The following is a 72,089-nucleotide window of genomic DNA, read 5'->3' as shown; positions in this document are numbered from 1 at the left end:
AACACACAGTCTCCCAAAACTATTCCCGGAAGAGATAGAAAACTTGAACAGACCAATAACAACTAAGGAAATTGAAGAGGTAATCAAGACTCTCCCAGCAAACAAAAGCCCAGGCCCAGATGGTTTCACGGGGGAGTTTTACCGAACATTCAAAAAAGAACTAACACCCATTCTCCTCAAACTATTTCAAAAAATTCAAGAAGAAAGAAGACTTCCAAACACGTTCTATCAGGCCAGCATAATTCTAATTCCAAAGCCAGAAAAAGACACTACGAAGAAAGAAAACTACAGGCCAATATCCCTGATGAACATAGACGCCAAAATCCTGAACAAAATATTAGCAAATCGGATCCAGAAATACATCAAAAAAATTATTCACCATGACCAAGTGGGATTCATTCCAGGGATGCAAGGATGGTACAATATTCGCAAATCAATAAACGTGATACACCACATAAACAAAATGAAGAATAAAAACCACATGATCATATCAATAGATGCTGAAAAAGCATTCAACAAAATCCAGCATCCATTTCTGATAAAAACGCTCAACAATGTGGGAATAGAGGGATCATATCTCGACATAATAAAGGCCATATATGAAAGACCTACAGCCAACATCATACTCAATGGACAGAAACTAAAAACATTTCCATTAAGAACAGGAACAAGACAGGGATGTCCACTTTCGCCACTCTTATTTAACATTGTACTGGAAGTCTTAGCCACAGCAATCAGACATGAAGAAAAAATAAAAGGGATCCAAATTGGAAAGGAGGAAGTGAAACTGTCATTATTTGCAGATGACATGATATTGTACATAGAAAACCCTAAAGACTCCATCAAAAATCTATTAGACTTAATAACTGAATTTGGCAAAGTAGCAGGATACAAAATTAACGTCAAGAAATCGACGGCATTCTTGTACATCAATGATGAACTCACAGAAAGAGAAACTGAAAAAACAATCCCATTTACCATCGCTCCAAAAAAATTACGATACCTAGGAATAAACTTAACCAAAGAAGTAAAGGACCTATTTGCAGAAAACTACAGATCATTGAAAAAAGAAATAGAGGAAGATATAAAAAAGTGGAAGCACATACCCTGTTCATGGACTGGAAGAATTAACATAATTAAAATGTCCATACTACCCAAAGCAATCTATAGATTCAATGCAATCCCCATCAAAATACCAACGACATATTTCATAGAACTAGAACAAATACTTCCAAAGTTCATATGGAACCAAAAGAGACCCCGAATAGCCACAGCAATCTTGAAAAAGAAGAACAAAGTAGGTGGGATCACAATACCAGATATCAGGTTATACTACAAAGCGACTGTAACCAAAACAGCCTGGTACTGGCACAAGAACAGGCATATAGACCAGTGGAACAGAACTGAAAACCCAGAAATGGACCCAAGGCAATACGCTCAATTAATATTTGACAAAGGTGGCAAGCGCATACAGTGGAGTAAAGACAGCCTCTTTAATAAATGGTGTTGGGAAAATTGGACAGCTACATGCAAAAAAATGAAACTAGACCATCAACTTACACCATACACAAAAATAAACTCAAAATGGATAAAAGACTTAAATGTGACCCGTGAATCCATAAAAATTCTAGAAGAAAATGTAGGCAACAAAATTTCAGACATCATACGGAGCAGAATTTTCACTGATACATCACCTAAGGCAACAGAAATAAAGGAGAAAATGAACACATGGGACTACATCAAACTAAAAAGCTTCTGCACAGCAAAAGAAACAATCATCAAAATGGAAAGGCAACCCACTGTATGGGAGAACATCATTGCCAATGATGTATCAGATAAGGGGTTAATTTCCAATATATATGGAGTGCTCATACAACTCCACAAAAGGAAGACAAAGAACCCAATTAAAAAATGGGCAGAGGAGCTGAATAGACACCTCTCCAAACCGGACATACAAATGGCCAAGAGACATATGAAGAAATGCTCAACATCACTAATCATCAGAGAGATGCAAATTAAAACAACAATGAGGTATCACCTCACACCTGTCAGAATGGCCGCCATCAACAAATCATCAAACAACAAGTGTTGGCGAGGGTGTGGAGAAAAGGGGACTCTAATACACTGCTGGTGGGAATGCAGACTGGTGCAGCCGCTATGGAAAACAATATGGTGCTACCTCAAAAAATTAAAAATTGAACTTCCATTTGACCCAGTGATCCCACTGCTTGGAGTATACCCTAAGAAGCCTGAAACACCAATCAGGAAGAATATATGTACCCCCATGTTCATAGCAGCACTATTTACAATAGCTAAGATCTGGAAACAGCCCAAGTGTCCACCAGTAGACGAATGGATCAAAAAGCTGTGGTACATATACACAATGGAGTACTATGCAGCGGTAAGAAAGAAAGATCTCTTATCCTTTGAGACGACATGGAGGGACCTGGAAAGTATTATCCTAAGTGAAAGAAGCCAAGCAGAAAAAGACAAATATCACATGATCTCACTTATATACGGAATATAATGAACATAACAGTCTGAGGAATACAGTAGACCCAGACACATGGAAGTAGGGCACAGACTGACATCCCTCAGAAGAGGGGATGGGGGGTGGGGGGGTGGGAAGAGATAAACCACAGAACTTATATGCATGTATGCATGACCAATGGACATGGACAACTAAGCAGGGGAAAGGGTGGAGGGGGGGTGGGGTGGGGGTGCCAATGGGGTAAAAAGGTAAAATATCTGTAACAAAAAAATAAATAAATAAAAAAATTCATAAAAAAAAAAAATGTTTGATACAGGGGGGTTTAAAGATAGCAGTGGGATAGGTAGATCTTTCTTGCTCCTCCTCCAAGATCCACAGTGAAAATGAAACTACATCAGGGTCCATTCACCCAGCCAACTGAAAATTAGCTGAAAAGGAGAGTTTTAACAAGAAACATCAGAAACGACCCTCAAGAATGGCAGGAAGGGCAAGGTAGTTAGAAGGCCTGACCCAGCTCCCACCATGGTTTCTGTAAGCAGCAAAGTTCAAGGAGGCAGCATGAGGCCATGGGCTGGGGTTCCTAGGATAAGTTTCCACGACCTTGGGTGAACCCTTTTGGGTGTACACTCAAGCCTCAGTTCCTGTTGGTCATCTGAGGGGCAGGGACAGGTCCAAGTGTGCATGTGGTGTTGCCTGTGTATACGCATGTGTGTCTATGTGTATACACACACGTGTGTGTGTGTGACAGAGCAGGAGATGCTGCACAGCACACAGAGGTCCGGGTGTCTCCAGACTCAGGCTGTCTGCCTGACCTCACACACCTGCCCCACGTTCACTGCCCTGGCTTCCTGAGCAGGTTGCCTCCTCCGTCAGTGGTTGAGGTCCCCCATCAGCTCCTTTCACCTGGTGCAGTGCTGGGGATCTGATTGCCTGTGGGTCCCCACAGCAGCCGGGGCCCTTCTGTCCTTGACGTGCTGCCTTCAGCAGTCTGGCAGAGACCATGAGGAAAGACCTTCCTGTCTCACGATGCATGAGTCATGTAAGGTGATGCTCCCAAGGTCAGGAGCCAGGCGGTTCTGTCTCCTGAGCAGCAGGCAAGGCTCAGGGTGCAGATCGTCTTGGGCTTGCCTCAGGCCTCCCTAACCAGATCCTTGGCTGAGTGTGTGTGAAAGAGGAGACGGGGACAAAAGCTTCTCTTGGGCCAGGATTTCTGGCCACCTCAAGCTCATCTGATGAGGTGTATGGAGCACGGGCACAGAAGGACGCAGAGTCACAATGCTCATTGGATTGTTTATTTACTACCATGGAGTTTGCTTTCCTTTATTAAAACCAAAAATGGATTGGTGGTTACAAAGTGATGACTATTTTTGTCTCCTATGAGCTTAGGAACCTGCATTGTCCTTCAACTGCTCACAGAGTGCACCCTTGTAATCTAAGGAACCCTCCTCCTCCTCGTCCTCTTCAGGGTAATCTGAAGGTGCCATGGCAGAAAGGTCAGCCATCAGGACGGAGTAACAGATGTCGTACAAAGACATCACCGAACCATGTAGTGGAGAATTTGGGGGGCTGGTGGGAAGATCCCCTGTACCCTCAGTTTCGGCAGTAGCCGTGGGCACAAACATGACATTCTCAGACATACCCTCCCCCCTTGGACTCCCTGGCTCACTTGGACACGGGACCTCCATGACAGTGACCATGGATCGTCCACGCAAGAACTTCAATGAGTGGGTGCCACTGGGTCCCCTAGCATTTGGGGCTTTCCTCTCGGCTTTTTGGTTGGCTTCCCTGGTGCCTTCCTTATGGTGAATCCGTGGGGAGCTTCTTGTAGGGGCCAGAGGTTTCTTTTTCTTGGGAGGTCTTGCGTTGGTCGCTGGACCAGCAGGAGTCATCTGGCTGCCTTTTGTCTTAATGTCCTCGATGAGCCAGGGCTTGTCTCTCTGAAACTTTGAGTTCCGGTAGATCTGAAAGAAAATTAGTAATTTTAGCCATTCTGGGAGAAAATATACCTATGTGACATTAACTGGCCTCTCAGAGTTTTTAGTCATCCCTGCAGGTCATCTCCAAAGGGCTTATAGTGCCCTCTGAATACCTATAGTTTCTCATCTGTTGTTAAATACTGTCTCAGGTGAAAAAGAGTTATGCCCTGAAATGAAAGCCTTTCAGGATATCATTCTTCTTGGTCTACTAGGAAGAGGGTCGGGTAACAGAGAATGTGGGGAAATAGGAGACTTTCTACTTTACCATCATTCTGTTCCTTGGATAGCGAACTGAAGAATGGCCGGGGCGTATTTTTCTGAATCCATAGAGGTTCAGCAGGCGGATGAAACTCTTCAGGCTGTCTGAGTCAAAGATTTTCTCCTCACCCCTCCGGCAAAGAACCTCCCTCTGGAAAAGATCTTCTTCGATGATCACGGTGTCTCCGTTGTCACTCCAGCACACAGACCTGAAGGTGTCGTCCTCCACGATCCTCCAAAGCCTTCTTGGGAAGGACAGCCCAAGAGGAATGCTGTGTCCTTCCACGTTGGCGGCACCTTGGTTTGGCTCCTGTGCTTGTGGGTTGTGTTGGGGGCTTGGGTCTTGGCTCCTGACAGGATCCCCCTGCCTATCTAAAGCCTCCCTGAGTTCCACATGTGGATCCAAGGGAGTATCATGTTGGCCCACTATTGATGGCTGTCCATCGCCTGATGGGGCCAGCTTAGCTTCCTGCATCTCCTCGGTACCCTGACTAGCCATGGAGAGGTTCTACATCAAAGAGCATTGGCTACCTGATATCCTATCACTGAACTCTGGGGTCAGAAATGCCTTTGGTCCCAGCAGGGATGCCCAATATATACTGTCCTCAAAATTCTAGAGTGCCGGTCGTGGGGCAACCAGCTGCTTAAGTCACAGTGTTCTTTGCTGGACATATGATGTCATATAGGTGGCTCATGGCTGGTCTGGAGAGTGGGCCCTGGCCACGTGTGGGGGACTGGACGTGTGTAGTGTCCCCAGCCTGTCTCTTTCAGAAAGTACAGACAAATAGGGTTCAGGTTCCAGAAAATGCTCTCATCTGCTGCCAAGCACATTATTTCTTGTTGCTAGGTATACGATGAGTTAGAAGTCATGGTCCTCTCTCCAGGCCCACCCCTACAAATGGTGGAGGCCTGTTGATGCCTTTTTGGGTTCCTCAAGGGCAAGGCCCTGGTTAGACTGCCTTGGTCAGATGGGCCCCTGAGGGACCGTACCTCCCACAAATGGTGGTTGGCCGAGTCTCAGTTAGTAATCCCCCACTCCACCACCCCCCACCCCGCCCCACACCAGCTTCCTGCTTTGGTCCTTCCAGCAGCTCCTGCTGATTGGCGGGTCCTGCTCAAATGGATCCAAAGTCCGAATCCTGTTTTCTTACCCCTGGGTCAAGTTGTCGCTACTGTAGGGCTGTGCTCCAGCACAAGTGGGAGCACTCCTCTTGTTCCTCAACCTCAGTGCTTCCTTAAGCACCTCAGACACGTTATTACCCCCAGGGTTGTTGTGAGTGGATAGCCACACCCTCTGCTCTGCTGGGGAGCCCCACTTGAGCCCTGCTGGTTCCCAAATATCAGCCCTCTCATATCACAACAGTATTGGCTTTAATTTCAATTTCTTCCCCATAGGAACTCTTCTCATTACCCAAGGTGGGCACACTTTGGAACCCCTGCATTTGCCTTCTCAAAACACCCTATCCAGACCCTCAGAGTGAGCCTTTCTTGAGGCCTCTTCTGCACCCCATTTTCTTTCTTCAGTGAAGTGGGTGTATTTTTGCTTTCTGAGATTTATGACATTCCACTTCCAAATTGCATCTTCTTTCGTACGTTCCCTCTTCATTGCTGACTTGGGGGCTGGAACTTGTTTTCATCTTTGTGGAAGCAAAGCATTCTACTGACTCACTGTCTTGCCAGCCCTATTCTCCTTGCCAGAAGCCCACCTCAACCCCACCTCTGTGTCCCTCTCCTGACATTGCCTTGAAGATAGGTACATTGAATCATTTTGTTTGCTCTTGGATTAGATGCTTTTGAAAGTCCCCACTTTACACAAACACTATCAAGGAAAATTAAGATCTGTTTGGCTCGCTATGACCAAAGGAAATCAACATGAAGATAATCATAAATATGTACTTGAGCACCGATGAGAGTCTGTGCAGGAGATGGGACAGAAGACAAATTAAAGTCATCTTCACCCTAGAGGAGAGGATACCGCAGTGGGTTCGGTGACCCATGCTTTCTAGCTGTTGTGGACTACTTTGGTGTTAATACTCACTCTGTACAGGGAGATAGAGAGGTACCATGAAAAGGCCCCACCTGCACAGTTCCTAGGACCTTGTCTTAGCTCTACCGCTTAGTGGGGTCCTTTGTCCTCTCTGAATATCAATCCTTTGTTTCTGAAAGGAGAGTGCATATGCATTTGGGAATAGAAACCCCCAAGAGGCCCCTCAGCCTAAGGTCTGCATCCTTCATGGGGCTTCAGGGTCTTGACTGGGGCTCAGTCCATGGTCTTTGTGCTTCTAGATATTCTTACAAAGCATTCATTCAAGAAGTCAGTTTATTTTGGGAGGACCTGTCCTAGAGGCTAAGAATTGAAGGGAAGTCCATTCGTGGCTCTTCAGAGGTGGGGTGCTAGTGTCTGTGGTTACGCAGCCAGTTGTCTTCAGTTGCCTACAAAAGTGTGGTTTCTTAAGCAAGTTCTTCTAAAGCTGAAAAGGAGATTTCCTTGTGGCCTTTGCTAGCTCATGTCTCGACTGATTACTTATTCGAAGGGATTTGCCCATTTTATGGGAGGTAATTTGGAGAGAAGTTTCTGGAAACCGCAGTTTGGCATTTTGCGGAGGACAGGTGTTTATTAGTTATGATTTAGGCACTCTTGCATCCCAAGTCGTCTGTAGGACCATTATCTAATGTTCTTTGATGCAAACACCACCGGATTTCCATTGTGGTAAAGAACCTAAGACACGGGGTCATCTTGTCCTCTGAAGAGGAACTATTCACACTGCTGACTTCAGTAGAGTTGAAGAAAGGCATTACGGAAATGGCTTCCTTGGGCTAAGCCCACTGAGTCCCAGTAACGAAACCCTGAGTACCATGGCTGCCAGTCAGACAAACTTTATTAGGCTCCATGCTCAGGACCTTTGGAGAGAAGTGATTGGTTTGCTCTTCACAGCTCTAAAGGCCCCAGAGATGATCCCCGGGTGTTGCCCCCTTACGACCAGAGCCCCCAGAGTTAGGTGACTCCAGGGCAGCACAGCTGACTGGGCAACCAGCACAGCCACCCCCTAGGGAGAGTGATTTACCTCCTGACTTGGCGGTGTCTTTGGCACAGCCTTGCAGCCATAGAGAACGAGCTGAGCTCTGGGCTATGGGGCCCTTGTGTGTAGCATGGCTGCCACGCGTAGAGAAGCGAGAGCCTAGTGGTTCTAAGACCCCCTAGCCACTCCCCCGAGCCGCTGAGCAACCTCTCTTAGATACGTGAGCCTGCTCTCCAATGCCACTCTTCCAGTTGCTCCTCTGCCTTCCTTCATTAGGCTAATCGGTCGGCCATAAAGAGTAGTTTATCAACAAGAGAAATGTACTTCCCACCGTTCTGGAGGCTGGAGCTCAAGAACAAGGTCCCAGCATGCTGCAGTGAGGGTCCTCCTTGTTGTGCCCTCACAAGGTGGAAGAAGTGGGGGGAATCTCTCTGGAGCCTGTTTATAAGGTGCTGCCCCCATCACTGAGGGATCAGCCCTACTGACTCAAGCACCTCCCAAAGGCCCAACCTCCACATTCCTTCATCATTGGGACTTAGGGTTTCAACATCAGCCTTTTAGGGGGGACATAAACATTCACAACATAGCACTTCCTTCTGGACAGTGCCTGCCTGCCCCCAAAACCCATGGAAGTTTTCCTGCTGTGAGGGACTTTCCTCTACCTCAGCCTAGTTCAGGCTCCATCCAGTAAAGCTCCTTGTGCATTGCAGCCTCTCCTGGTCATATCTTCTTCCTGGATCAGCCCCAAATCCCCAAAACCCTACAGTTTGCTAATGAGCTATCTCGCAATCCCATGGCTGTCCCTTAGAGGCTGATGGTTGTTGGACCCGAGGTGCATGTTTTCCAGGGGTCAGTTGGGAGGGTCTCAAAGGCTTCCAAGGCAAAAAAAATCCAGAGTTTTTGAACCCCAAACTCATGGATCGATTTACTGCCTTTAACTAATCTACAACCTGAAGCTGTTCACTACAGCCTGTTTCAGCTTCAGCAGGAGGGGTATTGAATGGAGGCCAGCAAAGCTCAATGAACAGGACCTGGACTCTTGTACTGTAGCAGATTTGGGACACCCCTCTGTGGAGTGTGAATATGTCAAAACATCCTGAGTATTGTCTTGCACCATCAGAGTTTCTTGCAGATGCCAGGGATGAAGGGCTTGATCTCTGATAGGACCCAGTGAGTCAGATTTGCTCATGGATACCGCATTTCTGATGTACAGGATTGTACTGCTCACTGAAGATACCTGTGGAAGCTCCATATGGAGGCAGGGCCCCTCACAGTACCTGGGAGCCCTCCACGCACTCTGACTTGGACCCTTTCTCGGGAGGGTCCTCTGCATTGACTTGTGCTTCAGCATTGGCCTGAGCATTTGCAGTAGCAACAAGGACTGCATCTCTGCTTCTTCACTTCTCTCCTGATGCTCGCACCAGGACTCACTGAGCAGTCTCCAAAAAGGCATGGCCATTTTCCCTACCCCTCACTGGAGAAGCAGGCAAAAGGAAAAGTGTTATCGAAACCCCCTTTGAAACGCATGAAAATTCAGAATTTTGTCCTGACCACTTCCTGAACATGCTGTGTTTTTCTGGTTCACTTGTAGGACCATGTTTGTGAAAATGCTTTTGTCTCTCCCCACACAACACTTCCAGGTGAAACGGACTGTAGGAGAAGAAGGGATGATGGAGGTAATGATGTAAAGTTTGCTTCCTGAATGGGACATGCTGCTTTGCTAAGGATGGGGGAAAAACTAAACCCAACACCTGGGGAGGCGAGGGGACAGGCTTTATGCTCTAGGTTTTCCAGAAGTGCTCCTGGAAGCTTTGACCTCCTCCTGAGGAAAGTTCACCATGCCGCGTTTGCAAGTGCTGGGAATCCAAACTGACTGCAGCACCTGGGAGCACAGCTCACAGTGCTGACTAGGACACAGACAGGTGGGCCCAGCTCTGGCACTTCCCACGCAGAGCACCTGCACAGGCTGTCCACCCTGGTCATGGGCAGCCTAAGCTGTTGGAGAAGGACTGCTTTCCTCATAACCCTTGGCTCCCAGGGGACCACTTCTGGTCCTCTAGCTGGAAGCCGGAGCTCCGGACGCCCCACACTATGGCACACTTCCCTCTAGTGGCTCTGACTCGCTGGTCCAGTGGCAGGGGCACAGATGGAGAAGTAACAGAGTGGATTCCTCTCACACTTTTGGTTACCTCTGCTGCTAAGTTTCCCTTCGCTTTGATTTTCTGCACTTTCCATACCATGTGCTTAATGCAGCTTTTTGTTATTTGTTCTACTTGGGGTTCTGTGAGCCTCCTGAATGTGTGCTTTCATGTCATTAACTGATTTTGGCAGATTCTCAGCCATTATCACTACAAAGAGTTTCCCACTCCTTTCTCTTCCCTCCTTTTCTCTTCTTCCATTTATGGATACCTTTCAGCTGCTGTGCTTTTCCTGCATCACTGGGACATGTTCTTCCACTGCTTTCATTCTTTGTTCTCTTTACACTTCAGTTTTGGAAGTTTCTGTTGACATTTCTTCAAGCTTGTTCATTGTGTCTCTGCCTTTGTGTAGTCTATTGTTGAGCCAATCAAAGGCATTCTTCATTTCTTTTACATTGTGTTTTTTTTTATTAATTAATTTATTTTTGTTACAGATGTTTCTCCTTTTCCTCCCACGGTTTCCCCTCTCCCCCTCACTCCCTGCTCTGACCCTAGCTTTGTTGTCCATGTCCATTACTCATGCATACATGCATATAAGTTCTGTGGTTTACCTCTCCCCCACTACCCCCTCTCCTGGGGATTGTCAGTCTGTACCCCACTTCTACGTCTCTGGGACTATCCTATTCCTCAGACTGTTATGTTCATTTTATTCAACAAATAAGTGAGATCATATGATACTTGTCTTTCTCTGTTTGGCTTGTTTCACTTAGGATGATGCTTCCCAGGTCCCATCATGTCCTCTCAAAGGATAAGAGATCTTTCTTTCTTACAGCTGCGTAGTACTCCATTGTGTATATGTACCACAGCTCTTTTATCCATTCGTCTACTGATGGACACTTGGGCTGTTTTCAGATCTTACCTATTGTAAATAGTGCTGCTACAAACATGGGGGTACATATATTCTTTCTGATTGGTGTTTCAGGCTTCCTAGGGTATATTCCTAGCAGTGGGATCACTAAGTCAAATGGAAGTTCAATTGTTAATTTTTTGAGGTAACACCATTTTTTTTTTCTATAGTGGCTGCACCAGTCTGCAATCCTACCAGCAGTGCACTAGAGTCCCCTTTTCTCCACACCCTCGCCAACACTTGTTGTTTGATGATTTGTTGATGGTGGCCATTCTGACAGGTGTGAGGTGATACCTCATTGTTGTTTTAATTTGCATCCTTCTGCTGATTAGTGATGTGGAGCATTTCTTCATATGTCTCTTAGCCATTTGTATGTCCTGTTTGGAGAGGTGTCTATTTAGTTCCTCTGCCCATTTTTTAATTGGGTTCTTTGTCTTGCTTTTGTGGAGATGTATGAGCACTCTATATATATTGGAAATTAACCCCTTATCTGATATATCATTGGCAATTATGCTCTCCCATACAGTGGGTAGCCTTTCCGTTTTAATGATTGTATCTTTGGCTGTGCAGAAGCTTTTGAGTTTGATGTAGTCCCATGTGTTCATTTTCTCCTTTGTTTCTATTGCCTTAGGTGATGTATCAGTGAAAATTCTGCTGCGTGTGATGTCTGAAATTTTGTTGCCTACAGTTTCTTCTAGGATTTTTAAGGATTCATGAGACACATATAAGTCTTTTATCCATTTTGAGTTTATGCTTGTGTACGGTGTAAATTGATGGTCTAGTTTCATTTTTCTGCATGTAGTTGCCCAGTTTTCCCAACACCATTTAATAAAGAGGCTGTACTTACTCCACTGTATGCTCTTGCCATCTTTGTCAAATATTAATTGAGCATATTGCCTTGGGTCCATTTCTGGGCTCTCTGTTCTCTTCCACTGGTCTATATGCCTGTTCTTTTGCCAGTACCAGGCTGTTTTGATTACAGTGGCTTTGTAGTATAACCTGAAATCTGGTAATTTGATCCCTCCAACTTTGTTCTTCTTTTTCAAGAATGCTGTGGCTATTCAAGGTCTTTTTTGGTTTCATATAAACTTTTGAAGTACTTGTTCTAAATCTGTGAAGTACCTCGTTGGTATTTTGATGGGGATTGCATTGAATCCATAGGTTGCTTTGGGTAGTATGGACATTTTAATGATGTTAATTCTTCCAATCTATGAACAGGGTATGTGCTTCCACTTTTTTATATCTTCCTCTATTTCTTTTTTCAATGACCTGTAGTTTTCTGTGAATAGGTGCTTTATTTCTTTGGTTAAGTTTATTCCTAGGTATCTTGATTTTTACAGCAATGGCAAATGGTATCGTTTAGTTAGTTTCTCTCTGTGAGTTCATCATTGGTGTATAAGAATGCCATTGATTTCTTGACGTTAATTTTGTATCCTGCTACTTTTCCAAATTCATTTATTAAGTCCAGTAAATTTTTGATGGAGTCTTTGGGGTTTTCTACGTATAGTATCATGTCATCTGCGAATAATGACAGTTTCACTCCCTTCTTTCCAATTTGGATCCCTTTTATTTATTCTTCCTGTCTGAGTGCTGTGGCTAAGACTTCCAGTACAATGTTAAATTAGAGTGGCGAAAGTGGGCATCCTTGTCTTGTTTCTTTTTTTAAGGAAAATGCTGTTAGTTTTTGCCCATTGAGTATGATGTTGGCTGTAGGTCTTTCATATATGGCCTTTATTATGTCAAGATATGATTCCTCTATTCCCACACTGGTGAGCATTTTTATAAAAAATGGGTGCTGGATTTTGTCAAAGGCTTCTTCGGCATCTATTGAAATGATCATTTTGTTTATGTGGTGTATTACGTTTATTGATTTGCGAATATTGTACCAACCTTGCATGCCAGGGATGAATCCCACTTGGTCATGGTGAATAATTTATTTGGTGTATTGCTGGATCTGATTTGCTAGTATTTTTTTCAAGATTTTGGCATCTATGTTCATCAGGGATATTGGCCTGTAGTTTTCTTTCTTTGTAGTGTCGTTTTCTGGTTTTGGAATTAGAATTATGCTGGCTTCATAAAACGAGTTTGGAAGTCTTCCTTCTTGAATTTTTTGAAATAGTTTGAGGAGAATGGGTATTAGTTCTCCTTTGAATGTTTGGTAAAACTCCCCCGTGAAGCCATCCGGGCCTGGGTTTTTGTTTGTTGGGAGAGTCTTGATTACATCTTCAATTTCTTCTGTTGTTATTGGTCTGTTCAAGTTTTCTATCTCTTCCTGCTCTAGTTTTGGGAGACTATGTGTTTCTAGATATTGGTCCTTTTCACTTAGATTGTCGAATTTATGGCCACATAATTGTTTTTAGTAGTTGTTAGCGATCTTTTCTATTTCTGTGGTGTCAGTTGTTACTTCTCTTTCATTTCTGATTTTTTTGTATTTGGCTTCTCTGTATTTGTTTCTTGGTGAGTCTATTGAAAGGTTCATCAATCTTGTTTATGTTTTCGAAAAACTAGCTCTTTGTTTCATTGATCCTTTGAATTGTTTTTTTGGACTCTACGTCGTTTATTTCTTCTCTGATCTTTACAATTTCCTTTCTTCTACTTGCTCCGGGGTTTTCTTTTTGTTTGCTCTCTAATTCTTTAAGTTGTGAGGTTAGATAGTCTATTAGAGATTTTTCTTGTTTTTGGAGGTAGGCCTGTAGTGCTATGAACTTCCCTCTCAGAACTGCTTTTGCTGCATCCCATAGATTTTGTGTTGTTGTGTCTTCATTTTCATTGGTATCCAGGTACTTTTTATTTTTATTTTTTTTATTTATTTATTTTTAATCCTCACCCGAGGACATTTTTCCATTTTTTTGCACAGATAGAGTGGGAGGGAGATAGCGGAAGAGAGTGAGAGAGGGAAACATCGATGTGAAAGGGACACAGCGAGTGGCTGCCACCCGCACGACCAACCAGGGCCGGGGACAAACTGCAACCGAGGTACATGCCCTTAGCGGGAACCAAACCCGGGTCTCTCCGGACCGCAGGCGGATGCTCTAACTGCTGAGCCAAACCGGCCAGGGCTCCAGGTAGTTTTTAATTTCTTCCTTGATCTCCTCTGTAACACATTCATTGTTTAATAACATGCTATTTAGCTTCCATGTGTTCAAATGTCTTTGCATGTTCTTGTTGCAGTTGATTTCTAGTTTCACGCCATTGTGATCTGAGAAGATGCCTGATATAATTTCAGTCCTTTGAACTTCTAGAGACTTAGTTTGTGCACTAACATGTGGTCTATCTTTGAGAATGTCCCATGTGCACTTGAGAAGAATGTGAATTCTGTAGTTTTGGGGTGTAATTCTCTGTAGATATCTATTAAATCCATTTGGTCTAGTGCTTCATTTAGAGTCTCTGTTTCCTTGCTAATTTTTTGTCTAGAGGATCTATCCAGTGATGTCAGCAGGGTGTTGAAATCCCTTGCTGTGATTGTATTGCTGTCGATTTCTCCTTTGAAGTCCTCCAGAAGATTTTTAATATATTTTGGTGCTCCTATACTGGGTGCATATATGTTTATCATCTTCCTGTTGGATAGATCCTTTCAATATTATGTAGTGGCCTTCTTTGTCTCTAGTTATGGCCTTCATTTTGAAATCTATTTTAACAGATATGAGTATTGCTACCCCAGCTTCCTTTTCTTTTCGTTTGCTTGGAAGATTTTTTCCCATCCCTTCACTTTCAACCTATGTGAGTCTTTTGTTGTGAGGTGGGTCTCTTGTAAACAACATATAGATGAGACATGCTTTCTTATGCAATCAGCTACTCTGTATCTTTTTATGGGAGCATTCAATCCATTTACATTTCAGGTGATTATTGATATGTACTTATTTATTGCTATTGTTGTTTAGTATGGTTATACTTTTATTCCTTTTTTTTCTATTAATTATAGCATTCCTTTTAACATTTCTTGCAGTGCTGGTTTGGTGCTAATGGGTTCCCTCAGCCTTTTTTTTTTTGTCTGGGAAGCTCTTTATTTGACCTTGTATTTTGAATGATAGCCTTGCTGGGTAGAGTAGTCTTGGATTCAGATTCCTGTTTTTCATGACCTTGATTACCTCATGCCATTCATTTCTGGCCTGTAGTGTTTCTGTTGAGAAGTCAACTGAGAGCCTTATGGGGTTTCCTTTGCGTGTAACCTGTTGCTTCTCTCTTGCTGCTTTTAGGATTCTCTCTTTGTCTTGAATTTTTGGCATTTTGATTACTATGTGTCTTGGTGTGGGCTTGTTTGGATTCTTCTTACTTTCTTACTTGGGGCTCTCTGTACTTCTTGAACTTGAATACCTTCTTCCTTCACCAAATTAGGGAAGTTTTCTGTGACTATTTCTTGAAATATATTTTCTAACCCTTGCTCATTTTCTTTTTCTTCAGGGACTCCTATGATGCGAATGTTATTACGTTTCCAATTGTCCCACAGTTCTCTTAGGCTGTTTTCCTGGTTTTTAATTATATTATCCTTTTGGTTTTCTGATTGGTTGATTTTTTTGCCCTATCTTCTAATTCACTGATCTGGTCCTCAGCTTTCTCTACTCTGCTATTTAGAGTTTCCAATGTGTTTTTTATTTCTGATATGTCATTATTCATTTCTTTTTGGTGGTTTTTAATTTCTAACTGGTTGATTTTCAACATTTGTTTGTCTTTACTCATGAAGATCTTGTCCTTACACATGCTGTTGAGATTTCTCATAATCATGGCTCTGAATTCTAATTCTGTTAACTTGCTTAACTGCACCTCATTTATCTCATCTTTGGTAGAGGTCTCTTGTTCTTTTATTTGGCTTTTGCTTCTGTGTTTCACTATTTTGGCTTTCACAGTGGGCTTTGGAGTCTGCCAAATTTTCCCTGTGTGTGTTGGTGTTCTGCTGTGTGTGGCTCCCTCTCCTGGGTTTGGATGAGGCATGGAGGACCCATTTTAAACACCACTGTCAAGTCTTAACTTTCCTAGTTAGAGGTGCTAGCTCAGGGGATAGTAGTTATCCTCTAGCTTTTTTTCCTGGATGCTATTAGTAGCAGCCACCTGAAGAACTTTGGTTTCTGAGTTGACTGAAAACTTCCCTCAGGTGCTCCGTGTAAGAGGATTTCCTGAGGGTGGGGCAAATGCTGGTCGTTAATAGGCCTCAATTAGCATTTCAATGGCCACAGGGTGGGTTTGAATCTCTGAGTGAGGGGCCATGGCCTCTACCCAGGGCCCTAGGAAGGAGTAAGATGACCACAGTCCTGCATGACTGCACTCAGCACAAGCTCTGAGAACCCTCCAAATCCTGAGTGTCCCCACACAGTTCCAGTCCATTCTGCCCTCCCTCTGCTGGAGCCCAAGTTGAGTGGCTGCTGCCTATTTAGCCTCTGTCCCTGCTCTGGAGCTGCCTGGGACTTTAACCTGAGGGCTCCGCTCCCAGCTAAGGGAGGCGGAAGCTGAGGCAGCTCCCAGCCGAGGTTGCAGGACCCAGCCGAGGACATTGTGTGTGTTTAGGTGAAATATGTTTTATCTAGATAAAACACACAAAACATAAAGTTTTCCCACCTAATCATTTTTAAATGTCTATATCCATTAAACCACAACTCCTCATTGCCTCTTCTCCTAAACCCCTGGCACCTACCTTTCTACTTTCAGTCTCCACAAATTTGACTCCTCTAAGTAACTCATATCAGGGGACTCATACAGCATTCATGGTTTAGTGTCTGGCTTCTTTCCCTTAGTACAATATGCTCATCTGTCTTGCAGCCTGTGTCAGAATTTTTTTCCTTTTGGGGGCTGAATAATATTCCATGATGTCACATATTGATTATCTATTCATCTATAGATAGACACTTGGTTTGCTTTCATATTTTAGCTATTGTGAACAATGCTGCTGTGAACATGGGTGTACAAATCTCATTTGGAGACCCAGATTTCAATTCTTTGGCGTACATACTCAGAACCAGGATTTGTGGATCATATAGTAATTGTTTTAATTTGAGGAAACACCGTGCTCTTTTCCACAGTGCCTGTCATCATTTTACATTCCCACCAACAGTGCACAAGGGTTCCAATTTCTTCAAATCTTTGCCAACACTTGTGATTTTCTTCTTTCTTTCTTTCTTTCTTTCTTTCTTTCTTTCTTTCTTTCTTTCTTTCTTTCTTTCTTTCTTTCTTTCTCTCTCTCTCTCTCTCTCTCTCTCTCTCTCTTTCTTTCTTTCTTTCTTTCTTTCTTTCTTTCTTTCTTTCTTTCTTTCTTTCTTTAAGTAGTCATCCTAATGGGTGTGAAGTAATATCTCATTGTGGTTTTGATTTGGATTTCCCAAGTGATTAGTGATGTTGAGCATCTCTTCATTTGCTCATTGGTCATATGAATATCTTCTTTGGAGAAATATATGTTCAATTCCTTTGACCAGTTTTGAAAAGGGTTATTTGTTTTCTTGTAAAAGTGAGGTAGGTCTGTGTGTGCTGTCATGGGAATATCCTGCATCCAAATGATTAAGTGGTATAGGCATGTTACAGATTAATATGTTCTGTCATGGATATTGCCACATATTTCATAGCATATGCATGTATGAAAAATGCTAATATAAGCTTTGAAATCATATGCACCAATATGTCATTTGTGGTGACCTCTCAGCAAGAGGCTGAATTTGGGAGGAATTTTGAAAAGGGAGAAATTGGGATTTATCTGTGTTTTTAGTTTTTCTTTTTTGCAACAAGAATATATTCAACACATGTAATACATAATATATGCAATATATAGTAATCTTCATATTCAAAAATATCTATGTAAACCTAATAATGGAAATAGTACAATGGAAATAAATTCTGATGTGGTTTGACAGGGGCCTTCTGCCCTGGGTTTCCCAGGGATCCAGGCTGCTTCCATCTTGTGGTCCCCCCATCTCAGCACAGAGTTGCCGTATTTGCTGGTGAATCAGGAGACAGAGCATGGAACTGACCTACTGGCTCATGTATGCTTGGATGTGGCAAACAATGTGTCTGCTCATGTCTCACTAGCAGAGGGTCGTGACATGCTAGTGCAAATGGACTGGCAATGCAGTGTCCTCTGTGTCTAGGAACAGAGCAAGAGAAGATATGGGTGGGCACTGAAGTCCCTCCCATGCACCATTTCAGTGTAGGTGCTCATCAGAAAGCAGCCATTATAATTGGTTAGGACGACAACCATCTTCATTGCTTGGAGGACTTCCTGTGGCCAGATTTGCCTTCAAAGACTCTGAACTTTTAAGTGCTTACTATGTGACAGATGTCTTCCAAACACAGAACCACATCTAACTGTAAGAGGTTCCTGTAAATCTCAGCAGGGAGGGTTCTCCTTCTTCACTCAATAGTGCCCTTCTGCTCTTTGCTATGCGGTGTAAAATGCCAGTATGCTAAGAATATCCTCCTCCCTTTGGATGCATGGGTAAAATTTAACCTCTGAGTCTCTGCTACCTCCCTCTGACTGACCTTGCCTGAAGACCTAAATAGGTGCCACTGGGCTCACTGAAAGCCAGGACTTCCCTGTGGGGCAGGGACCAGACAAGACACACAGGGAGGGTAGCTAATTATGTTTTACTTTCAAGTTTTACCTAACATGTCCAACAAGAAACTGTTTCTCACCTTCTAGGAAGATTCCAGGAATTTGACTCCAGTCGATATTTGTTCCCAATGTACCATTTTTATTGAAGCATTAATGTCTGACCACCTCAATAAGCTCATTCATCTGTGAATGTGTTTAGCTTAAAGCTTCAAATAAAAAGCCCATTAAAGTCCTACTGCAAATACCAAGGTAGCTTCATAAACCTTCTGTGTAACTTCAGGGTTATATCCCAAGGCTCAGTAGGATCCAGGCACAGAGTCTACTCACAGTTAATTTAGAAAACAGAGTGTGTTAAAGACTCCCAAGAAGGGAACACCTGGTATATAATATCATGGGCTAAAGTAACACTTTCTACTTTAAAGGTTTTTGCTCTCAAACCGGATCCAGGATGAGCTATGGGAGAGCAGGGGACTTCTGCTGACAGTAGGAAGCCCTGTGTCAGGACGAGGGCAGAAGGTGCTGTGCAGGAGGTAGCAGTGATGAACAGGTCAGCAGCCCATGCTGCAGGAGGGCACACCAAGGGAAGATCATGGGACGGGTGCTATCATGCAGGAAAGTGCTGGGACTGGGCAGAAATGCCGGCATCTGGCAAAGTCACCTCTCAACAAACATTAGACAATCCCCAAATTGTGCTTGATTTTCAGTGTCATCCTCATGTCTTAGGCCTGCTGTTACTGCCTGGGACTCAGAGTCCTACTATTTGTTGTCTGATAGACATCACGCATGGTACTGAGAAGACAAATGAATTGTGAGGTAGAAGGTGCGCCATAGGCTGGGAAGGGTGGAAATATCATGGACTCAACCACTTACTAACCATGTGATCCTGAGAAATTTAGCTGAACCTATGAGTGTCAGATTCTTTTTATCCTCACCCGAGGACATTTTTCCATTTTTTGTTCAGGTAGAGTGTGCTGAACTATTTTATTTTTTATTATATATTTTAATTAATTATTTTTGTTACAGATGTTTCTTCTTTTCCCCCCACTGGTTTCCCCCCTCTGCCTCCTTCCCCACCCTGCCCCAGCTTTGTTGTCTATATCCATTGTTCATGCATACATGCATATAAGTTCTGTGGTTTATCTGTCCTCCCCCCCACCCCTATTCTGGGGATTGTCAGTCTGTACCCTTCTGCCATGTCTCTGGGACTACCCTGTTCTTCAGACTGTTATGTTCATTATATTTCACAAATAAGTGAGATCATATGATACTTCTCTTTCCCTATTTGGCTTGTTTGGCTTAGAATAATACTTTCCAGGTGGTTTCCTAGAAGAAAATGGGTTGCCTTTCCATTTTGGTGGTTTCTTTTTCTGTGCAGAAGCTTTTGAGTTTGATGTAGTACCATGTGTTCATTTTCTCCTTTGTTTCTGTTGCCTTAGGTGATGTATCAGTGAAAATTCTGCTGCATATGATGTCCGAAATTTTGTTCCCTACATTTTCTTCTAGGATTTTTATGGATTCATAAGTCACATTTAAGTCTTTTATCCATTTTGAGTTTATTCTGGTGTATGGTGTAAGTTGATGGTCTAATTTCATTTTTCTGCATGTAGCTGTCCAATTTTCCCAACACCATTTATTAAATAGGCTCTCTTGACTCCACTGTATGCTCTTGCCCCCTTTGTCAAATATTAATTGAGCATATTGTCTTGGGTCCATTTCTGGGTTCTCTATTCTGTTCCATTGATCTATCTGCCTATTCTTGTGCCAGTACCAGGCTGTTTTGATTACAGTGGCTTTGTAGTACAACCTGAAATCTGGTAATGTGATCCCTCCAACTTTGTTCTTCTTTTTCTAGATTGCTGTGGCTATTCGAGGTCTTTTTTGGTTCCATATGAACTTTTGAAGTATTCGTTCTAGTTCTGTGAAGTATGTCGTTGGTATTTTGATGGGGATTGCATTGAATCTATAGATTCCTTTGAGTAGTATGGACATTTTAATGATGTTAATTCTTCCAATCCATAAACAAGATATATGCTTCCACTTTTTTTATATCTTCCTCTCTTTCTTTTTTCAATGACCTGTAGTAGTCTGCGAATAGGTTCTTTATTTCTTTGGTTAAGTTTATTTCTAGGTATCTTAATTTTTTTGCTGTGATGATAAATGGGATTGTTTTTTCAGTTTCTCTTTCTGTGAGTTCATCATTGGTGCCTAAGAATGCCATCGATTTCTTGACATTAATCTTGTATACTGCTACTTTGCCAAATTAATTTATTAAGTCTAGTAAATTTTTGATGGAGTCTTTGGGTTTTCTATGTATAATATCATGCCATCTGCGAATAATGACAATTTCACTTCCTCCTTTCCAATTTGGATCCCTTTTATTTTTTCTTCATGTCTGATTGCTGTGGCTAAGACTTCCAGTACTATGTTAAATAAGAGTGGTGAAAGTGGGCATCCCTGTCTTGTTCCTGTTCTTAAGGGAAATGCTTTTAGTTTTTGCCCATTGAGTATGATGTTGGGCTGTAGGATTTTCATATATAGCCTTTATTATGTCGAGATATGATCCCTCTATTCCCACATTGCCAAGTGTTTTTTATCAGAAATGGATGCTGGATTTTGTGGAATGCTTTTTCAGCATCTATTCATATGATCATGTGGTTTTTAGTCTTCATTTTATTTATGTGGTGTATCACACTTATTGATTTGCGAATATTGTACCAACCTTGCATCCCTGGCATGAATCCCACTTGGTCATGGTGGATAATTTTTTTTGGTGTATTGCTGGATCCGATTTGCTAGTATTTTGTTCAGGATTTTGGCATCTATGTTCATCAGGGTATTGGCCTGTAGTTTTCTTTCTTTGTAGTGTCTTTTTCTGGTTTTGGCATTAGAATTATGCTGGCCCCATAAAACGAGTTTGGAAGTCTTCCTTCTTCTTGAATTTTTTGAAATAGTTTGAGGAGAATGGGTGTTAGTTCTTTTTTGAATGTTCGGTAAAACTCCCCCGTGAAACCATCTGGGACTGGGCTTTTGTTTGCCGGGAGAGTCTTGATTACCTCTTCAATTTCCTTAGTTGTTATTGGTCTGTTCAAGTTTTCTATCTCTTCCGGGAATAGTTTTGGGAGACTATGTGTTTCTAGAAATTTGTCCATTTCGCTTAGATTGTCGAATTTGTTGCCATATAGTTGTTCATAGTAGTTGTTAACGATCTTTTGTATTTCCATGGTGTTGGTTGTTACTTCTCCTCTTTCATTTCTGATTTTGTGTATTTGGGTTATCTCTCTTTGTTTCTTGGTGAGTCTAGCTAAGGGTCCATCAAAGTTGTTTATCTTTTCGAAAAACCAGCTCTTTGTTTCATTGATCCTTTGAATTGTTTTTTTAGTCTCCATGTCATTTATTTCTGCTCTGATCTTTACTATTTCCTTCCTTCTACTTGCTCTGGGGTTTTCTTTTTGTTTGCTTTCTAATTCTTTAAGTTGTGAGGTTAGACAGTCAATTAAAAATTTTTCTTGTTTTTTGAGGTAGGCCTGTAGTGCTATGAACTTCCCTCTCAGAACTGCTTTCACTGCATCCCATAGATTTTGTGTTGTTGTGTGTTCATTTTCATTGATTTCCAGGAAGTTTTTAATTTCTTCCTTGATCTCCTCGGTGACCCATTCATTGTTTAATAACATGCTATTTAGCCTCCATGTGTTGAAATGTCTTTGCATGTTCTTGTTGCAATTGATTTCTAGTTTCATGCTATTGTGATCTGAGAAGATGCTTGATATGATTTCAATCTTCTTGAACTTGTAGAGATTTAGTTTGTGTCCTATCATGTGGTCTATCTTTGAGAATGTCCCATGTGCACTTGAGAAGAATGTGTATTCTGTAGTTTTGGGGTGTAATTCTCTGTAGATATCTATTAAATCCATTTGGTCTAGTGCTTCATTTAGAGTCTCTGTTTCCTTGCTAATTTTTTGCCTAGAGGATCTATCCAGTGCTGTCAACGGGGTGTTGAAGTCCCCTGCTATGATTGTGTTGTTGTCGATTTCTCCTTGGAAGTCCTCCAGAAGATTTTTAATATATTTTGGTGCTCCTATACTGGGTGCATATATGTTTATCAAGGTTATATCTTCCTGTTGGATAGATCCTTTCAATATTATGTAGTGGCCGTCTTTGTCTCTAGTTATGGTCTTCATTTTGAAATCTATTTTATCAGATATGGGAATTGCTACCCCAGCTTTTTTTTGCTTTCCATTTGCTTGGACAATTTTTTTCCATCCCTTCACTTTCAACCTATGTGAGTCTTTTGTTGAGAGGTGGGTCTCTTGTAAACAACATATGGATGAGTCATGTTTTCTTATCCAATCAGCTACTCTGTGTCTTTTATGGGAGCATTCAATCCATTTACGTTTAAGGTGATTATTGATATGTACTTATTTATTGCCATTTTTGTTTAGTGTGGTTCTATTTTTCTTTCCATTTCTACTGCTAATTACAGCAGTCCTTTTAACATTTCTTGCAGTGCTGGTTTGGTGCTAATGTATTCCCTTAGCCTTTTTTGGTCTGGGAAGCTCTTTATTTGATCTTTTATTTTGAATGATAGCCTTGCTGGGTAGAGTAGTCTTGGATTCAGATTCTTGTTTTTCATGACTTTGATTACTTCATGCCATTCTCTTCTGGCCTGTAGTGTTTCTTGTGAGAAGTCAGCTGAGAGCCTTATGGGGTTCCCTTTGTAGGTAACCTGTTGCTTATCTCTTGCTGCTTTTAGGATTCTCTCTTTGTCTTTAATTTGTGGCATTTTAATTGCTATGTGTCTTGGTGTGGGCCTGTTTGGGTTCTTCTTACTTGGGACTCTCTGTGCTTCTTGAACTTGAATGCCTTCTTCCTTCACCAAATTAGGGAAGTTTTCTCTCACTATTTTTTTGTCTATTCAATATTTTGATAGAAATACTAGCCAGTGCAGTAATGGAAGCAGAAAGATAAAAGATTTAGAAATCATGAAACAAGAAACAAAGCTGCTACAATAGATGATTAGATTGTGTGTGGAGAAAATTCAAAAGAGCTAAAGTTAAACTATTGAATCAATGAAAGTGTATATGAAGGTTGCTAAGTTTAATATCAATATACAAAAAGTAAACTTTGTTTCAATAGCAACAAACAGTATGAAAATGAAAGTAAACAAAATGTAATCTGTCATTTACCATACCAAAATATCAAGTAAGACTAATTGTAGCCAAAGAACATTTAAGAATTTTCTGGAAAAATGCTCATTTTGCTCTGTTCATTTTGTCTCCCACTGCACTCATATTTCTGCTGATCTCTGTAACTCTGGAAAGTATGTCTTGACATACCCATAGATGTATGACTTGACAGAGTGATTCCAGAGACTTATGACAAGGGGATGTTTTGCTCCAGTGAAGGTGTCCTGCAGATCCTGCTGTCTTGCAGAAAACTCTTTATGTAGACTACCACTACTGGAGCATGGGTTACTTAATGAAAACAAAGGGTTCTCTTCCCTTCCTGAGGTCAGGGGTAATTTAAATGGTGAGAGGATAGAAATCAAAAAATGATTCTACAGTGGTCAGGGAGCTTCCAGAGATGACAATGGGAAGGCCTCCTCCTTTAGCACATGAACTACCATCAGTCTGGGCAGGCTGTGTCATTGTGACAGGGAGAAGGGCACATAATAAGAATAGAGCCACAGTTGTTTAATGATTATTCACCTTACTAACTATAGATAAGAGGTTTTCTTATAGATCCTGGGAAACTGGAGGATAAAACAAGGCTATAAAAAGATAAAGTGCTTCAGAGCCCGGATGGGTCCATTATTCAGAAAAGAAACACATTTTGAGAATAGGCCAAGGACAGGACACAGTTTGATTTGGTTGCTATGCCCAGACCCTGAACCCCCTCTTCCCCGCTGGGAGTTTGCCCCAGGAAAGCTGGCCATTCTCCATTCCCAGGAATGGGCTGAGCTATTTGTAACATCATAGAAGATTACCGCCTTGCTATCGGATTTTGAGCTCCGGAAGACTGGACTGCAGACCCTCCCCTCCCCTGTTACACTTGCAGCTCACAGCTTCATGTAGATATCTTCTCCCTCCCTTATACATAATCAACCAAATGGTGAGGGGAGTCAGCAGATTTTGAGGATGATTCACTGTTCTCCTCATCCTGCAGGCATTATTGGAATAAATGTTCATATATGATTCAACCCTGTCTCTGCTTAATTTGGCTCAAGTAGCCATTGGTATCCTGGTGTCTGGTATCAACGGAAGTGTTTTAATGAAATCCCTGCACAAATAAGATAAAATTTGAGCCTCCTGATTAAAAAGGCATCAGGCTGATAGTCTCATCACAAGTTGGTTGGCTGAAAGGGCCCTGCAAGAGGAAGGAATCCATGTCAGTCATCTGATCTACCCATCAGAAATTGCTAGCTTAGAACTGGGTGCATCCCTCTTTGCTCCACATACTTACTTTCAGCTGCCTCAACTATTGACGGGACTCTCAGAAGAATTCAGAAACTCTGAGGTTCCAAAATAAGATTACTTATAGTTTTTTCAGAGATGTCACTGAAGTCTTGGACATTTCCAGGTACACTATATCTAGGCCGACTCAGCTACAGCAGGATTTGCTTTCTTCATCAGTTTTGGTTTTAGCATCTCAAATGCAGTTGGCCTCTCCTTGTAGCTGGACTTGGGCATAAATCCTCAGTGGTAAAAGTGAAAAGCTCAGATAAGAAGGGTCTTCTCCTAAACCTGGTCACAGATAGGGGCCGGGCTTCAGCTCTTGGTCCCATGACCTCTGGGATTTTGGCAATGTAACCATTTGAAAGACTAAAGGCTGTCTTTCCTTTTTTGGTGGTGAGGGAGAGATGAGAGGAATGATTGCCTGCCTTAAGCTCCTTCTGGAGACTGAACTCACATCCACACACCAGAAAGATGTGACCTTCAGCCAGTGCAACTGCTTCAGAGGGGGTAGTGGTAATTGGTGCAGACTGGCTGGAAGGGCAAATTGGATTCCTAGCCATAGGGAAGGTACAACTTCCTCCAGAAACCAGAAAGCCCTTCTTCAAGAATGGTAGACACTGTCATTGATGAATGGCAGCATTTTGGAATTTTAATGGATGTTGCTGACTCATGTGTCAAAGTTAAAGGCGAGAAATCTACAACAAAAAGGAGTCCATGAGTACCTCTGAGTGGGAAGAAGAGCAAGAAACATCCTTGCAAAGATCAAAAGAACTCCCATGGTCATCCTAGTACTACTTAGAGATAAGTGGCTCATGTCTCCTGGGTACATAAACTTAACATTTTGGTTCTTTATAGTTGGATTGGGCCATAAGTTCTAGCTAATCAGTTGTGAATATGAGTGATATGTGTCCTTTCCGATGACGGCAGTGGTTAATCACTGGTGTGAAACCCCCTCCCACTTTCCCTTTTCCCTGCTGCAAAGATTGGAGAAGCACATGTCAGCTTGCCCCTGAGTGCCTACAATAAGCAGAAGTTTCCCTGATTACCTGCATTGGATACACAGTGTGAGAAGGAAATAAGGATTTCTGGGTTAAGTCACTGGGATTTTGGAATCGTCACCACAGCAACACCCACTTAACCTCTTCTGACTATTATCCTGTTACAAATTGGGCATTCCACGGTTAGCCATGTCTAGTGGTGTGATGTGGAAGAGACATGTCTACTCACTGGAGAGGAAGGTAGGGATCTCTCTTCCCTTAGCAAAGCATCCAGATATTCCTCCAGGGAGAGAGTGTCAGGAAAGGGACTGTCCTGGAGCCTTGGCCACACCAAACCACCAGCCCAGTAACAGAAGAGGGTCTTTGGTTAGGTGCAAAATTGCATGTAAAAGAGGTTGACCAATATTAACAAAGGAAAGGTACATTTGTGCTGTGACCATGGAGGTGTGCCATTCATATCTGCAGCCATAGAACTTATGGGAGGGGGCAGGGTTGTTCACCAGCTGCAACTGCATTTGCGATGAGGCCACACTCTACCGGGGCTATTTCCATCCAATGATCCAGTATGAAAGGGATAATAATGCTGGCCTGATCCAGCCCGAGCAGGACCAGAAAGCTCAAGTGGTGACATGAACAGATGGCTCAGACACCATACCCCTCACTATACTTGTTCCAGCACCCCTGTCCCAGGTTGGACCTAGGACCATATTGGCTTCCTTTAGGCCTAGCTGGTTTAAGCATGGGCTGGTTCAGTATGTGGGTATAAGCTCAAAATAAATGGCACTTGGAGTGGTCTTGAGGGAAAATCTTCTTAAGGGACGGAGTTTTCAGTGGTGCACCAAGCCTGGAGTGAGAATGAGTTGGCTAGTTTGTCAGTGTCTGGGAAATTAGGCCCCCAAATGAACAGAGTCTTACCCAAGAGACACAGGGTAGTCCTGACAGAAGTGGGGCTGAGGTCTACTATCTCCCATACATTTTTACTTCCATTCCTCCCATGTGATATTAAAGGGAGACTTTGTAAGTCTGATTTGTAATTGGAATTTAGAAATCTAGATTTGAGGATGCAGAACTGCATCCTGTTGCAGAAAGTCTTAGCTTGGCCATTAGAAGAGTTCATGTTCAAATTCTGGCACTTGTTCACTGTGCTGTCTGAGTTGCTTCTAGAATCTGGACAGAAACTCCTTTGAGTCCCATGATGTAAATAGATTTTTATCCCCTTCTGCTTTTAAATGTATCAGTATGAAGATATACTTTAGGTTATTAAAAATTAAAACAGACTTGCCTCAGTCCTGTATAACTTACTAATTCATATGAGATTCTGACCAAGAGAGTTTGGGAAAGACCTGGACTGGGTCAGCAGCACCATACCAAGGGGGCCCCGGGAGGTTCTGCCATGGCTTGGAGGCAGCTAGGCCAGTGTAGGAAGCTGGGAAGAGAAGTCTTGCTGAAAGCTTGGGGAGGATGTGGCAAGGTCTCTTTCACTCTGAGAGTTAGGAAAGTTGTAAAGAGGGAGGGAGAACATCCCTCTTGTCTCACCCTATACCTTAGGCTAGTTGTATAATTAGTGGGCAGCAAGTTTCAGTCAGACCATTCAAGGGACACAAACTCCACCTGAGGTCACAGGCCATCTTTTGACTTGCTGATTTGTCAGAAGAACTTAACCAGCAGAAAAGAACTCAGCAGCTAATAGCAGGCTCCAGATATACTGTGAAAACGCCCTCCTCCAGACTGCATTTTCTCCTTGTGCATGTACCTGTGACAACATCTGCTCCCCATCCCATGGGCAGATCAGCAAAGCAGCCCCTGCAGGGTGTAAATGCACAGCTCTCTGTTGGCCTGCTTTGGGCACAAAAAGGACCACAGAGGAGCCATTAGGTTAGGATTCCTGTTGCAACTGCAATTTCTCCATCAAAAGGCTCTGACAAATGTGGGTCACAGCAAGGACCATTGGCACCATCAACATGCTGTTTTAATCTGACTCTGCAAACTTTGAAGAACCTGAGCATGATTTTCTCTTACTACCTTCACAGGACTTTCTTGCTCTCTATTCTGCACATCCATATTGGCAAAGCATAAAACTGTTTTTTTTTTTTTAATGAAGACCACACCCCACAATGGAAATAAATGTTCACATTGTATTTTGGCACAATTAATTAATATGTTTTTGTTTGTTTCAAATGACTAGAAGACTAGAATGGCTTGTGCAAAAGTGTAAACTAATTTTAACTGTGATGTTACCATTTCCCCTCTGCTTGAAAACCATGGATTCAAATGTCCCAGGGTATGAGGAGGGCAATGTGCAAAGCTGGGGGAAGGTGAAGGTGAGCAATGGAAGCCAGAGGTTTCTTGAACTCAGATAAAGCTCCTTCCCAACTCAACAGAGAGGAAACACAATGACCATAGATGTATTTGCCATTATATATATTTATTTTCTCTTTTTGGCTATTTACAAACCTTTATTTCAGCATACTTTTCAGAAGCATAATTTTATATTTCTTCATGTTTTCCTTTTTTGAATTCAGAATTGGTCATGTCTTTTTCATGCAAGAATTTACATTTAATAAGTACAAAGGGCACCAAGTCTTCTTGTGGGGTCTCTGCTGTTCTGTGCCCTTTTGCAGGTCAGGCCATCCAGGGCTCATGGATTTTGGTCCTCCTCCATTTTTGGTTTTCACTGCCTGGGCCCAGCTCCTCTCCTGAAGACATACATGTGTATATGTGTGGTTTTACTTTATTTCATCTGCTTCCAGAATGACACTGCCTTGGTTGGCTTCTGATGAATTCCCTGGCACTCTGGTCAGTTGCACTACACCTGGGCACCTTCAGTTCTGCGGATGACTACTGACCCTTGGGACGTAATCTGGTAAGATGGGGGGGGGTGTGCAAAGTCTCACACATGTTGAGTCAGCAAAGGTGACCCTGACCAACTGGGGCTATTTCATTATTGAAGTATATGAGGGAGACACTGTAACACTCTCCCCCTCCCTACCCTAAAAACTCAACACTGATAATAAAGATTTCATATTGATCACAGGACACTATACAACCAGCACAAACACACTGCACTTTGTAGGACAAGTCACAATTTCCTTTGATGCTCAGCACCACAGTAGGGTGCCATGCAGGTGGATAACTTAGCAAATGCATTCATTAATTAATAGCTCAGAGGATTAGGTTTTTTATGTACAGAATAAGGAATGGCCACAGTCTCAGCAAAACAGCTGTAAATATGCAAAGACTTTGAAGCCTTGCTACTAACAAGATGATATGGACTGTAAGAATACATTTGACAAGCTCTGGTAAGACTCAACAGATCCTCAGTTATCTCTGCTAAGGCACCCCACCGTGGCAGATGGAATGGGTGAGAACTTGGTAGAAAACATGTCCCACATCCCAACAACAAAATGACAATTTGGAGAAACTGAGGGTATCTTTTCCATGGTAGTGATAGAGAAGGGATTCTAGGGGGAAAGTTAATATGATAGCCCATGTGAGGAAAAGAAAGGGAAGGTGGGTAGAGGATTAAGTGGGGGTTGCTCCATCTTAGACTCAGCAACACCCTTCCCTCTGCCCAAACTCCAAATTATCTATCACCACAAGCACTTTCTGGCTGGGACTGAGAAAGGCTCCATGGGAAAAATCCCAGGAGTAACCTGCTAGATGCTCTGCACTTCCAGAGTTACTTAGTGTGAGGAGCAGAGTTGGGGAGGGGATATAAGCAGCCAGTTGGAGGAAGGTGTGCCTTCATCACTGGGGACAGCTGAGGATGGGGTTCAACAATGATGCTGAAGACAGAACATACATAGAACATGACAAGGGGTGATCTGGCAATTTTCAGGCTAAAATGACCAAGTCCATGGCAAACTCACAAGGTGCAAGTTTCTGAAAATGTGTCATTGCCAGACCTCCACCTCACCTTGACACTTAACCTCACACAATGTGAGTCACAGTAGAGTTCAACACATTGCAGCACATTAGGGCAAGATATTCTTTTTAAGGTATACTATTATATCTAGCTACATGGATCTATAGAGATATTTACAACTGGCCTCTCTACCCTTCTTCTGTGCTTTGAAGTCTTCCTGTGCATTGCTGCCAGACACACCTTAAAACCCATTTTTGTCCCCACTGATCCAGTCTTTCACCAGTATGACCTCACCTTAAATGAACTGCTTGCTTCCCATAGGACTCAAAGGCCTACCATGATCCTGGAAATCAAAATCCAAATCAACCAACCAATGTTTAAGTTTTTCTGTAGCCATGGTGAGAGCTTCACATGCGGGGTCATTGCTCCCTTCAACCTGATCTCTCTGTGAGGGGTGTCCAAAAGGAAAGAAACAATCTTAGACATTCCAGTGGCAACTCTCTTGTCTTTATGTGTCATACAAGATTTGTGTGTGTGTCTGTGTGTGCATGCATATGAGTGTAAACACATGTGATTGTGCTTATGAATAGATATGTGGCTGTATGTGTTTGTGCATCTCTCTGTGTGTATATGTATATAATGATGAGGGTGAGTGCCCAAAGCGTGTATGCGTGTATGTGTGACTATGTAGGTCTCTGTGGGTTTGTATGTTTAGGAGGCTATATTTATATGCTGCATGTATAGAAAAGAAGAGGCGAGGTAACAAACTGGGCTGATCTAGGCAGTTAGTCCTTGGGGCTCTCTGTACTTCTCTCCTTGGTCATCCCTCTGACTATCTCTTTGCCTAGAGGGCATGGAAAGAGGGAGTTCCAAATCCAAGGCTGAAGTTCAGCCAACAACCATCCTAGGATGGCTACTAAAGTGCCCCTGCCTCTGAATGGGCCCACCTCCATATTCCATGCCTGAAGCCATCTCCCAGGCACATTTGGTTCTCTGCATCCAGCTGCTAATAGCCAAATCACTGGGCCATTTCCTCATATCACCAACCTGTTTGGGGCTGCCTCCAAGCTCAGGCTTACAGGTGATTGAAATAAAGGGATAAGTTATAAAGGCTATACACAACCATCTCTCCTGTTCTTTAGTTCTTTATGTCATATTTGTGTTCTCAATGCATCTTCAAGGCATTCCAATCATGTCCTCCCAGGACATAGCAAAATGCTCTGCATTCTCAGCTTATCTCACTATTGAGCACTTCCTACCTCAAGGCACTAAATTATCAGTTACTAGGATTCTAGGACTATATTCACTTCTTCTGTGTGTTCTATCCAGGAGATAGCACAGATGGGTGGAGGGAGGAGAGGAGTGGATGGGGACAGGGAGATGCTGCTCCCTGAAACAGTAATTTGAAAGAAACAGTCAGTTAATCAGCCTGGCCAAATAGACACACCCCCCTTATGTGGGAATAGGCCAAGGGAATTCTGGTTGTTCCAGAAGAGCCACCAACAAGAAATATATATGCTTTCAGAAGTATTTCCTTTCACACTCATTCAAATCAGATAAATAAACATAGGTATGCACACATGCACTTAGACATACACACAGATTACATCCATGTGTGTACACACAAGCACCCACATACATAAATCACAAGTTTACACACTCTTTCATAGGGGTGCATACACACATATATGTATCCACACACTGTTATGTATACATTCTTATACACACCAGTGGAGATTTACACTGATATACATATAGCTATACAGCTTCTCAAATAGTTGTATGTGCACACAGAACTACTTTGATGTGCACACACATCCTAGTATACACAGGAACAACAACAACAAAAAACCCAGAAACACATTTAAAAGGGAAGATGGTTAATGGGTTGTAAGGGAGGCTGCTTAGAAAGAAAGCAGGCCCATAGGCTGAGTGCTTGGCAAATCTTGTTCTCCCATGGCCTCCAACAATGAGGTGGAGTTGCTTGGCATGTTGGAGCACAAGCTAATTCTACTTCCCTTAGAAGCCCCACTGGGTAGGCAGTGCCCATATTCCATGTGTTCTGTTCCTACTTGTCACAGGCCTCTTCTTGCAGAGAAATGCTCCAGGTGCTATAGAATGAGGTCTGGTGCCTGGCAGAACCTGATGGAGCTCCCCCATTTGTAAAGTGGAGGGGAGAAATGGGGAGTACCTCAATTGAGAGAGTTAAGAGGACAAGAAGAAGAAAGAGCAAGTGGGGTGGCTCTACCACTCACTGGTTGCATGTCCTCAAGCTCCATTTCTTCTCCTCAGGACACTGGGACAATGTGCTTTGCCTTCCCTGGTTCCCACAGCTCCTGTGAGGGTCTGACAATGTGATGGGTCAGTGAGCTTATTGACACTGCACTGGACAAATTGAAAGGATTAGTATAGAGATTTGCAATAGTTGTTCATCTGCTATTCTAGATCAGATGGTGAAGTAGCAAGTCAGAACTTTTATAACCCTAGTCTTCATTCACCAAGTGCTTGTTCTATTACTAGTTCAACTCAGCATCTGAACTAGACACATGTACTAAGTTCTTATTGTCAAGCATTCTGAAGCAGAAATATAGACAAGAGAAGTTCAATCCCTCCAAAGATGCCATTTCAATTTGGGTAATCTCCAACCTGACATCACTCATCTTCCCCCCGCCCCAAGCTTCTGCTGGAAACACTTACCCTTACATCTCATTTAGCACCCTTAACTACCTACCTACATTCTACTCTCAACCTTGTGCTACAACAACATACTCAAAATACAACAGAAAAATTGTGCGGAAAAGGCACTTTCAAAATCCTTCAATTTCCCTAGAACCAGTACCTTGCATTTCTAAGCCACAGCTAGCCCTTCCCCTGTGCACCCTAGCTCAACCCAGCTTGACTCTTTCCCATAAAACCCTAAGCAGAAGCTGAGCAAGGACCATAATCTCTAGGAGAAAAAGGCAGAAGAAAACAAGTAATGAAAAAGAAAATTCAACACTTTCGGAGGGTAGAAAAGTCTCCAGAAATATTTGTGTACAGGGCTCGGCTTCTTCTTCTGTCCCTCAACCTGGCTCCTCTCTGTCTTGTCAACATTTCCAGGGGTTTTTCTGTGCTTACTAGATATTAGATACTTACTAGAAGTATCTGAAAAGGTGACAGTCTTCTAATAGAAAATGAAAATCAAATAGCTATTTACCTCCAACTCTTTCTCAGTCCCTTTCTTTCCAGTCAGAACACATTCTTTCCAACTACTCCCCATATCATGTTTATAAAGAGAAAAGATATAACTGATTTGATTGCCCAAATAACCAAAAATAAAATGAGCAAAGAAAAGAAAGCAAAATGGAACCAAAAGAAACTGTGAAAGGAACATAGCACAGTGTCCTTGCTGCTCTGGGGCACTATGGGACTAAAAGCCATTGTATGGCCAGTAAATAATGTTGAACACCACAAAGGCAAGAGGGAAGAGGATCCGGGACCACTTATCAACCTTAGGGACATAGTCAGGATCAAAGAGCTCATAACAAAACCTTTCCCTAAAGGAATACCCAGGACTCAGGGGGCAATTACTGTCCTCATCAGATTCTGAATTACTGTCCTCATCTTGATCAAAGCCCATGAAATTGTCACCATTAGGGCTCCAGGTAGTGTCAACATCATGCTCGAGTTGCTTCCTAAGGTCAAGGTAGCTGCATTCAACTTTGATGTCACCAGGCAAGCTAAGGAACCCCTCACGGCATCTATGGATCTTATCAGGCCTGCAGCTTGCTTCTTGCACACACCTTTGGCCATGGATGAACAGATGCTTTCCACTGGGACCATGGCCATGGTTCTCATCCAGGCTGTAGCTCTTTCCAGGGTCTTCTGGGTTATGGGTATCAGCACAGTGATGGGCCCCACCATGATTGTGAATTTTGGTAGGAATAACACTGCCATCAAATTCAAAACCATTAAAGTGAATGTCACAGCTGTGCAGGGCCTGCTCTGAAGTGGAGGAGAGATCATTCAGGCTTTCTTCAGAGGCCAGCCAGGACTGGACCGAAAGAGGAGACAGTGAGCTGAGGCACTCTGAGGTGGCCAGTGGGACCTGCTCTGAGATGAAGGTCAAAGAGTTGAGGCTTTCTGGGTTTACTGGGTGGGCCTGCACTGGTATAGAGGGAGGAGAGCCACTTTGTTCTTTGATGTTAACCTGGTCATCCTTTGAGGAAACAGTGGATAGACTCATGAAGTCAGTAGATTCAAATCCTACATGAATAAGCACTTTTGGGGAGGGAGGACGGAGGGGTCCTTCTTCATTAGCACTTGTAATGTGGTTGTTGATCTCTTCCACTGACAGAATCTCTTCTTTCTGGCTTCTCTTGTACACACGGGGCTGAGGAACAGGACCGAGAGGCTGTTAGCATGTAAGGGAAGTCCCTGGTGGCTGCCAAACCTGTGTTACTCTGGGGCAGCTGCTCCCCCTGCAGTGCTGTATGGTGGACAGAGGCAAGTCCTCCTCAGGCAGGTGGGATTAGCCTCCCTGTGAAGGAGGGGGTGGTGCTGGACATTAATGTATCACCAGCAGGGAAAGTCTCAGCACAGCTTTGAGAGTTAGAAGAACAAAGGAAGGAAGGATAGACCAGCCTCTCTGGTGTCTGTTTCTTCCTTTCAGCCTCCCTGTGCTCCCTTTCTCTCTGGCTCCATTGCTTGTCCTTGGAAGCATGCTAAGTGAACTAGATTTGAAGACCAAAGGTCTATGGAAATCTAGCTCTGCCACTTACTAGCCTTGTGATTTTGGACAATGACTCAACCTATAGAAGAGTGATTATAAAATTTTCTACTTCTTTGTTATCTGGTGTGTGTGTGTGTGTGTGTGTGTTAAAGAAATTACTGAGAAATGTGAAAGGGTCAAGTGCTAAGCTTAGGCTAAAGAGGTACTCAGGGAAAGCTGATTATCAGTCAAGATATCAAACCTGCAGCCCCGACTCCTGGTAGTAATAGCGCTCCATGATTCTTCGGACTCTCCTGCGTTGCCTTTGAAGGCGCCGAGTTCCTACTCGACTGTAGAAAAGATAATTGACGTAGACATATTCCAGCAAGGATAGGAACACGAAGAAGAAGCATACAACCATATAGATGTCAATGGCCTTGATACAAGAAAATTCGGGGAGTTTTTCCCGCAGGTGTGAATTGATGGCATTCAGGATGAGCATTGCAGTCAGACCTATAAACAACATGACATAGGTGGCTGAAGTTCTTGGCAAGCCATTGGGCTCACATAGTACAAGAAGGGAGCAAAGACCATCTTTAGGGTGGGGAGGGTTCTCAGCAAGGAATGCCTTCAGCTCTCTAGGCCTGGGGCTTTTGCTTTTTGTTCCTCTTCCCCTATTGTTACACCCAGCCTGTGCTTCAGTGGTTCAGTGACTTCCCATTGCTCTTAGGATCAAGTCAGAAATCTCCAGTTATGATTTCACAGTTATTTACATTTCCAGACCCATTTTACCCAATAATGCCATTTCCCCTTTTGCCTTCTAGTCCGTAGGCTTTTCTTTAGTTTCTCAATACTAAATGAGATCACATCCCTAGAAAGTTTTTTGAGTCCTAAAATATTACAGAAATACAGTTTTAGTGTAGCATGTGCTTCTAAAGAAGGAGGCTGAGAAGTCTGCCTCAAAGATGGTGAAGGATAAACCAGACCTGGATCTGAGATACACAGAGAATTCTTCAGGGTGAGGCCAGATAAACTTAGGAGCTAACTTCTTAGGCCTCTCTTTGGTACTGCTCAAAAACCTTTGATACTCCCCATTGCTTAGCCATGAAATTCTAACTGCTTAAGCTAGATTTTTAACGTCTTCCCAAGTTATCTCTGGCTTTCTTCCTGCCCCAAGCACTCTATGATTTAGCCTACCCTTTTAAGGCCCCCATGCCTTTAATCAACCTATTTCCTCTCTTAGGGAATGCCAAATCTTGTGTCTCTGCCTCCTAAAATTCTTGAAAACCCAGTTCATGCAACACTTTCTTGGTGCAGGTTTAGCCAAAAGACCTGGGTCATTTCTTCCTCTGGACTCCAATGGCATCTGTCTCAGCACTTCACTAGATACTCATGGAGAGCAGCTCTTCTAAAAGCCCTGTGCTGCCTAGTAGGGCATTGTGATAGGTTACTTAATCAATGTTTGTTGTATTGCATTTCTTTTCAGTTTTTTCCTTTATTGAATTTAGAGAGAGAGAGGAAGGGAGAGGGAGAGAGAGATGAAAACATCGATGAGAGAGAACATCAATTGGCTGCCTCCTGCATGCCCCCCACTGGGGATTGGGCCCACAACCTGGGCATGTGCCCTGACTGAGAATCAAACCGGTGACCTCTTTGTGCAGGGGTCAATGCTCAACCACTGAGCCACACTGGTCGGGCTGTATTGCATTTCTGACCTGTATTTATGACTTGTCCACTCATTTATGTATCCAGAAAGTAATGAATTCTGTTACTTTGGGCCCAACATACAAAGATCTCTGATTTTTTTCACACCTGTTTCCAACGTCAGTCTCTCTGCTAGGGATTGGCTGAGTACCTATACAAATGATTGTTGGGTAGAACCCATCTTGTTTCCTTGCCTGTGCAGTCACACACTGTTCCTAGTACTCTTCTCTTACTCTCCCCTTTTTTTCTGAGTGAGATGACCCAAATTCCTCTCTGGGATTGGGGCAGGGGATGAGGACAGGACCTACCGACTGTCACCCTGGCTACAGAAGATTCATAGTTCATCCAAAATGTTATCCAAGAGGCAATAGTGGTGAGGATAGTAGGCCAATAGATCTGCACAAGGTAGTTGATAATTTTCCTCTGGATCATGAATCTCAGTATAAGTCGCACATAGGAACCTGGCAAGGAGACATACTGGTATCAGGGTGGAAGGGCTAAGGGAATTTTCAGGGTGAAGTATAGGATGGAGGAAGGGAAACCGATGGGAAGTTCAACCTCTAATACTCCAGCCTGGGCAATCTGCTGAACTGACCACATTTACTGCCTCAAGGCCAGTGACAGTGGCATGTGTCGCTAGGCCCATATGGCATAGCAAATCTACTTTCTCCTTCTTCCTTCTTTCCTTGCTCCGTGTCAACTGAAGCTTTAAAATGGGAGAGACAAGGCATGTGTCAAAGCTGCAAACATATGTAGGATGAGGAGTTAGCCCTGAAAGGAGGCCTGTTTTTATCAATAAGAGCATGAATTCTTTATACCTGTGGAGTCTTAAATCTGGCCAAGTGCTTCCACACCCATTTCCTTATTTGCAGAGAGCAAGCCACTGGGACTTTATGAAGGGTATTTTGGAAGGTTTCAGAACCAGAAGAAAATAGCAAAGGAGGCAGTGCAGAGTGTAGAGGTCCCTGGGAGTTTACTAGGGCACAAAAGAGACAAGAGAGAAGAGACAAGAAAGACCCACCTGTGTAGAAAATCTCTTCTTTGCTAGTCATTATCTTTCCCAGGAGGGTGAACTGAGGGATGTGTAGCTTCTCAGTCCCCTGGATGGCATTCTCATCACCTTCCCAGTATAACATGATGTCTTCAACTGTGTAGCCATCTGGGAGACAGAGGGAAACAGAACCAGTCAGTTTCAGAGAACACATATAGGCAGATTTTATACCAGTGCAATCTGTAGAATCCAAAGGATTATTGGAATCTGCACATTTAAGGGGTTCCCTTGTGTTTTCTTGGGTCTGAGCATGGGAGGAGGGCACTAGGAAAGATATCTCTCAGTTTGAAGATTTTTTAGCCAGGAAAGAAAGTACAGCAAAGATATGTGCTCCTACTCAATAGCTTGTACACAATATCCCAATAACAGGGTACAATTTCCTCATGGGACTATTTATACCCCAAAAGCTACCTTTTCCCATATTCCACGTCTGTATGTCTGTCTATCTATCTATCTATCTATCTATCTATCTATCTATCTATCTATCTATCTATCATCTATCTATCATCTATCTATCTATCTATCTATCTATCTATCTATCTATCTATCATCATCTATGAGAAGACAGATGGAGAGGGAGTAGGGGATATATGCCATCCCTCTCACTATCAAGTCTGTCCTTGATTTCATTATGACCACAACCACAGGTAGAGAAGAAGGGTCTATGGAAGATAGACATACAGCTCTCCACCTCCAGCTTGCAGGTCTGCTTGTCCATAGGGTATTTCTGAAGATTCATAGAACAAGCTGCTATGGTGGTGAGTCTGCAAAGGAAAGGCAAAAGGAAGGGAAAAGTGAGTCTAGCCAGGCAAGCAACCATTCCTGAGAACATTGCAGTGGTGGGAAGGGAGAGGTATCTTAAAGACTGACCCACCCAGTACCTTGCTGTACTGTAGCCTGCACTAGAATTTGCCCCTCCTCCCTCCCCCTGCTCTTCTTTATTCCTTCCTTCCTTCTTTCCTAGAGAAAAGATGAGTTGTAATTGTGTAGGGAGGAGAGAGGGAAATTGTATGTGACAAAGAAACCAAGAGATCTGGCAGGACTTGAACAAAGAACACATGTGTAGCATGCCAGAATGCCACAGGGTATCAGAACAAGAAGGGCCCTTGAGGAAACTGAATGCAGATACAGAAAAAAGACTATCTTGCTGAAGAAGCAGCAAGGCTGTCAAGAGGAAACTGTAGCACTGAAGCAGCTAAAGCTCTACATTTGTTGTGCGGTGGCTCAGGTGCATTTTTGGCCATGGAAGTGGCTCCACTCCACAGTGTTCTTATCTCTGTTTATCTGTCTATGAGGGTACTTTGAACTAGCAGAATGCCAGTGGGTATAAATGGAAAGGAGGGATTAACATATCTGAGGTGGGCCATGAAGTGTTGGGCAGAGGCTTCAAGTTGCTACATGTTGGGCCCATGAGAGGAATTTGAGGAGGGGTCTTGGAGAAGCTGGGGAAATGGAGAAGTGACCAGAGCAAACAGGAACATTTTAAAAGCTCTCTGCCACCTCAGCTGGAAGGCTCTGCCCCAGCCCTTTTCCTACCCTTCCCAGCTGCTGACCCCAGCCTAGTCCCTTTCAACCATTGAAGTGATTTCCATTTTTCACAGTGGGTAGGTGTGTATGTGTGTGTGTGTCCCTTTTGTGAACCCTCCATGCAGCACTAATCAGCTGAGGTCCCCTTTATTTTTTATTTTTATTTTTTCGTACATGCCCCTAGTAGGAACTGTACCTGGAACTCTCTGGTCCGCAGGCTGACAGTCCAACTGCTGAGCCAAACCACCCAGGGTGAGGTACCCTTTATTTTTTTTATTTTTTATTTTTTTATCCTCACCCGAGGATACTTTTCCATTTTTTGTACAGATAGAGTGGGAGGGAGAGAGAGGAAGGAGAGAGAGAGAGAAACATCGACGTGAAGGGACACATCGAGTGGCTGCCACCCGCACGACCAACCAACCAGGGCCGGGGACAAACTGCAACCGAAGTACGTGCCCTTAGCGGGAACCCAACCCGGGTCTCTCAGGACCGCAGGCCGACGCTCTAACCGCTGAGCCAAACTGGCCAGGGCCTGAGGTACCCTTTAAATAAAACAAGTGTAATTGGTGTCCTGTTCCCTGCAAGCTTTGTTGTTCTCTGACTCCAGTGCCTTGGTCAGTGGAAAGTGAATAGGCAAAGAAGAGGGAAACAAGAAACAGACCAGGAGCACCTTAGAGAAAGAGAGATCCAGAGAGAAAGCTGTACCCTGGCAGCTACCTCTTGGAGAAATTTTCTGAGCTAAATTTCTCTCATGCGTGTCTTAAGAGATGGTTTGTAAGAGATGATGTTGTGAGGAGAGTCTTGGTGGCCAGCTACTATACTATAAATAGACCAGTGAGGAGTTCCAGCATGCATACATTCTATGTGTGCATAGCCTCAGAAAACAGGCCCATATTGCACACCTCTGGGCCCTTACATGATGCAAATATAATCAATGGTAGAGATAGGTCCCCCTCCCTCACTGCATGGGCTTCAGCATTTATCTGTCTCCCTCTTTCACTGTATGGGAGAGAAAAGACACAAAGATAAATAACGGAATGTATACAATGCTAAGGCAGAGGGAGAGGTCTTCCAGTTGAGAGAATGAAGGAGGATTTCTTGACAAAGAAGACATTTGAGTTAGCGACTGAATGATGGGCAAGATTTACTCATGGAAAGAGCCATTCCAGACAGAAGCAACAGCAAAAGCCAAAGTGTGAAGACAGGAGAGCCGAGGATGTCTGTGGGAAATTGGGTAGATGAATGAGGGAGAAGTACAAGACAGGTTTGAAAAGCAATGGGATCCTCGGTGTGTCCCTTAGAGTGCATTTCTGGGATACTCAATGGGAAGAACAAAGCCTTCCAGGAGGCTCCCCAGACCCCCTGGGGAACTCACCGGATGCCATACTGTACCGTTCCATCTGGGTGAAGCTGAAACACACGATTTTCCACAGTCATGTCATGCACAAAGGCATCCTTGCTATTTAGAAAGTAGCAGTCAGGGACCCACAACTTCTCAAGCATCTGGTAGTCCAGAGTCAGGTTTAGGTCGGTCTCACAGTATGCTAAACGTGGATCTTTCCAGGTTTGATGAAAAAACATTGTGATCATACAGTCCTGGGGAGAGAAAGGTAAATCTCAACTGTATGCGAGGTTGTCTAGCTCTTCGTTCTCAGAGAGTGTGTGCATGTATGCAGGTGTAAGAAATACATTATAACTATAGATGAGTAATGACACATATGTAAGAATGTTAAATGTTAAGAATTATTAAATGACCCTTGGGTAATTAAAATACAGGATAAGAAATAGAACATTACCAATAACTTTCAAGCCTCAATGTATCTCTTCCAGAATATATTTCCCACACCTCCCAGCAGTAACCATTTAAATCTTAGAATTAAATTACAATAATTCTCTTGCCTTTTGTTAGTTTTATTATCTATGTATGTATTTCTAGGAAACATATTGCTTAGTTGGGCCTATTTTAAGATTATTTTTCTGAGTGGAATCATACTGGATGTATTCATGGCTTTCTTCTTTCATTCAACAGTATATTTGTGATATTCATTCAGGTTGATAGGTGTAATTAAAATTTATTCACTTGCATTGCTTGCGTATTGGATAATATTTCCTTATATGAATAGACTATGTATATTATTGTGTGAACACACCATTCATACCAAAATCACAATGAAATATAAATTATGAAGTGGAAGTTCTGCATTATACACCCTCCAAGAGTAGATGGGAGTTTCTAATGTTCCTGCCTTGCCAACATTGGTATTGCTGACTTTTTTTTTGTCAGTCTGGTAGGTATGTAATAGGGTCTCATTATGGTCTTATTTTGCGTTTCACTGATTAATAATAAATTCAAGCATCTTTTCATATATTTATTTGCTACTTGCTTTTCTTTACAAAGTGAAGTTCGTGTTCAAATTGTCTGATCATTTTTTATTTGTTTTTAATATTATTCTTATTAATCCACAGGAATTATGTGTATTTTCCATATCAGTCCTTTGTGTTACAAATATCTCAGTCCACTCTGATTTATCCTGTCACACTTGTTATGCAAGTTTTGTTTTTTTTTTGCAAAACAGAAATTCCAGAAGTTTTGGCTAAATAGAATTTTAATATAGTTGAGATTACCAGAGTTTATTTTTATGTTTTGTGCTTTCTGTGTCTTTTTAAAAAAGTCCTTAGGTACCATAAAGGTGCAAAGACAATAGCATTACCTTTTTTAAAATCTCATAAGCCTTTTAGATCTAGAATCCAAGTATATTTATTTATTTATTTTTTATTCCAGATGGTTGTAGTTTCCAAAATGACTGTGTTTCTCCATGTGAGCTCTGTTGCAGGTCAGAACAACTAGAGTTGGCTTATGACCCTGCCCCTTGTTCCATGTACTTTGTCCCGAGTCTTATGGTTGGAGCTGACACACTTACCATAGTTATTTCTGAGATGTGTTCAATACTGGAGACATACATAGATATTCCCACAGGCACAGGGTCACCTACAATACAGGAAGACACTATTACATGCAGGGCAGGATAAAGGATAAGAGTGTGGACTCAGGAGCCAGATTGCTTGGGTTTGAACCCATTTTGACACTTACTAGCTATGTAACCTTGAATAAGTTACCTAACTTCTCTGAGCCTTAGTTTCCTCATCGGTAAAATGAGGATCATTTAAGCACTGATCTCATAGTTTATGCAGGCCAAGCCCTTAGAGCAAGGCCTGGCCCCTGATACACTTAAAGGAAAGAAATTAGGAAAAAATAAAGATAAAATAAGGCGATGAAGCACTCATCTTCTAAATATTTTCCTGATAAAAACTCAGGAGTAATAAGCCCATAAAAAAAGCTGATTTTTGGTGTGCATAATATTTGTGTGAGTGCATGTGGTTGTGTTCATGTGTGAGGAAATGTGTGTCTTTGTGTGAATAATTGTGTGAACTGTGCACATGAGTTTATGTGAGCATGCTCACATGTATGAGTAAATATGTGAGTGTTCATGTCAGTGTGTACATGAGTGTATGTGAGCACATCTGTGTGTGAGAGAATGCATGAGCATGATTGTGTGCTTGAATCTGTGGTGTGAGAGTAAATGTGAGCCCATGTACATGTATATAGGCATGTTGTATGGGACTGAATCTATGAGTGGGTTCATGTGCAAATGAATGTGTTTGTGTATGAGTGAGTGAATGTGTGACTATGTGTGAGTGTATGTAAGTTTGTTAATGTGCAAAGAAATGTGTGAGCATGGGTGTATTTGGGAGCTTATCTGTATGTGTGTGTGTGTGTGTGTGTGTGTGTGTGTGTGAATGTGTGTATGTATGCCTGTGTATATTAGTGAATCTGTGTGTATTCATATGAGTGAATGCATTAATATGTTTATGTGTGCATGCATTGCATGTGAGTAAATATGTAAGCACATGCAATCATATAGGCATGTTGGTGTGTGAAAGTGAATATATGAATGTATTCATATGCAAGTGAATGCATGAGCAACTTTGCATTTGTGATCTTGACTGTATGTGTGTGAATTTGTATTTTCATGTATGTGAGCATATTTGTGTGTGAGTGACCACGTACATATATATGAGTGTATGTGAGATGTTTGCATGTATGAATAGTTAGATATTATTTAAATGTTTTTGAGGGAGTGAATGTGTGAGCCTCTCCCTAAGTATGAGTATATTCATGTGCATGTGTGAGTAAAAGGTATGTGTGTTTGTGAGGCAGTGAATGTATGAGCACATTTATGGGTGAATGAATATGTGACTATTTGCAGGTAATTGAGTGTACTGTGTAGGAATGAATATGGGGTTGTCTGTGTGAGCCTGTTGACATGTTAGTATATCTGTCAGCATGTCCCTGTGTGAGCAAATACATGGTCATGTTTGTGTGTGTAAAGTTGTGTTTACATGAGTGTATGTGAATATGTTTGTGTGTTGAATCAATGTATCTGTGTTCACATGCATAAGCATGTTTATGTGTGAGTCTGCATTAGCATGTTGAGTGAACATGCGAGGGAATATGTAAATGCATGCTTGAGTGAGCATGTTTGCATGAGTGATTCAATGTGTGTTTGTATGAGTGAATGTTAGTGAACTTATGAGCTTGTGACTGTATGCTTCTGTGTCAATAAACATGTTAACTCTGTGAATATATAAATGTGTTTGTGTGTGTGATCTTGTTTATATGGAAGAGATAAATATAATAAGTGTTCACATTCATATACTCACACTCATCACACTTATATATGTGAGCATGTGTGAGTGCATGTAAGCACAATTATGTGCTTGGGTGAATGTGTGAGCATGTCTGTGTGAGAGTAAACGTGTGGCCATGCTGATGGGTGAGTGAGTTCATGAGCATATTCATGTGTGTTAATACATCACTGTGCAGGTATGAGTAAGTTGTGAGCATGTTAATGTGTGTGTTTGTGCATACAGATGTCTATGTGTACTAATGAGTGAGCATGTTTATGTGTGAGGATGTTTGTGTGAATTGGTAAATATGTGGTCATGTTTGTGTGTGTGAATGTGTATGCTTGTGTGTGAGTGAATGCATGAGTCTATCTGTGTGCAAGTGTGTCAATGTGGGAGTATGTATATGTGAATGAATGTATAAGTTCATGTGTGTGAATGTCTAAGTGTATATGTGAGTGAATTTGTGAATGTGATTGTGAGCATGTTTGTGTGTGTGTGGCCATGTTCATGTGTATATGTGAATGTGTGAGCATATGCATGTGAGTATATGTCAGTGTGTATATATGTGTGAATAAATTCATGAGTGTTGAAGGGTGTTTGTGTACATTAATATATGTGTGTGTTATTGAATATGTGAGTGTGTTTCTGTCTCTTGACTTTCTTTTTCAGGCCTAGGTGTGAGTGCTGCCCATTCAAACATGAGCAGGGATGTGAAAATATGTACTAACTATAAGGTGTTGTGGAAAAATACATTTTTATTGTTTCCTCATTGGCTGAAAGCTGCCTTCACCAAGCCTCACAGCTAAGCCATTATTCTATGTGTATTACATCACACTGCTGCTCTGGAAACACAGATGACGCTTGCAATTCAGCCTGCTGGCTTCACTGCAGGCTGACTGTCCAGAAGCTGAGCTGCAAAGTGGGAAATGTGCTATTCCTATCCCAGTGCTTCAAAAAGCAAAGTGCTATTGGGAATCAGTGTATGAATGGCAGCTAAAAAGTAAATGGGCCTCTGTGTGAGGTCATAGCCCAGACTCCAGCATTCGGGGTTATTGTAAATTATACCCAGCAAAGTGATCTGTAGTGACAGGGGTTTCTAAAAATGAATTTCTTTATCATAGCCTCTCAGGTTCCCTACACACCTTCAGAGGATGGAAGCTGTGTTAGGCAGGTATCAAGACCCAGAGAAGCCAAGGAACCATCGCTTCACCACCTCACTGCACTGTCAAACTTCTTATTCTACCTAGACCATTCAGTGTCACTCAGGCAATCCTATCCATTACAGAGCACGGTCCCGTCCAAGGGCTCCCAGTTAAAGGGGCAAGTGGGAGCTAAAATTCAGTCACTAAGTCATGTGTTCTGGCTCAGGGATAGAGCCCGGAGGAAGGGGACCTGGGACCTTTTTCTAGTTTATCCACCTAGAGAGGACACCTTATGTGCTAGCAGTGGTCAAGATGAAAGCTTAGCTAAGGTATCCTACATCCCTAAAAGCATAAGAAAGGGGAATAAGAAGCTTTCAGATAAGGTGTCTAAATGCTCTCTCTGGAATGATGGCCTCAGCCCCATATCCCATCACTGTCCCTCCTGATGGGCTCAGGAAGGCAGGAAATGTGGGAGGGAGTAACCACTTCCCTCCCTCTGGGAAACTGTGCTGCCCCAACTCCAATACCTCTCCAGAATCCATCAGAATACCAGAGGAAGACAAATAAATAAAGGAATGATGATGATGTCCCTTTCATTCCTTCACTCCACACTTAATGTCATGCCAGGTGCTGGGCTAGACAAAGTGCTCAGAGACCTGCCTTTGGCAACACTGTGGAGTCCACTTGTCTTGCCTAGAAGGGAGCAGCTTTGTTAACTTTCCATGGCTCCTCCTCCTCTTCATCTTCCTCTTCTTTTCAAAGACATAATAAGGCTCCCATTTGAAACTGACCAGTTAGGTGTGGACTCTGCATGTGTGTGTGTGTGTGTGTGTGTGTGTGTGTGTGTGTGTGTGTAGCCTTGAAACTCTACTTCACCTCAGACACAGAGGGGAGTCTGACTGTCTAGTGGAAGGCTTTACAGAGAGTCCTGGGTTCCTTCAATCCTGAATACCCTGTCCCAGCTATCCCATTGATTGCTCCCCCCACGATACAATAGCCCCAGACTTAGAGCCTATAGTGGCTCCTGCCTAAATGCTAGAAGGTCCTGTGCTGTCTTTGCCCTCCTACCTTTATCTACTCTTCGGCCAAATCAGTGGTTCATTTTTTCTCATATGCCCCAGTCTACATGCTCATAAAGCTTAGTGTAACCCAAGTGGCTAGGCATTGGGTGTAAACAAATTCAAATTAGCTCAAAACATGGTTGCGAGGAGCCTTGAAGATATTGTGATACAGCCACACGTGACAATTCCCAGAGGTTGGTCCTTGTCCTGCTTCCTACACTTGGCCCTGGGTGTCTGCAGAGATGATATCTTGAAACAGTTCTGTGTACTTAAATGGCTGTTGGTCAGCATTTGCAGAGAAACAAGAGACTGAGGAAAAGAGAAAATGTAGTAGCTACTCCCTTGACACCTACTGGTGCTTGGTGAAACCAATCAAAAACCGGTGTCATGCAATGGGATGCTGGCTGTACCCTAACATTTGAATTTCCATATTGAATGAGCCTGCCTTCTGCCCTCTCCACTCCTGCTTCCCAGTCCCAGTGGACACTCACCTTGAATCCTGGGGCTGCACCTTCTGCTCTCATAGAAGGAGCACACAGCAAAGGGGGCACTAGCGAATGTCCCACCTCCAAGCTTAGCCCAGGGCAACCACCTTGGTTTTCAAGGTGCCTCCTCAGGAAATAACAGTCCCCCAACATTCCCCCCCACACTAGTCTACTACAAGAGAAATTTCCCACAGTTGAATGCTCTTTAGAGTGGAGGCATTGTGTATTCAGAAGGTCTCTATTCATATGTACAAATGTGAACCATTACCATTCAGTAACCCTTTAGAGTGTGTGTGGGGGGTCTATTTCTACGACCTGCAGGAAGAAGAGTGCTTTCTCTGATTTAGCCACTTTGTGTTTAAACTTCTTCTCTGTTCCTTTGAGCAGAAATGTGACTAATCTCTATATGCACCATTGTGATCCAGGCCATTCACCCTTTCCAAGGGGGGAAAATTATGTAGAGATATAAGGAGACACTGATTCATTGGCTTCCTGGAGGTTCATGTTTCAGTTTCTTTGTAATTTCTCATCTCTGTGCTTGAGATCTGCTGGGCTAAGGAGTTCAGATTTTATTATCAGTTAAATAAAGCCATAAAAAGTTCCTGAGGTGTTCAGGCTGAATTTACAAAGTTCACGCTGCCTGCAATGTGTTGAATAAAATTAACTTGGTGGGAGCTAAAGGTTTGGGGAGGGGGCCAGAGGCAGCAGTGCTCAGGACCTGGTGAGTAGGTGAAGTAGGCAAGACCGTACCCTTAGATTTTTTTTTTAACTGCAGGTCTCTGAAGGGGAGAGGCAGAAGTGTTGAGCCAGGGGAGTGCCACTGGTCAGCTTACTGAGTGGGGGTGGCTTGTTGTGTCTCATCTCTGTTCCACCTAACATGCGGGCCTCTGGTGTCTGGATGTGACTTACCTCCAAAATGTGGTCTCAGACGGGCATCATATCCCGATAGCACCCTGTCCAATATCTTGTGAACCACAGTTTCACTTGCACAATTTTTGCTAAAACAGAGAAGTCATCAGTAAATGCCACATTGCTTCTCAGAGAACAAACACCAGAGAGTATGCCAGTTGTCAGCTTGCCAGGGCCTTCCCTTCTCCTGCACATACCCAGACATATATAGTCGTACATGTAAGTGCTTCTCTCTGCTCTCCTCCCTCCCAACAGTGAGTCAGCCAGAAGTGCAGCAGTGACGCAGACTCCTCTTCCCCCTCCCCCTCCATAGTTTTTATCCAGAGGGTGGGGCACACAGATTGGATCCTGGTTACTAGGCAGAATTGGGGGTGGGGAAGAGGGGAGCCTGTAGGGGATGTGGAGAGGGGATGGATTGGGCAGGGGGGAGCCCTCAGATAAATGCATTACTTCAACCTCCTAAGGAACCTCACCTTACCATCTGCCTGGGTAAGGCTTTCTGGGTTGGTGGGAATCCTTCCAGGGACACCTAATTGTCCCAGGAAAGTCATCTTTTACCTTCAGTGCCCTCCTGAGCTGAGCTAACCAGTTTACATTCTCCAGCCCAGTCACATTTCCCCTACCTGGGCTAGAGCTGAGCATTTTGTTGTCCCGCCTATGTGAACCTTCTTTTTGTACACCTGTTTTTAATACTTGGCATAAGGCATGTGACACAGAGAGAGCCTAGTTCATGTAGCAGAGATTTATAACCCTCACCCAACCAAATCATTTCAGATTATTGAGGCTCAGGTCTTGAGACTTGTATTCTGGGAGCAGGCTAAGCATGTGCTTCCAACCTAGATGTGTCTTGGGTGAGCATATGTAAGTGGACCCAGCTCAGCCCTGCAGAGCTAGCCTTTCCAGAAATCTCTTATGTGCTCACCCAATTAATCTAGATCTTCAGTGGGGCTCTTTTCCCCAAGAGGGGCTTGTGGATTAGAATAGGCCCTGGGTATCACTATGACTCCTAGAATCTCAGAATCTTTGACAGTGGCCAGGCAATGTCAGATGTCAGTCCCTGTAAATCCCAGTGTGTGTGTGTGTGTGTGCAGTAGCCCAGTCTGGTATGTTGGGTTGGGGCTGAGGCCATTGCAGAGCTGTCTGCTGGAACCTTGCCCAACTACCCCCCCCTTTTTTTCTGACAACATGTTCATTTCTGGTTTGTTATTTAAAAAAATTATTTCCAATCATCTTTAATGACAAAATTTCATTTTGCATCATTCCAAAGTGTGCACATAAATTACTCCCGAATTAAAGTAATGCATTCCCAGCTGTTTAAGACCACATATTACCCATTTACCAGAGCTCAGGTTCCCTAGCCAAAGCAAATACACAATTTTTCGTGATCTACAAGTAAAGGATGGCAGTTTAACATCTCTTCAGATATTTGCAGACCCAAACAAACTTAAAATCAAACACAGAAAAAACCCCGAATCTTTAAATGTTTTCACAGAAGTATGTACAAAAGTGTACCCATCTAAGACCACCTGGTTATAGCTACCGATTGCACTGTCTGGGCTCCTGTGAGGTTGAGTCAATAATTTCTATCTGCGGCATTAGAAAAGGTCCTCACCGCTCAACACGCATATGCAAGAACACATGCGCGCGTCTCAGGGAACAGATGAAAATGCGCACTCAAACAGGTGTCTCTACTGCCTATGCTTTGAGAATTGCCCATCACCTTGCACCACCTCCATCCCAATCCCATAGCTGCCAAAAGATGCCACTGGGAAAAGCTGCCCAGGGTCTTAGTTCCTGGGGATGAATGACAGACCCTCGGGTGAAGACATCCTCTCCCCACCCCTAGGGCTTCAGTTTGGGCACGCACAGGGCTCTGCCAGGCGCCATAGTAACAGGTGGCCTCTAGCACAGGACTGTTTCAACTGGTCACCTCCACTCCTATCCAACTTCCCTCAGGGGACACACAGGCAGGGCCAGAGCACCAGGACTCGGTAAGCCCGGGTCCAAGTCTCCCCCAGCTCGCTCTGTCCAAGAGGCATGAGGTTCCCTGCCCTACTCTGTCGCCGCCCTGCCCGCCCTGGTGGCACTGGCTTACCAATTGAAGACGTTCTGGACGAGTTCTGGCACGGTAGAAGAGAGCTCAAAGTGGAATTCTGGGAGGGGAGTGGTGTCGTTGCCCTCTGAAAGCCATGTCCTGATGAGCAGCAGGAGCACAGCAGCTCTCAGCATCCCTCGGATGCCCATGGCCGCCACGCTCTGGGGAGGCGGGGGCAAAGAGCGCTTGAGAGAGCTCACTGCCACCGGGGACAGGGATGGGGTGGAGGCAGTGCAGGGTGAGAGGATGCTCGGGGGTCGCTAGGAATCGCCTCTAAGGAGACAGTAGCGAATGTATGGGGAGCAGAGATGGCGGAAGGAGCAGCCCCCGCAGCTCTGCGGCACGCATCGCCCCTTGGACGCGTCAGGCAGCTGTGATGGTGCGCTCCGTCTGCAGCGGGCTCCAGGCTGCAACTGGGCACCCAGCTGAAAGCTCGATTGGCTCCACCCACTCCGACGGCAGCACCCGCAGAACCAATCTCGAAGTGCCAGGAGCTGCACAAAAAGGCGCGCGTTCTTGTCTCCGCCTGCATACTGCGAGCTGCCCAGCAACCACTACTCCCACCCCACCCCCTCCACCCCTTCAGGCCTCTGCAGTCATACCTAGGACAGCCTGAGACAGGCAGGGGCGGGGACAGGCCCCTGGAGGCAATCTGCCTGCTAAAAGGCTGCGCACTGATCTGTGGCTAAGAGAGCACTGGCTTGGTCTTGCTTTTCCTCTCTGCAAAAAAAAAAAATGTAAAATATGCATTTCTCTTGGAAAAGTGTGTGTTCAAGAAGTCTGTTCTCTCTCTCTCTCTCTCTCTCTCTCTCTCTCTCTCTGGCGAAGGGATTGAGGTGATTTGACTACTCTGGCTGAATCTGCATTCTGAAAGAGCTGGACACATTTGGGAATCAGGAAGTATTTGACTGCTGCTCATTCCCAAACCCCTGACCCCCCAGTAACCCCACTGAATGGGTTTTATGATACAGAGGTGGCCATAACAGGGGTGCCCCTCCATAAGGATGGAAATTGGGCTTCAGGAGACTGAGAGTTTCTTGAAAACTTTAGTTTCCCAGAGTACTTTTGACCCCAAGTTTAGGTCCTTGGGACAAAACTCAGAGAACTAGAAGGGTTTACCAACTGAGATCACTCTGAGTTGTGACTCTGTCCCATTGCCAGGGCACGCAGAGTTGGAATGAGGGTCTATAGTTGACACCATGGAAGGGGAAATAAGGTAAAGGCCAGTGTTTCAGATAATCAAAGAAATTAGCCCCTGGAGAGCAGGCCATGTTAATGCTCCTAAATTCTGGCCCCATTATGTGGAAAAGCCTGAAATTTTGACTATAAGGCTGTTATTCTTTCCACTACCTCAAATACTGTTTTATGAAATGGAAGGATCTCAAAGGATAAGGACAATTCTCCACTCAGTCTCTTTTGTCCTTCCCATCTCAGATCCATGACAAAGCGAATTCAGAATGTGGTCTCTCATAGCCCATGGGCCAGAAGGACAATCAATAAATAGACCTCAGTCATGTTCACCAGTGTTGAGCCTCCTATGGCATGCTATTGAGAGGGATTGCACTGAAAATAAATTTCAAGTTCACTCTTAGTTAATTAGAACATTCACACAGATATACAGCCTTCTTCCCCTTTCCCTCAGCATTTGGTGAAGTGAATTGGGATTGTTTGTGCCCAGAAGAGCTTCAGTTGCCTGGCTGGCTGAGGTTTTCCGAAGGTAAGGGTTTAACTCTTTATCCCTGCTTTCTTAACCATTTTAGAACCAAACTTATAAAGTCTCATAGTTCTCTGCCTTCTTTTAAGGAGCAGACCACCGTTATATCTTCTTTTCCCTCTCTTTCCTCTCCCTTTGCAGCAAATGCTATCCTTCCCATGGGTGCAGAAATACAAAAGAATAGTGGGCCTATAAGTCACTTATTATCATAAATAGGAGTGGATCAGTCAAACCTACTTCTACTGCTACTGGTTCTGTCCCCATCTTCCCTGGTCACCCAGGCATCTTTGTAGAGATAACCCTTGTTCATAAAAGTGGAAGGGTCATTCCTGGTCATTTTACCCAAATATCTGGATTATAATATGAGCAAACAGGCCCAGATAAGGAAAAGGGATTAAACACATACAAAAATCACATAACCATAGAGGCCCAAACTAGAATCCCCATTTCCAGGTTTGCCTATTTCCAGAAGGTTGTGTGTGTGTGTGTGTGTGTGTGTGTGTGTGTGTGTGTGTGTGTGATTCAGCTTTGACTGGGAATTCAGGCAACCACCAGCAGGTGGGAGTAGATTTATTTAGATGCTGGATGTTCCCAGCAACTTGGAAACAAATTCCTTCATTTGTTAGGGAAAACAAGACTGAACCTTGAAGTTATAATTTTTGGGTGCACTGTGACTATGGAGAGTGCCAGAAAGTTGATGATTATGATGAATTCACTTCCAGACCTTACATCCTAGAGGGTCTGCACAGAAAAATAGCTCAGAAAGCAACAACAAAAATATACAAAAAATGTACTTGTTGAACTTTTGTCTAGTTAATCTATTCAAATATGCACAAATATACAAATTGAATGGACTAAAGCCTGAACATGGTATCATGGTGTAGGGGAAAGAGCACTGATCTGGAAGTTAGCCCATCTGTGTTCTGGACCCAGGTCTACCACATGGCAGTGAATGTTTCAGTTTGACTGGAGTGTAGGGTAAATTTGGAGTTACATATGAAGTAAGAGAGGTAAGAGGCAAAGGATTAGGCAGAATCTGGACTAGTGAGCACCACACACACAGTGCTCAATAAATAAATAAACCAAGAAAGAGATATTTGTACTTAATTGTCCAAACTAAGGGATTTGATTTTTATTTTAGTGTCAAACATAATCTTTTGAAGTGTTTCTACAGGAGAATGACTTGATCAGAGTGGTGACTTGGAAAAATCCCTGGTTACTTTGGAAAGGAGGAACTGGAAGGGAGACTGAGGACAATGAGAGTAGTTAGGAGGGTATCATATACCTCTGCTTCTGGTAATGACAGCCTAGGTGATTAGAACTAACTGTCTCAATGAGTTCAGGTAAATAAAATGGATGAAATATAGGAACAAATTATCTTCATAACAAGTTAAAAATAATTAGGCTAATCTATAGGTTCTACAAAATCCCTATCAAAATTTCAAAGGCAATTTTTGGTGTAGAACTAAAACAAACAATTCTGAAATTCATACAAAGCCACAAAAGACCCCCCAAATAACCAAAGCAATCTTGAGAAAGAAGAACAAAGTGGGAGGCATCACAATTCCTGATTTTAAACTTTATTATAAAGTTATAATAATCAAATCAGTATGGCACTGGTATAAAAATAGATACCTAGACACATGGAAGATAATTAAGAGCCTAGAATAAAGCCCAAGTATATACACAGTCAACTAATATTTGACAAGGGAGCCAAGAAGACTCAGTGAAGAAAGGATTATCTCTTCAATAAATTGTGTTGGGGCCCTTGCTGGTGTGGCTACATTTGTTGGAGCATCATCCCATACACCAAGAGGTGGTGGGTTCAATCCCCAGTCAGGGCATGTGCGGGAGACAGCCAATCAATGTCTCTCTCTCACACTGCTCTCTCTCTCTCCCCCCTCCTTTTTCTAAAACTCAATAATAAATAAAAACATAAAAATTAATAAAATAAAATAAATGGTGTTGGGAAAACCGGATAATGCAGAAAATGAAATTGGACCCCATCATAGAAAATATAGGGGAAAAGTTTCCTGACATTGGTCTTAGCACCTTTTTTACATGACACCAAAATTATAAGCAGCAACAAAAACAAAACAAAAAAAGGATTACATCAAACTAAAAAGCTTCCACACAGAAAAGAAACAATCAGCAACATAAAAAGGCAACCTAAAGAATGAGAAAACATATTTGCAAAACACACATCTGATAAGGGATTCAATAGTAAAAACACCAATAATCTGATTAAAAAGTACGCAGAGGCACTGTCTTCTTTTTTCCAAAGAAGACATACAAATGGCCAACAGGTACATGAAAAGATGGTCCACATCACTAATCATTAAGGAAATGCAAATCAAAACCACAGGGAGATATCATCTCTTACCTCTTAGAATGGCTATTATAAAAAATACAAGAGACAACAAGTGTTGGTGAGGCTGTGGAGAAAAAGGAACCATTGTACACTTGCTGGTAGTATACACTGGTACAGCCACTATTGAGAACATTATGGAGGTTCCTCAAAATATTAAAAACAGAACTAATATATGATCCAGAAATCTCACTTTTGGGTATACATGTGAAGGAAATTAAATCAGGATCTCAAAGAGATATCTGTACTTTCATGTTAATTGCAGCATTATTTACAAAGTCAAGGCATAGAAACAACCTAAGTATTTTCATTAGTACATGAATGGATAAAGATAACATTATATACAAGGTGGGGAATAAGTAGGTTTACCGTTGTTCATATGAAAAGTAATACAATAATTAATGAATAATAATATAAGAATAAACTCTTCTGCATACTCAAAAACTATAGACCTACTTTTGCTCCACTCTTTAAATTATATATATGTGCATGTGTGTATGTGTATATAAATATGTATGCATGTGTGTGTGTGTATAATGGAATATTATTCAGCCATAAAAGGAAGAAAACCCTGTTATAACATTGTGGGATCTTGAGGGCATTCTGCTAAGTCCAATAAATCAGACAGAGAAAGACACATCTTGTATGTTCTTACTTACATGTGAAATCTACAGAAGCTGAACTCAAAGAAATGAAGAGTAGAATAGTGGTTGCTAGGGGCTGGGGGTGAGGTGAGGGATGGAAAGATGTTAATCAAAAGGTACAAACTTTCAGCTGTAAGATAAATACATGCTGGGGAATCTATTTTGCAGCATAATGACTCTAATTAACAATGATTTATTATATACTTGGAAATTGTTAAGAGAGATCTTAAAACTTATCATCTCACACACACACACACACGGTAATTATGTGAGGTGATGAAGATTTTAATTAGACATCGCATTAATCATTTCACGAAATATACATGTATGAAATCATGTATACACCTTAAACCTATATAGCTTACATATCAATAATATCTCAATAAAGCTGAAACACATGCGTGCACACATACATACACACACACACACACACACACACACACACACACTAATGGGGATAAAATCCAGAAGACAAAACCCCAGAAACACAAATCCAGCACTAGAAGCCATTTTGCTCTCAGGGCATTTGATGAATCAAAACAGAGTTGTGAAACTGAACTCTGTTTTATGAACAAAGGGGATAAAAGTTGAAGCCTAAGGCCCAAACAGGTGGGAAACTTGATAAGCTTTCCTGCCACTTTAAGCCAGACCCTGAGTAATTATCCCTTCAGGATAATGGTGAACCAGAAGTAACTAGCCCTTGCATGGACTTGCATTCTAGGTACCTATCATCTGGGTGGTCCCAAAAACCTGAAGCCCTGAACTTGTACTAAAGTGGCCTTGGACAGGCAGTGTCACCAGGCATTTGTCAGAAGAAAATGAATGTATTTTCTACAAGAAGGTAATGTCACCCTAGGCCTGAAATAATTCTTACAAATAATTTTTCAATAATAAGTCAGCACAGAGTCTAGACATGCAAGAAAAATATATTGTGAGTTATAGCGAACAGACACAATAAAAGATAAAAACAAATTCACAAAGATTGCAGATATTAGAATTATGAGACACAGACTATAATAACTACGATCGACCATATTTCAGAGAATAAGAAACTTTGAAAATATCTTCAGGGAGAGTCCAGATGGTGGCGGGCAGGACCAGAGGGTGGGTGAGTGTGTGAGAAAGTGAGTGGACATGAAGGTGGACAACCAAACCCGAGCAGTGCAGAGCCGTGGAACAGAAAGTTCCTGTGCTGTGGATGGGAGAAGCCAGCTACCACAGTAAGCGGCCCTTAAGGGCTCTTCTCCCTGCAATGCAGGGAGGTCTCACCATTTTGAAAGATCCCTGGTATTCCCTGGGAGGAGGCAGCTAGGGCCCAGCAACCTGAGCCGGCCAGCGCACCTGGCATCTTTGGACTAGTGGACACTCTGTGTCAACACAGACCAGTGCACTGTAGGGGAGCTCCCAAGGTGCCAATCACAGAAACCACGGAGATCCGGGAGCCCAGCACCATCCCCCATAGTAGCAGCCCAATCAGACTTGAGATATACCCCGAGCAACAGAGGCTGTGGAGCAGACATTCATCCCCATGCAACAGAAGCACAGACCAGCAGCTGAGACCCATCCCCCCAAAATACAGCAAAAGCTGAGCATGAGTTGAGCCCCACCAGGCAGCAGCACTCCCCAGCAGCCAGCTGCAGGACTTGGGGCTCCAAGAGGCCTGTGAAGTCCAGTAGCTCAAAAGTGCAGTGGGAAGCCGGAGCCCCAGAGAGACTGGTGCAATCCAGCTGCCCGCTCTCGGGAACTGCAGGGTGTGGGGCACCAGAGAGGCCTGTGCAACACAGCAGGGACTGTGCTATCCAGTGACCCGTGGGACCTACTGGGTGCTGAAACACCAGAGAGGCCTGTGAAATACAGGAGGGACTGTGCTATCTAGTTACCCACAGGACCTGCGGGGTGCTGAAATACCAGAGAGGCCTGTGTGACCCAGCAGGGACTGTGCCATCCAGTTACCCGCAGGACATGCAGGGTGCTGAAGCACAAGAGAGGCCTGTGAGACCCAGCAGCCCATAACATAGGCATAGAGCCGGGTACCAAAAGGGACTGTGCGATTCAGTTACCCGCGAGACCTGCAGGCTGCAGGGGCACCAGGAAGGCCTGTGCGACCCAGCTGTACACAAAATAGGCTTAGAGGATATGAAAATGGAGGCAGAGTGAATAGAAGCTATGGAGATGATCTCCCAGGACCAAATGGAAATTACAACTAAAATAAAGACAAATCCTTGGAAAAAGCAACAGAAAAGCAGCACAACACAATCATATAATCAGAAACACTGGTAGGACCTGCAGAGGTGTGAGAGGTTGTCAGGCTGGGAGCCCAAGGACAGCAGCAGCCTTAGCTGTGAGTAGCGCCATTAGGGAATAAAGACCAAGCCCACTCAATAGCTCAGAGAGCCAGAAAGAGTGCTAAAATAGCCACATCCACTCACCTGGGGGCTATGGCAGATGGAAGGTAGACTGGGCTGGAAGTCTGTGCAGACACCAGAATTTGGAGGGCACTCAAAGTTTTTGCTGAGTTCCGGCCACAAAGGACAGTGGCCAGTGTGCTCCTTCCTCAAGCTGTGGGGAAAAGCAGCAGCCCCACCCCCCTTAGAGATTCAGCCTTTACTAGGTGAGGCAATGAAATGCAAATGAGGCTCATTAATAACCAGCATCTATCCCACCCTCTGGAAATCCTCTTACGCAGAACACCAGGACTATATTCCAAGGCACTGAGTAACTGAGACTACTAGACCCGATGAAAGAGCTAGAGGATTACTGAACATTTCCTGGGCTTGCAAATCTACCCAGGAAAGTAAGACTTGACAGTGGTGTTTAACGTGGGCCCACCCAGGCACATCCAAACCCAGCAGAGGGAGTCACAAACAGCAGAAAACCAACACCCACAAGGAAAATTTGGCAGACTCCAAAACTCACTGAGATAGCCAAAATGGTGAAACAAAGACACAATCCCAAATGAAAGAACAAGAGAACTCTGTTGAAGATGAGATAAATGAAATGCAGCTAAGCAAATTATCAGAGGTAGAGTTCAGAGCCATGATCTTGAGGAAGCTCAACAGCACGGGTAAGGACATCAGCACTATGAGTAAAGATATAGAAACATTGAAAACCAACCAAGTGGAAATGAAGAATGATATAGAAGAAATAAAGAACACATTGGGAAGTCTAAATAGAGGAAGCTGAGGACTGGATTAGTGAATTAGAAGACAGGGTAGAAAAAAATCAACCAATCAGAAAAAAAAAAAAGGAAAAAACAATTTAAAAACAGGAAGACAGCATAAGAGAACTGTGGGACAACAGAAAACGTAATAACATTCGCATCATAGGAGTCCCTGAAGAGGCAGAAAATGGGCAAGGGTTAGAGAATATATTTGAAGAAATAGTGACAGAAAACTTTCCTAACTTGGTGAAGGGAGAAGGCATTCAAGTTCAAGAAACACAGAGAGCCCCAAGAAAGAAGAACCCAAACAGGCCCACACCAAGACACATAGTAATTAAAATGCCAAAAATTAGAGACAAAGAGAGAATCCTAAAGGCAGCAAGAGATAAGTGACAGGTTACCTACAAAGGAAACCCCATAAGGCTCTCAGCTGACTTCTCAACAGAAACACTCCAGGCCAGAAGGGAGTTACATAAAGTAATCAAGGTCATGAAAAACAAGGATCTGGATCCAAAACGACTCTATCCAGCAAGTCTATCATTCAAAATAGAAGGTCAGATAAAGAGTTTTCCAGACAAAAAAAAAAAAAAAAAAGGCTAAGGGAATATATTAACACCAAACCAGCACTGCAAGATATGCTAAAAAGACTGATGTAATTAGTAGAAGAAATAGGAAGCAAAATAGAACCACACTAAACAAAAATGGCAATAAATAAGTACATTCAATTATCACCTTAAATGTGAATAGTTTGAATACTCTGATAAAAAGACATAGAGTAGCTGATTGGATAAGAAAGCATGACTAATATATACATTGTTTAGAAGAGACCCACCTTATAGCAAAAGATTCACATAGGTTGAAAGTGAAAGGGATGGGAAAAAATCTTTCAAGCAAACGAAAAGGAAAAAAAAAGCTGTGGTAGCAATACTCATATCTGATAAAGTAGATTTCAAAATGAAGGCCATAACTAGAGACAAAGAAGGCCACTACATAATATTGAAAGGATCTATTCAACAGGAAGATATAACCTTGATAAACGTATATGCACCCAATTTAGGAGCACCAAAATATATTAAAAATATTTTGGAGGACTTCAAAGGAGAAATCAACAGCAATACAATCATAGCAGGGGACTTCAATATCCCGCTGACAGCACTGGATAGATCTTCTAGACAAAAAAATTAACAAGGAAACACAGAGTCTAAATGAAGTGCTTGATCAAAGGGATTTAATAGATATCTGCAGAGAATTACACCCCAACACTGCAGAATTCACATTCTTCTCATGAGCACATGGGGCATTCTCAAAGATAGACCACATGTTAGGGCACAAACTAAGTCTCTACAAGGTCAAGAAGATTGAAATTATATCAAGCATCTTCTCAGATCACAATGGCATGAAACTAGAAATCAATTCCAACAAGAACATGCAAAGATATTAGAACACATGGAGCCTAAATAGCATGTTATTGAACAATGAATGGGTTACCATGGAGATCAAGGAAAAAATTAAAAACTTCCTGGAAACCAATTAAAATGACCACACAACAACACAAAATCTATGGGATGCAGTGAAAGCAGTTCTGAGAGGGAAGTTCATAGCACTACAGGCCTACCCCAAGAAGCAAGAAAAATTCCTAATAGGCTATCTAACCTCACAACTTAAAGAACTAGAAAGCAAACAAAAAGAAAACCCCAGAGCAAGTAGAAGGAAAGAAATAGTAAAGATCAGAGCAGAAATAAATGACATGGTGACCAAAAAACAAAACAAAACAACAAACAAACAAACAAACAAAAACCAATTCAAAGGATCAATGAAACAAAGAACTGGTTCTTTGAAAAGATAAACAAGATTGATGGACCATTAGCTAGACTCACCAAGAAAGAAAGAGAGAGACCAAATACAGAAAATCAGAAATGAAGAGGAGAAATAATAAGTGACACCACAGAAATACAAAGGATTGTTAACAAATGTTGTGAACAATTATATGGCAACAAATTTAAAAATCTAAGCAAAATAAACCAATTTCTAGAAACTCATAAGCTCCCAAAACTGAACCAGGAAGAGATAGAAAACTTGAAAGGACCAAAAACAACAGAGAATATTGAAGATCTAATCAAGACTCTCCCAGCAAACAAAAGCCCAGGCCCAGACGGCTTCATGGGGGAATTTTACCAAACATTCAAAGAAGAACTAATACTCAATTCCCTCAAACTATTTCAGAAAATTCAAGAAGAAGGAGGACTTCCAAACTCGTTTTATGAGGCCAGCATAATTCTATTTCCAAAACCAGAATAAGACACTTCAAAGAAAGAAAACCATAGACCAATATTCCTGATGAACATAGATGCCAAAATCTTGAACAAAATACTAGCAAATCAGATCCAGCAATACATCAAAAAAATTATTCACCATGACCAAGTGGGACTCATCCCAGAGATGCAAGGCTGGTACAATATTCGCAAATCAATAAATGTGATACACCACATAAACAAATTGAAAGATAAAAATTATATGATCATATCAATAGATGCTGAAAAAGCATTTGACAAAATCCAGCACTCATTTCTGATAAAAACACTCAGCAATCTGGGAATAGAGGGCTCATGTCTCTACATAATAAGGGGCATATATGAAAGTCCTACAGCCAACATCATACTCAATGGCAAAAATTAAAAGTATTTCCTTTAAGAACAGGAACAAGTCAAGGATGCCCATTTTTGCCACTCTTATTTAACATAGTACTGGAAGTCTTAGCCACAGCAATTAGATATGAAGAAAAAAATAAAAGGGATCCAAATTGGAAAGGAGCAAGTGAAACTGTCATTATTCACAGATGACATGATACTATACACAGAAAACCCCAATTACTACATCAAAAATTTACTAGACTTAAAAAATGAATTTAGCACCCTGGTCAGTTTTGCTCAGAGGTTAGAGTGTCAGCCTGCAGTCTAGAGAGACCCGGGTTTAGTTCCTGCTAACGGCACATAGTTCGGTTGCATTTTGTCCCAGGCCTTGGTTGGGTGGAGCACGTGGCAGCCACTCGATGTGTCCCTTTCACGTCAATGTTTCTCTCGCTCTCTCTCTCCCTCCCACTCTACCTGAAAAAAAAATAGAAAAATGTCCTTTCGGGTGAGAAAAAAAAATTCAGACATCATACGCTGCAAAATTTTCACTGATACATCACCTAAGGAAACAGACACAAAGGAGAAAATGAACACATTGGGACTACATCAAACTCAAAAGCTTCTGCACAGCAAAAGGTACAATCATTGAAATAGAAAGGCAACTGACTGTATGGGAGAGCATAATTGCCAATGATATATCAGATAAGGGGTTTATTTCCAATATATATAGAGTGCTCATACAACTCAACAAAAGCAAGACAAAGAACCCAATTAAAAAATGGGCAGAGGAACTAAATAGACACCTCTCCAAACAGGACATACAAATGGCCAAGAGACATATGAAGAAATGCTCAACATCACTAATCATCAGAGAGATGCAAATTAAAACAACAATGCGGTATCACCTCACACCTGTCAGAATGGCCACCATCAACAAATCATCAAACAACAAGTGTTGGTGAGGGTGTGGAGAAAAGGGAGACTCTAGTACACTGCTGGTGGGAATGCAGACTGGTGCATCCACTATGGAAAACAAAACAATATGGTGTTACCTCAAAAAATTAACAATTGAACTTCCATTTGACTTAGTGATCCCACTGGTAGGAATATACCCTAAGAAGCCTGAAACACCAATCAGAAAGAATATACATACCCCCATGTTCATAGCAGCACTATTTACAATAGCTAAGATCTGGAAACAACCCAAATATCCATCAGTAGACGAGTAGATAAAAAAGCCGTGGTACATATATACAATGGAGTACTATGTAGCTGTAAGAAAGAGATCTCTTTTCCTTTGAGACCACATGGAGGGACCTGGAAAGTATTATCCTAAGTGAAACGAGCCAAAGAGAGATAGACAAGTAGCATATGATCTCACTTATTTGTGGAATACAATGAGCATTAACAGTCTGAGGAATGGGGTAGTCCCAGAGACATGGAAGTGGGGTACAGACTGACAATCCCCAGGAGAGGGGGTAGTGGGGGAGAGATAAACCACAGAACTTATATGCATGTGTGCATGAACAATGGACATGGACAACAAAAACAAAGCTGGGGACAGGTCGGGGAGCGAGGGGCAGGGGGTGAATCAGTGGTGGGAAAAGGAGAAACATCTGTAACCAAAATAAATAAATTAATTAATAAAAGAAAAGAAAGAAAATATCTTCAGGGAACAGAAGATGTGATATAGCCAATATGAAAAGGAATAAATAGAGACCTAAAACTAAAAAAATATAACAATGAAATTTGAAAATTTAATAGATGGATGGGTTTAACAAAAGGCAAAGCACAACTAAAGATAAGATATTGTTCACAATTTTGCTTGGATAAACAAAGTATATGGATAAAAGAAAAAAGTGAAAGAGACACAAGGCATAGAGTAAAAATATCTAACGTACATTTAACTGAAGTCCCAGAAGGAGAGGTGAGAGAAATTGGGAAGAAGATGATAGCTGAAAATTAGAATATACAAGTTTCAGAAGCTCAGTGAATCTTACATGAGATAAATAAAAATAATTACACTCCTAGAGACATCATAGCGAAAATGTGGAAAATCAGAGACAAAGAAAACTATGATAATAATCCAGGTTAGAGATAATGGGGTCTCAATTGAGGGCAAAAGCAGGAGATTGAGACAAGGAGATGGGAGTTAGACCCTGGCCTTTAGAATGCCTTTTATTCATTTTTTCCATGAAATACAATTTAATAAAGATGTCTGTTTTATTTCTAATTAATAAAATAAAATACATTTGTTAAAAATCGAATTATTTAGAGCAACCTGACATGTAGGAGCCTTTCCAGTTGTCATGCTTTAAAGGCCATTTTCCTATATTTCCCTCATCTCATGGGTCATGAAACAGGCAAATATTCTCCATGGGTCTGAAATGCTAGTTGCAGCTGAGTTCTAAGGCTAGAGAAATGTGCTTATATAAGGTTTTTTAGAATAAGAAGAATAAAAGGGAATTTTTGTAGAAAGGCTTCCATTTGCTTACCATCCTACCCCAAACTTTCACTCTGTTTCTGAGGAAAAGTATATGAAATAAATACTTCTGTGTTTTCCATGGTGTCTTACTACACCCTTCAGGTTTGACTATGTGTACTCACTCACTGGTATATCTATTGCTGAAATGCAGTTGAATTCCTGCAAGAGGCTTATATTTGTAACAAACAGAGCTAAACCTGCACTGAACATATTTTGAGAGTGTGAACTTTCTGACTTGCTACTAGAGCTGTTCATACAAAGACTGACTGACTTAATGGCTGCCTGTCAGGAATGGCCACATAAGAGCACCAGAGTTTCTGTGGTCTCCTGCACCTAAGTTGATAACATCTGTCTATAATGTCTTCTAAGAAGAACTGCAGTGTTTTTTTTTTTTTGTTTTTTTTTTTATCTTCCTATGCATCTACTTCTTAGTCCTTATTTTATTTCCCCTTTTCTTCACCAGTCTTAGTGAAATATGAGTATATAGTTATTAGTTTTATTCCGTGGTGAATTGTATCTTTAGGTATTAGTATAAGTGGCATTTTAAGATAAACTTTTTATTTTATAATGTGTTTTAGAGGTATAGAATAGCAGAAAAGCTCATAGAGTTGCCATATACCCAAACCTAGTTTTCTCTGTAGATTAATGGGCACTACTCTATACACATTGCATAATATATATTATATGTTTTATAGATAGATAGATAGATAGATAGATAGATAGATATAGATATAGGATATAGATATAGATATAGATATAGATGAAACATTATGTTAATATCTTTTTTTTTTATTGATTAATTTTTGTTACAAATGATTCTCCTTTTTTCCCCCACTGATTCCCCCCTCCCCCTTCCCTCCCTGCCCCTTCCCCAGGTTGTTGTCCATGTCCACTGTTCATGCATACATGCATATAAGTTCTGTGGTTCATCCCTCTCTCACCTCCCCACTCCTTAGGGGATTGTCCTCAAACTGTTATGTTCATTATATTCCACAAATCAGTGAGATCATATGAAATTTGTCTTTCTCTGTTTGGCTTGTTTCACTTAGGATGATACTTTCCAGGTCCCTCCATGTAGTCTCAAAGGATAAGAGATCTTTCTTTCTTACCGCTGCGTAGTACTCCATTTTTGATCAAATTCCTTCATGCATTTCTTCTATTTTAGGGGAAAATGCTATATATTCTCTGGACCACCCCCTCTATAAAAATTGTTTCTCCAAGATAAGCTATTACAAGGGTAGGAAAGCTTTCTCTATTGCCTAACCCCAAACTAATCAGAAAGTTGTGCAGCAGTGAAGACATAAACCCACCTTCATTTGTGGCATGCAATATGTCAACACCAATTTTGACCAAATGTTATTGAGAGATTAGTTGCTGGAGTTTTGATTCTGAGTTTGTAGGGTTTCTCTTCACTTTTTCTGGGCAGTTACAGTTTGTGTAGGCCACAGATTCCCCCCACCCCCAAACTTTCCCTTTAATATACAGCATCTTCAATTCAGTAGCTCTCTCCCTTAGCATAGAAGGGCAGGAATAGGAAGAATGCTCCACTAACTCTAAAGGTTTTCTCCCAGGTACTGATTGTAACATAGTATGCTAAAAGGACATTTTATTACAAATCTGAAGATCTGGGTTGAGCTTCATTACCTAGGCATGTGTCACTGCTTCTGAACCTTAATTCTCTCATCTGAAATATGCGGTGATAATAATTCATATTTGTTAATGGAACAATTGGGACAGAGAGGAATCCTTGTCCATACCAATTTCCCAGCTCTGGGGCTTCACCTCACTTATTCCCTCAGCCCCATAAATTTTCTCATAATCTCCATCTGAAAAGACTGCTATCATTACCACTGTTAGGCACCAAGTGTCCTCAGATTTCTTGGTCTAATTGTGTACTGACCCTTTCTATTTATCTAATTGTTTACCTGAATCCGGTTTAGCCAGACTGACATTTCTGAAAATAATCTTCCTTAGAAGCTCAGTCAAAGAGAGGATGATAAGCACAGGAAGCAGAGATCCTTCCAAGGGAGGAGGTTTTAGTTCACAAATGAATGGCCCTTGCTACACTGGGGTCCTAGTGACCACTAGCTACTCTGCCCCTCAGTGAGGCTGCTGTTGGCTGAGCTTGGGCACTTCTGCTCCTGTTCCCAGAGGGTGAGAAGCAGGGATCCTGTACAAATGGTGACTGGGTCGCTACTGGATTTATACAGGGCACAGCCTGTACAAATGAGATGCCCCTTTCTTATGTGACTCTCAGAGCCCTCCTGGGTGCCAGAGGGCCTGCATTAGTCTTGAACCAGTCCTCAATTCCTTTTCAGTTCCACTCTCCTCACCCCCACATTTGGCTCCTAATTTTATTGTATGCTTGTGCCCTTAGCCCTCTTCTCTCTGTTCCTCTCTCAGGTTAAGTTCTAGCTGACCAGGGTGTGGGGGGTTCTTTTAGGTAGTCTTCACATTAGGTATCTCTTCACATTTGTGGTAACAAATAATTCATAAAAAGGCATTTAAGTTACCAGCAACTCTTTCAGCAAATCTTGTACTTCCCCAAATTGCTCAAAACAGTCCTTTTCTCTATGATCTTTGAGACAGTCAGTAGTGCTCACCTAGTAGTCCAGGTTCTGCCTATACTCTCCAGCCCCCTTTCATTTACCTGGGGCTGTGTGACTAGTTCTACATCATGTAATGCAAACATAAGTGGTGCATACCATTTCCAGAATGTGGCAATTAAGAGCCAGTGTGTGATCCATAAGCTTTCTCTTCCCTTGCCCTTGCCCTGGTGATGTTGAAAGCCAGATGTTAAAATGGTGATATCAAAGACAGGAGGGACCTAGATCCTGAGCCCTCAGGTGGAAGAGAGAGCTGATGGCTTGTATCTGATATTGTTTAAGCTCAAAATCAAGCTTTGTTATGCTAAGCTGCTAAAATTGGAGACTTATTTATTATTTCAGCAATGCCTCATCTATCTTGATGAATACACCCTTTCTCCAGGACTCCTCCCAATACATGGACAATTCTTTCTGCATATTTCATAGATAGCTTGAACCCAAAATATCCCAAGATTATTTTATTCCCCTGAAAATATGGTCCTTTTTAGGTAGTCTTAATCTTTGTGAACTGATACTCAGTTGTGACCAGATAGTGACCTAGAAGTCGTCCATCCATATCCTTTTATCTTTCCACCCTCATATCCATTCATTCATTCATTACCTTTTATTGAGTACCTATTAAGTGCCAGCTACTTTTCTTAGAACTGGTACATAACAGTAGGAAAAAAATAGTAAAAAAAAAAAAATCCCTACCATTATGGAACTTACTTTTCAGGAGGGGAAGACAGATAACACACAATGAAATGAGTAAAATATAATGTCTGTTAGAAGATGACAAGTGCAACAAAGAAAAATAAACCAGGCAAGTGGGGGATAGGAATGCTGGATAAATGAGATGGTGGTGATTGGAGGATAAGGATTGGAGGGAACTTAAGAGTCAGATAGATTTAGGGGTTCAAGTCCCAACTCTGCCACTCACCATTTGTATAACCTGGGACAAGTCACTTTCTCTTTTTGAGTTTTAGTTTTCTCATCTGTAAAATTTGAGAATTAAATGGGGATTCAGTGAGATCAAGAAGGTAAAGCACCTAGCGTACTTACTGACCAGTAATTGTTAGGAAGAGTGTATAAAAGACAGATAATATTCAGGGAAAGCAAAAGATGTATTGAGCTCCTCCTCATCACTGGAGATGTTCAAGGACAGACTACCTGACCACTTTGTGGCAATATTATGGAGAGAATACTAATTTAGTTGGAACCAGATGAACATTGAGGTCCTTTTGGTCTTTAATTTTATAATTTAAGAGTATCAAGCAACAGAATTGCAGACACAAAAGTAGTTACTGAGACTACTCGGCTAATAGTAGAGTGTTCATACCCAGATGAGGTTGTTCTGGAGCAATTGGCCTAAGGGTGAGCATACATGATATCCAGGGGCCTGTGTGTGTGCAGTAGTGATTTGTGTGTGTGTGTCGGGGTGGGGGGGTGGCTGGCACTGTCTCAGATTTGGAAATGCATTTCCAGCTGTGCTGCCTGTTGCTGCACACTTGGCATCTTGCTTCATAAGTACATTTCCTTCCAAAAATCAAATAAGCCCCTGAAGTGACTCCATGCTCATTTTACTCCTTGACTCAGTTAACTGGGGCTTTCCATACTAATCTCTCATTTACTTTCTTGCAGTTTCATCACAATTTACTCCTGTTTTGGGGAGAATATTGCAGGAACTGGTACATGGAGAAAGAGTGTTTCTTGATTATCTTGGCTTTTCTGTGTAGCTCACCATATCTTTTTCAATTTGGCCTTTAAGACTATTTCCATGATACGTTTTCCCACTGTGTCCTCCTCACATCCCTGCTCCCACCCCAGTTCTGGCTTTCATGCCTGACTTGGACTCTTGCAATAACCTTCTAGTTGCATTTCCCTCTTGTTGTTTGCTTTCTCTTTAATTTATTATGCATTCAAATTATTTACTATCTGATTCCAACCTACCCTTTTAGCTCTCTCCTCCCCCTCCTTCCTGTTATGCATACCCAACTTCCATCCACAGGGACTACTGGCTTTTCCTTGTGCAACCTCCTCTTGGTGGATATTCAGTTTTCCACCTTCATCTGTCAAAATCCAACCTATCTTTTAAGCCCAAGACCATATACCCTTCTCCTCAAAGCCACCTAAGAGGGCTCTGACAGTGCACTGTGTGCTTTCTTTGTGCCCTGATCACATAGTGCCTTTTATTAGAGCTCGGTGTGTACATGGCTTATTTTCTTTAAAAATCCATAAGCTTAATTTTTCTCATCATTGGCTACACTCTCCTTCTCATTTTAAAAAGAAACTGTTTTTGCTCACCATGATTTCTTTCCTGAATCCCTATCTCATTTAACAAATAAACAAATAAACCCAGTCAGGATTGTGGGGGTTGTACCAAAAAGTACTTTTAATATCTGACATACTAAAAACACTAATTACATAAGTTATTTTAGGTACTAATTAACAATGTAGAAGTCTGAGTAGAAAAAAAAGAAAACAGGCTACTAATGATTGATTCCACTGAATGTTGCCTATGCATTCTTAATTGATAAAAAAAGAAGCCATGTTTTTCCCCCATCACCCCTTTCTCTCTTTTAGAAATGCCAAACCCAAGGAAAGTTTGCTTAAACTATTTATTTGATTCATTTCTTAGTTTCTGAGCTTGACTAGCTTAAGCCTTTGGTTTATTTTCGGAGATTATGGGGATTTTAAGAATTGAGCCATTCTCTAGTTTGCTTTTCAGGATGTGGTCATATTGTATTCATTTAATCCTTTGAATTTACTGAGTGTAGAAACCCGAGGTGAGCACAGCATTTATTTGAGTGTCATGTGTTTCCATAAAACAAGATGACAGCAACCCACTGCAGTGCTTCTGACAGATCTCATGTTCCTGAAGTTTACAGCAACATTGCCTGTTACAGTGGATTGGTTCCTATAGATGTTTCTTTCATGTGGAGCCTATTAATTGAGATGGAGCATGAAGGACCAACATACCTTAGTGCATGAACAGTCACCAAGGCTATGTTTGCTAACATCAACACCACTAAAGTAGGACAAAAGGCTCTCAGAACAGGGTATGCACATATTCAAGTGCATAATCCTATTCCATGAGTTATGAGGTCTGTGAAAGCTTTTCTGTGAAGCCATAGATAGTACTTAGGATTCAGCTTCAGAAATTAAGTCTAAGCGAGCCTTCTTTTATTCCATTAAATGTAAACATGTTAAGAGAGCTTCTTTCCAACAAAATTTGTTATTATGGAAGTTTGCTTATGCAGAACTTCACTTTGGATTCACTTAGGTTTATTAAAATAAGTGGAAATGCTTGTTCTAGGCTGTATTTAGAACTTAATTTGCAAAATGTACTTTCAATTCTAGCCCACTGTACAGAAAACAACCACTCTATTTAATAATAATAATAATAAACAGTAGTAATGCAATACTTACAATATCCCTGTAAACTAGGTACTATTTCTCAGCCAGGAGTGGAGAGGATAAGATGAGGGTCAGAGCTGGGACTGTGAAGCCAGACTGCCTGGGTTTTCACTTTAGCTCTGACACCTACTAGCAGTGTGAACTTAAGCAAGTTACCTAACTTCTCTGTGACTTAATTTTATCATCTCTAAAGTGGGATAATAGGACTTTTCCATAGAGCAAAATGATTAATATGTGGAAAATACCTAAAACAATTGCAGAACATGTTCAATGTGCAAGCAATGGAACATCTTCTTCTGAATTCTGGTGGCCACTTGCTGGCTAGTCAGTAAGACTAATGAGATGAAGAAAAGGAAAAATGTGGGTCACTGTAGCAGGCTGACCTTATCCATAGTTCTTGAGATGAAATATGTGACTCTGCTAGTGTTGTAGGATGCAGGCCAGAGGGAGCCAGAGCCTGGAATGTGTCTTAAATATGTATGGCTCCAGCCTGAAGCTCCTGGAGCTCAAGAGAAAAAAAAGGGCCTTTCCCTACACAGACCAGGCACCATGAAGAGTTTAGAAACTCAAGTAATGAACTACTAATCTCAACAAATCACAGGTCATTTTAAAAAAATTTATTTTTTAATTACAGTTTATATTCAATATCATTTTATGTTAGTTTCAGTAGTACAGCACAGTGGTTAGACAATCATATACTTTATAAAATGTTCCCTCCAATATTTTCAGTACCCACCTGGCAACATACACAATAAATACAATATTATTGACTATATTTCCTATGCCATACTTTATATTCCTAAATCACAGTTTGTTATTAAAATATGTATCTTTATTACAGAAAGTATTACAAATGCCAACTCACCCAGACACTTGGGATTTGGAGGGTGCACAGAGCTTTTGCTGAGGTGCAGCAATGCAGGACAGTGCTCATCTTACTCCTTCCCAGGGCTCTGGGGAGAGGCTGTGATCCCTCCCTTGGAAATTCAAACCCAATCATGTGGGCCAAAGAAATGCGAATTGAGGCTCATTAATAACAAGCATCTGCCCCACCCTTGGAAAATCCTCTTACACTAAACACCCGAGAGAATATTTATTCAATTTAGAACCCAAGTATCTTCAAGTAACTGAGACTAATAGCCTCAAGGCAAAAAGCTAGAGGATAACCGAACCTTTCCTGGGCTGGCAAATCTATCCAGGTAAGTAACACTTGACAGTGGTGAGTAACATGGGTCCTCCCATGCTCATCCAAACCCAGCAGAGGGAGCCACAAACAGCAGAACACTAACACCCACAGGGAGAATTAGGCAGGCTCCAAAACTTACTGAGATAGCCAGAATGGTGAAACAAAGAAAGAAATCCCAAATAAAAGAACAAGAGACCTCTACCGAAGATGAGATAATTGAAATACACTTAAGCAAGTTATCAGAGGTAGAGTTCAGAGCCATGATCTTGAGGAAGCTTAACAGCATGAGTAAGGACATCAGCACCATGAGAAAAGATTTAGAAACATTGAAAACCAACCAATGGAAATGAAGAATGACATAGCAGAAATAAAGAACACATTGGAAGGACTAAACAGCAGAGTAGAGGAACCTGAGGACTGGATCAGTGAAATAGAAGACAGGGTAGAAAAAAAATCAACCAATCAGAAAACCAAAAAACAAAAAAGAAACCAATTAAAAAACAGGACGATAGCTTAAGAGAACTGTGAGACAACTGTAAACATAATAATATTTGCATCATAGGAGTCCCCAAAGAAGAAGAAAATGAGCAAGGGTTAGAGAATATATTCAAAGAAATAGTGACAGAAAACTTCTCTAACTTGGTGAAGAAAGAAGGCATTCAAGTTCAAGAAGCACAGAGAGCCCCAAGTAAGAAGAACCCAAACAGGCCCACACCAAGATACATAATAGTTAAAATGTCAAAAATTAAAGACAAAGAGAGAATCCTAAAGGCAGCAAGGGATAGGCAACAGGTTACCTACAAAGAAACCCCCATAAAGCTCTCAGCTGACTTCTCAACAGAAATACTCCAGGCCAGAAGGGAATGACATGAAGTGATCAAGGTAATTAAAAATGAGGATCTGAATCCAAGACTATTCTATCCAGCAAGGCTATCATTCCAAATAGAAGGTCAAATAAAGAAATTCCCAGATGAAAAAATGCTACGGGAATACATTAGCACCAAACCAGCACTGCAAGGAATGTAAAACGGACTGCTGTAATTAGTAGAAAAAATAGGAAGAAAAATAGAACCACACTAAACAAAAATGGCAATAAATAAGTAAATATCAATAATCACCTTAGGAGACTTCCGGTCAAGATGGCGGCGTAGGTAAACACGGTATCGTGTCCTCCCACAACCACATCAAAGTTACAACTAAACTACAGAACAACCATCATTCAAAACCGCCTGAAATCAAGCTGAATGGAAGTCCTACAACTACGAAATTAAAGCAGCAGCCACATCGAGACTAGTAGGAGGGGCAGAGGCGCGAGGGGCGGCAGCGGCGCCGCGACTGGCTTGTCCCACACCCAAGTGTGGCGGATAAAAATTAGGAGGCTCCCTCGGCTGGGAAGGTCCTTCCTTAGGACTGAGGGGTCCCTGTCCCACACCAGGTGCCCCGCTCAGGGTTCCAGTGCCAGGAAGAGAAGTCCCCATAACTTCTGGCTGGAAAAACCAGCGGTAACTGAGGCTCAGGGAAGCTGGCGGCTGGAGCCCCAGACAGCTCCCTAAAGGGCCCGGGCGCAAACTTATCAGACTATCTCCCTCTAAGCTTGTAGGGGAGGCAGCTCCAGGGGCACCAGAGTCATACAGGGAAGAACTGAGCTGTTTGGCACTGGAGCGAGGGTTGGAGAGGGGGCTTTCTCGGGGACAAACGTGCTGTAAGAGGCCTTTGTTCCTTTCGTGAGCCCTTCCCGGGGGCGGCAGACAGTCACCATATCTGGGACTCCAGCAACCTGGCTCACACTGGTAGCCCTGCCCTGGTTACCCCCTGAGGCCCCGCCCCGCCCCGCCCCACCCAACTTTCAAGCCCACCCAAGCTATTGCCACTTGCTTAACCATAGGATTGGCCTGTCTTGGATCCTGCTTCAGGTTTTTCCTAAAGTCTTTCAAATGAGCAGCATCGGGTCTCAGCGAGCCCCATACCTCTCATTAAGCAATACACTGAAACAAACACAAGGAGGCAGCCAAAATGAGGATACAAAGAAACAGGTCCCAAATGAAAGAACAGAACAAAACCCCAAGAAAAGAACTAAGCAAATGGGAGATAAGCAACCTAACAGATACTGAGTTCAAAATACTGCTTATAAGGATGCTCAATGAACTTAGTGAGAACCTCAGTGAACTTAGGGAGGGCCTCAAGAGCATAAAAAAGGACCAGTTAGAAATCATGGATACACAGTTAGAATTGAAGGAGGCATTAACTGAAATAAAGAATAATTTACACAGCTTCAATAATAGAGTATGTAAATCCAAGGAGCAAACCATCGATTTGGAATATAAGGAAACAAAATATGCCCAATCAGAACAGCAAAAAGAAAAAAAGAATCCAAAAAAATGAGGATAGTGTAAGGAGCCTCTGGGACAACTTCAAGCATGCCAACATTCGCATCTTGGGGGTGCCAGAAGGAGAAGAGCGAGAACAAGAAATCAAAAACATGTTTGAAACAATAATGGCAGTAAACTTTCCTAACTTGGTGAAGGAAACACACATACAAGTGCAGGAAGCACAGAGAGTCCCAAACAAGATGAACACCAAGAGGCCCACACCAAGACACATCATCATCAAAATGCAAAAGGTTCAAGACAAAGAGAGAATCTTAAAAGCAGCAAGAGAAAGGCAGCTAGTTACCTACAAGGGAGTTCCCATTATGTTGTTAGCTGATTTCTCAAAAGAAACTTTGCAGGCCAGAAGGGAGTGGCAAGAAATATTCAGAGTAATGAAAAGCAAGAACCTACAACCAAGATTACTCTATCCTGCAAAGCTGTCATTTAGAATCGATGGACATATAAAAACTTTCCCAGACAAGAAAAAGTTAAAGGAGATCATCACTACCAAACCGTTATTATATAAAACGATGAAGGGTCTT

At 42.3% G+C, this 72,089-nt stretch overlaps 2 protein-coding genes across 2 annotated transcripts; both read right to left on the bottom strand.

Moving 5' to 3' along the window:
- Positions 1-3,873: 3,873 nt before the first annotated feature.
- On the bottom strand, positions 3,874-5,200 carry LOC118635386 (heat shock transcription factor, X-linked member 3-like). The gene is made up of 2 exons (XM_036270099.1): positions 4,733-5,200; positions 3,874-4,452 (listed from the first exon to the last, which is right to left on the bottom strand). The coding sequence occupies exons 1-2, from the start codon at positions 5,198-5,200 to the stop codon at positions 3,874-3,876; spliced, it is 1,047 nt and encodes a 348-aa protein (XP_036125992.1).
- Positions 5,201-33,045: 27,845 nt separating this feature from the next.
- On the bottom strand, positions 33,046-49,152 carry GABRQ (gamma-aminobutyric acid type A receptor subunit theta). Its single transcript, XM_036271663.1, has 9 exons — positions 48,990-49,152; positions 46,895-46,983; positions 41,530-41,597; positions 39,984-40,204; positions 37,763-37,845; positions 37,052-37,189; positions 36,339-36,491; positions 34,602-34,839; positions 33,046-33,856 (listed from the first exon to the last, which is right to left on the bottom strand). The coding sequence occupies exons 1-9, from the start codon at positions 49,136-49,138 to the stop codon at positions 33,046-33,048; spliced, it is 1,950 nt and encodes a 649-aa protein (XP_036127556.1). The 5' UTR covers positions 49,139-49,152.
- Positions 49,153-72,089: the final 22,937 nt, after the last annotated feature.

This window comes from Molossus molossus, unplaced genomic scaffold (assembly GCF_014108415.1).
Source record: "Molossus molossus isolate mMolMol1 unplaced genomic scaffold, mMolMol1.p scaffold_m16_p_2, whole genome shotgun sequence".
Taxonomy (NCBI): Eukaryota; Metazoa; Chordata; class Mammalia; order Chiroptera; family Molossidae; genus Molossus; species Molossus molossus.
This window is presented reverse-complemented; position numbering and strand designations above follow the sequence as displayed.

Coding starts and splice junctions, on each gene's coding strand:
- LOC118635386 (XM_036270099.1), bottom strand. CDS start 5,200: ATGCAGGAAGCTAAGCTGGCCCCATCAGGCGATGGACAGCCATCAATA. Junction 4,453..4,732: donor ATCCAAGGAACAGAATGATG/GTAAAGTAGAAA, acceptor ATTTTCTTTCAG/ATCTACCGGAACTCAAAGTT.
- GABRQ (XM_036271663.1), bottom strand. CDS start 49,138: ATGGGCATCCGAGGGATGCTGAGAGCTGCTGTGCTCCTGCTGCTCATC. Junction 46,984..48,989: donor GTCCAGAACGTCTTCAATTG/GTAAGCCAGTGC, acceptor TCTCTGTTTTAG/CAAAAATTGTGCAAGTGAAA. Junction 41,598..46,894: donor TCTGAGACCACATTTTGGAG/GTAAGTCACATC, acceptor CCTGTATTGTAG/GTGACCCTGTGCCTGTGGGA.